The 72089-nt window shown below is 42.6% G+C and overlaps 3 protein-coding genes across 7 annotated transcripts; 1 reads left to right on the forward strand and 2 right to left on the reverse strand.

Moving 5' to 3' along the window:
- Window positions 1-28488: 28488 nt before the first annotated feature.
- LOC117450709 (WAP, Kazal, immunoglobulin, Kunitz and NTR domain-containing protein 2-like) lies at window positions 28489-34923 on the reverse strand. Of its 2 annotated transcripts, XM_034088630.2 has the most exons (4): window positions 34849-34923; window positions 31884-31963; window positions 31156-31472; window positions 28489-30521 (listed from the first exon to the last, which is right to left on the reverse strand). In XM_034088630.2, the coding sequence occupies exons 2-4, from the start codon at window positions 31917-31919 to the stop codon at window positions 29321-29323; spliced, it is 1554 nt and encodes a 517-aa protein (XP_033944521.1). In that variant the 5' UTR covers window positions 31920-31963; window positions 34849-34923; the 3' UTR covers window positions 28489-29320. The 2 variants fall into 2 exon arrangements, with proteins under 2 accessions (XP_033944521.1, XP_033944520.1); XM_034088629.2 differs by lacking the exon at window positions 34849-34923 and having other exon boundaries at window positions 31884-32418.
- A 1106-nt stretch (window positions 34924-36029) lies between these two features.
- Window positions 36030-42929, reverse strand: ankrd40 (ankyrin repeat domain 40). Its single transcript, XM_034089450.2, is given in 6 exon segments — window positions 36030-38799; window positions 38936-39117; window positions 40668-40749; window positions 40751-41340; window positions 41539-41687; window positions 42413-42929. Coding segments are annotated over 6 exon segments (1278 nt in total). The 5' UTR covers window positions 42547-42929; the 3' UTR covers window positions 36030-38658.
- A 1482-nt stretch (window positions 42930-44411) lies between these two features.
- LOC117451088 (luc7-like protein 3) lies at window positions 44412-53851 on the forward strand. Of its 4 annotated transcripts, none has more exons than XM_034089195.2 (11): window positions 44412-44650; window positions 45200-45269; window positions 45370-45409; window positions 45498-45642; window positions 47736-47810; window positions 47949-48053; window positions 48237-48398; window positions 48570-48949; window positions 50271-50455; window positions 51536-51700; window positions 53222-53851. In XM_034089195.2, the coding sequence occupies exons 1-11, from the start codon at window positions 44552-44554 to the stop codon at window positions 53278-53280; spliced, it is 1485 nt and encodes a 494-aa protein (XP_033945086.1). In that variant the 5' UTR covers window positions 44412-44551; the 3' UTR covers window positions 53281-53851. The 4 variants fall into 4 exon arrangements, with proteins under 4 accessions (XP_033945086.1, XP_033945089.1, XP_033945087.1 ...); XM_034089198.2 differs by having other exon boundaries at window positions 45203-45269; window positions 51536-51753; XM_034089196.2 differs by having other exon boundaries at window positions 45203-45269.
- Window positions 53852-72089: the final 18238 nt, after the last annotated feature.

Consider the following 72089-nt stretch of genomic DNA (forward strand, 5'->3'; position numbering starts at 1 on the left):
CACACACACACACACACACACACACACACACACACACATTATATGTAAACACACACTATCCCTTACAAAGGGCCATCTGTAGAGAACGTCATTGATATTCCCTTTTACCTGTTGATTTCTAATAAGCCCCTCTCTAAACAAATCTGAATGGACAAATTATTTACCGAGCTTCTCTTCCACACAGCTGCTTATATGTTCAAACAAGTCCTATCTGTGCTCTCTTTCTGCAAGAAAGAGAAGAGAAGAAGGAAGAAATGTTTTCGACTCATATGGTAATACAGCAACTGGAAAAAGGGGTTGGATAGCTTATTCAAACACAGAGGGAGCCTTACCATACCAAACAATAAAAGCAATGATTAATATTCATACTCTCTCATGGCTGGGAGGCACAAACTGTGAGGAAAAGGACCTGCCTGCAATCCAAAAATAGTTGGACTGCAACTTCTATCTCGCTCTCTGTCTGTGACAGGCCCAGGCATTTCCTTCCATTTCAAGTTGTGAAATCTCATGCAATGCTTCTCTACAAATAAGATCAGACACCCAAAGTGTATTAGTTATGATATGCATTACGCTCTGTGAATGCGTGTGCGGAAAAGGAACAACCCTGTTTTAAATGTACTAAATTGAAGCTCAATGTTGCATTAAAAACCCCACATGAGATTAATCAAAGGTCATGATCTTATGCTTTAGGCATAATAGATTATGTTTCTGATTATAAAAACGGATTGTAAACTGTGTACAATATGATGCAAAGTATCTATTCATGGAAAAGTCTAGGTGACAATGACTAACCTAGGCAACTATCTGACGCAAGTATTTCTCTACCACCCCATGCCCCCCATTTGCTAAACTAGGGTCTCAATGAGTCATTTATTATGTAAGGGCCAGCATTACTCAGATTCATAGAATGCTAACAAAAATTCAGTAGGTATAAGATAACTTCCCCCTCCCACAGAGTGTGTTAAAAGTTTATTTTGAAAGCACTTTAAACAAAAGCTTGATGTTATCTTCCAGGGCAGGCAGCTGTTTGTTTTTTAAAGCTATGAAAAGTCACCGTACACTATCTTCTCAGCACCAAATGGGAAGCAGACATAAGCTGCTAGGTGTAGAATGCATTTAAACTAACCAATAACATATTTTACCTGCATTCCTCTCACCCCATTAAAAAGCCCCTTTAGTTTGCCACATTCAGTACCTTTAGAAACAGTCACTTAGCTTTCAAAATAAAAAAACTGACCATAGATCAACCACTCGGGAGTCAAACTGACTTTGTCGTCGTCAACTCATCATGATCGACAGTAATGTAGCACTCCCTCCAGTGTCTGCAAAGCCTAATAGCATTTCAGTGTAGACTAACATCCGCTGGCCTCTCCGCCGGTGCCACAGCAACAGGCTGTGAGGTCATTGTGACTGAGCAGAGAGGGGGCTATTTAAAGGGACTGAATAGCCATGTGGACTGTGTCAATGAGGAAGGGTCTGGTATATTTTCTACATGAACAAATACAGGCTGGATTATGTTGTGAATTTACCAGTGCATGAGCTCAGAAAATCGTTTGATGATCATTTCATTTTTAAGTGAAGTATAATTAAGCGATAGAGTAATAACACTGGGCCACGAGTCCATGTGAGGTGTACAGTTATGTTGGTCAACAACCAACCTGATGCTTTTACAATGTTACTGTGCATGTCATACGCCATCCAGTGTCAGGACTGTGTAACAGTGACTAATGTTTTGTTTACAAGTCGATTTTGTTGCATAGAAAAATGATTATAAATAGATAAATGTTATTTTATCCAATAATGATTTTGCTTATTCATTCAAGTGATGAAGGCTGAGAAAGAAAATATTCTTGACACATTCTTGGACTTTGACATTGTCCATGAAACAGGACAAGAGGTGGCATCTTGCTTTGTGTGACAAACCACTCGCATATTTAAGTATATGTGTTTCCAAAAGGTTGATTTATAGTAGTACAGTATGTAGGCCGTACACAGAGCCTACCCGTAGCCCGCAAGAGAGAAAATGTAAACCTTTATATACTGTTAACTGAATTAAGCTGCTCCTATACTGTCACATATTAAGCAGTAATGTGTTTGTGGTAAACACTTGTAACGTAATGTGTGTTTGCTGTGCAATTCATCACAAGCAATGAATGAGACAGTCATTATGAGTTCACCTGCAAGCTACAATAACAGTGAGAAGGTCATTTCTCTCTATGTCTCTCAAGGTCCTTTGTCACATAACATCATCCATTTTATTTTTAAAACACTCATAGAAGTATTGAGTAGATGCTTTGTCCTTCCCTTCGTCTCCCAGAGGATTCTCTTCTTTATTTCCCCCCCATCTAGCTGCAGATAATTCAAATCAGTCACAGCAACAGTAGACTGATATTTCTTGTTCCACTCCTGACAGCAGCTGATCCCTGCTGCTATTCTCCTGGGTCACTAGGGCAACAGTCCTCATCCAAAATCAGAAACAAAGTGAAGTCCCAGAGTGAATCTATGTTCTGGTTTGGGATTAGAACATTTTGTGCCAAGCATCCCTTTACCCCGACCCCCTCCCTCTCTCCGTGTCTTTGTTTGGCCACTCCTGGCCCTGTATTTCATGCTGTGTCACTTCAGTTTGGATGTTCTAGTTGTTTGTGTCTCTCATTCTTGTTATAAATAATGCCTTGAGTATAAAACGAGTGTCTTCATTTGCTCCTGCGGGCTAAAACCAACAATTCTGTATTTTAATTTCTGTCTAAATTCAAACTGATTTGTTCACAAACAGAGGAAATGAACAAGGAAAGGGTGTGTGCATAATACATTTAGTGTTTGCATGACATGAATCAAGACCAGGCTGGTGGGCGACATCTTATTAAAGAGACTGTCTGCCTGCACACATTGGCAGCACATCTATAATCCACAAACAGAAAGCCTCAGGCATAGTTTGGGGGTGGGGAGCCATTTCAATGCATACAGGCCCCTGTGTGTTTATGTGCATATGTTTGTGCAAGCATGTGTGTTGTGGTTGATGGTGGCTAGGAGCCTGTGGCTATTTTTCAATCATATTTTATAATCTACAATTCACGTTCACACAAATATGGTAATTAAGGGTGGTGTGTTTTAGTTCATATTAAGCTGTCTTTGGCTCTTTTCCTGCTGTAACAAATGCAAATGTATGAAGGTAGATATGGTGCAAAATGCGAGAGCGTGTAAAACCTGATGTGAGCACTTGCAGAAAAAAAATCTGAGCTTGTGTGCATACATTTACACTTGTATAAAATATCCACGTAACTGTGAACCAAATGTACACTTGTATAAAATATCCACGTAACTGTGAACCAAATTTACACTTGTAAAAAATATCCACGTAACTGTGAACCAAATTTGAAGTCACAGAAGAAAAAAAAAAGTGTTGTAGCTTGTAGAAAAAAAATGAACTTAGCGATGAAATGTTCACTATATATTTTCCATTACAACTGCAACTTGGTTATTACAACCTCTCAAATCAGTCATTACAACTTGACGAATCTGCTCTGTGGCAGTATAAATCGACGAATCTGCGGTCTTGACTTTTGCTACACTTCTTGCGATAAATGTGTCGCAAAAGTAATTTTCACCTGTAGATGTGGGGGGAGGGAGGGGGGTTGGAGCGAAGGGGAGGAGCTATCCGAACAACGAGGCTTGGGTCAGTCACACAGTCACAGCCACAGTCAGGTCGAACCGGATGACTGCGGGGCTAACGGTTCGTGTCGCTACCGCTGACATGGCGCGTCAATCAACGGTAAGTTTATCCCATTACTTGCCCAGAATTACTTTGAATATTATTATTGTGATTGAGGATTAAATCCGCTTTGAAGACCACCGTTTTATATCGTGCAGTTTAGCGGCAAAATAACGTCAGTTAGCCAGCTAACGCTAGCTTTGTTGAGTTTATGCTAGCTAAAGAAGTAATAGTGGTTGTAGTCTACAGCAGTAATTAAAGGTGGGGTAGGTACATTTGAGAAACCGGCTCGAGATCGCTAGAATTTGAAAATACACAACCGGAGAAAATCTGCCACTTCCTTATAGAGCCCCTCCTCCAACACACACGAACGCGCACATGACCAATGATGGCACGAGATAAGTTTGTGCCCCGATGGAACGCTGACAGGCAGGTAGGCCATCCAATCCGTTTAGCCGGCCGTACTTTTTACAGTATTACGGCTTCTACAGATGACATTTTTTTATGGATTTTTTGTCAAAGCACTTAAAGAGCCTGTGACACGGTTTTCCCCCATCATCCAAACCCATCAATTTGAGTACATATTGTCCCCTTGAAAACCGTTACTGAACTGATTTTGGATATTTGTACTTTGATAACCATTAATCTGCCTTCAATGTTGACAATTTTCTGGATCTTCTCGCGGATTCTTCAAGTCCCGCCAAATGATGGGTGACGTCATTGCGGGCACAGCGCTCCAGCTGCACCGTCCAGGATCCCAGCATCTGCATGTAAACGCACGATGGTGCACACAGCAGCAAGCTCAGACAGCGATGACAGGTTAATGTTGAACGTGTCTGAGAGCTCATATGAGGCTGAAGGATCGGTTTATGTTGTATCTTCTAAGTTTAGGAATGAGGTGCGTCAATATGGGCGATCATATGGTCATGTAGGCAGTGGTGGAATGGGACTACAAATCATCCCGGGACTCTCGACCGGCCCACTTCGGTACCGCTAGTAAGCTGTCAACGGGGGGAGTGGGGATGTCAGGGGCGGCAGGTGCTGTATATAGTAAATGTAAATATGTAAATATTTGTGTCACTGCATCCTGGTAAAATACAAATATAATGTATAATGTCTGTGTCTTTGACATTAGCGCTGCTAGCCACCTGTGCCCTGTACTACGAAGCCAGTTCAACAGACCCTGGATATGTTTGAGTAACAAACAAACTAACAACAACAAACTAACAAACGAGATCTCGCTAAGCGGTCCGACGACGCTGGTTATCAACTCGGTAAATCAAGCCAGGGTTTCTCTCTCCAGCTGAGAGCGCGTTCACGTCTAAGACACGCGTGGATCTGACTTTAATTACATTTGTCTCGAGTGTTTCGTCAACATAATGTGTTAAATAATACTTCTGCATACAGTCTGTGACACTGTGAGTGTTGCACGGCCAGATGAGGCTGGAGAAGCTGACTCAGATAAGGAAATATATGATATATTATGATATTATATGATTGATGATCTGATTGATGATGTAATATGAATGATAAGTGCGACACGTCGGCGTCTTCTCTGCATACGGCAGTTTAAACTGTATTTCCTTTATCCTGTAATATGACTTGAGAGATTTAAACTCCGCACACTGAGTTGATCTCTTTTCTATAGACGCCGGAGGGGGGCAGCATCAGGTAAAAGAAGTTATTTAGGCTTCTCAAACCTGAGCCTCACGCGCCGCCTATGGGGGATGTGCTAGTTACTTATCCGACCGGCCCACTTCGGTACCGGCCCATCGGGATTCGTCCCGATGGCCAGTCCGCCACTGCACCCTCGCTGCGGGGAAACGGTGGACCTAGTGTCCCGATCGGAGTGGGAATAATAATAATAATCCGTGCATTTTATCCATTAATTTCCCCAACATTGTGGTAAAAAAAACACACGTTTAATCCATGTTGTTGGTGTACTACAACTACAAAAAGCATCGGTTTGTTTTCTCATCAGGAAATGCAGACCGGCTCAAACAAACGATCATTTAATGTATCATATGTTCGCCGAATTGACATGAAAGCACTAATAAATGTAGTTTCATCCACTTGAGTTTACAACCACAAAAATAATCGATTTGTTTTTATATCACATCTGACGGGAGGAAATTCAGCAGCTCTCACTCCCGATTTTTAATCCTAATGTAATCATAATCTTCACCACGATCATTTATGTTTATGTCGCCGAATTGACATGAAAGCACTGACAAATATGAATATACTGTAGTCAGCTTCATTAAAACGTTATTAACGTGCCTAATCTCAGTAATTCACCATTTCTACACATAACAACACACTTTGTCCGTGTTTGGCTCTCGAAGCGTTCCCGCATTGACGTCACTTCCGGCTTCCCCCAAAACTTCAAAATGAGTGAAGGAATTTCCCCGCGATGTTCGAAATTATTGATATTTAACGGAACGGTATCGCTTTTTCTTTTTTAAACTGACGGTTCGAGATTACTAGTAGACCAATATTTCATTGCACAACAGTTGTTGGGATGGTGTCACAGGCTCTTTAAGATATTCATTGCTATCGGGATGTTAAGAGCATTCCATGGAATATAACAAAGTGTATCTCGAGCCGGTTTCTGAAACTTACCTACCCCACCTTTAATATAGTATAGCCTACTGCTTTGGCACGAACGGTTGATAACCGTTTATGAAGAATAAAACCAATTGAACTGTACTGAAATAATGACAAGTTTTATAATTGTCTTGGGCTCCTGCTATGTTTTTAAAGCCTTTGTAAATTATCCATGCTATTTTCTATTTAGAACGAAGACTTCTTAAAATCCCTTCACGTTTGTATGCAGTTGTGCTAAATTCAACTCTGGAATCAAGCAAATATTAATATGTTTGCATGACATTAGTTATTTATATTTTGATATCACTTAATTATACGTTTAATACATTTAAGTCAATCTAAGGTACATGTGATGGTAGCTAGTTAGTACTCTTACCTGTGATGTCTCCTCCAAACAGCATAATAACCAGACTGTATCATTAAAACTACAAGTACCAGTTCTAGATCCTTGACTTTAGACAAACAATTCAAAAGACAAAATGTATTTAAAGACCAATCTTTATTTGAATGTGCCTCTTAAAGGTGGGGTAGGTAAGTGGGGTTTGAGAAACCTGCTCGAGATCGCTAGAATCTGTAAATACACAACTGGAGAAAATCTGCCACTTCCTTATAGAGCCCCTCCTCCAACACACACGATCGTGCACATGACAAATGAGGGCACGAGATAAGTTTGTGCCCCGATGGAAGGCTGACAGGCAGGTAGGCCATCCAGTTTAGCCGGCTAAACGGATTGGTTGTACTTTTTACAGTATTACGGCTTCTACAGATGACATTTTTTTATGGATTTTTTGTCAAAGCACTTAAGATATTTATTGCTATCGGGATGTTAAGAGCATTCCATGGAATATAACAAAAAGTGTATCTCGAGCCGGTTTCTGAAACTTACCTACCCCACCTTTAACCTGAGATATTAGTTATACAGTAATAGTATTGATAATCTAAAAAAACTGAGTAACTCAACAGTTAACTTTATATTTCTTATTGTCTAAAGCATTTATTATTTTCAGTTTTCCCCTCTCATATTCAGTGTGGACGGATTGAGACAGCGTGGTGTCCAGAGGGCTGCAGAGACTTCAGGGAGAAACCTCTGTGTGATGGACGTCCTCTCTGTTGGTTTGGAGAGGACTGAGGGTCTTTCATCAGTGAGGAGGACCAGGCCTGATGGAGGAGCTGATACCATAGCTGATACCACCTGCACAGGTCTAGTCTGTCACGGTATTTGACTAAATGTGTTTACTTATACATTTAATAGGTTTACACCTTCTGTCCATATGTGCTTTTTATTTAAAACATGTTTGATTAACTTTTGGTTCACATTTCAATAAATTGTATTTGTATTTGCACTCCTTTTGTCCATTATTCTTACTGAAAATTAGGGATGCTCCGATCGGTCACCGATCGAGATCGGCCGATACTCACTCTCTACCGATCGATCGGTGCTCTCTAAACATGCCGATCGCGAGAGCCGATCGCATGACGTAAAATACATGACACTTTTCTCTGTGTGCGGCAAAACAAGCTCGCCAAAATGGCTTCACCGGTCTGGCATTATTTTAAGGTGTCCGAAAAAGACAGTAAAATAGTGGTATGCAACGTGTGTGAAGCAGAAATCCTGCAGCTCTGCCCGCCGGACCGGTAAGCGCAGCGAAACACACACAGGGAGAACCAGACCGCAGTTCATTTCCTTATATTCCAAACGAGAAATTACGGTAGCAAATCACCCGGTTCTTTACGACCAGAACTATTAACGGGATACAAACCGGAGGAACCAGGCATGGAGGGAGGTGGCAGAGACAGTGGGTGAAACTGGTAGGTTTTCGCCTGTTTGGGGAGTTTATATATATATATATATTGCTCGCATAAAATCCCCGGGGTTTTTTGCTTTGTATGTCAGGGGCGGGGGATTCATGTGATTGGTTGTTGGTCGCGTTGCTCGCAAAAAATCCCCAAGCTTTCAGGCACGCCCAGCTCCAAGATTGTCAAGATCTTTGAAAAGCTGCTGTGTGGATGTACCGTAAGAGTTAGACCTAACACACTTAGCTATTTTATCTACCTCTGGAACAAGCTAAACTAGTTATTATAAATATATGTATTCTTCATTGTCGGGTCACTCATTACTGGATGAGTGAGCTGCATGAGATACTGACAGGCTGTCAGGAGAGGGGGGAGAGAGAGGGAGAGAGGAAAAGAGAGCGTTTCCGCTAATTTCTCCCGTGTTATTATCCAAAGTGAATGTAAACTTGAATAATGTACATAATTTGAATGTAATAATTAAGTTGATTGTTGTTTGTGGAAGCTCCAGTGAATGAGCCCCATTAACTGAGTTTTAAACATCACTTTAAATGGAAGATTTAAAGTGATGTTTAAATCTTCCATTTAGGCCCCGCCCACTCAATCGGATCGGCGATCGGTATCGGCTGATACTGATTCCGGCCCCGAAATTGGCGATCGGAGCATCCCTACTGAAAATGTTAGATTACATATTCACATCTGACTGAAGATTGGCCCCATTTATTCGTGACGTTGCAAACTCTGCGGTACAAGGCACAAGTGATGTGAAGCTCATAAAGCGAGGCAAATAGAAATAATCAGCTTGTTATGATTCTGTTTAGTTGTATTTTTGTTGTGTGCTTTTGTGTGCTATTTCCTGTCTCACCCCTCTCTTCTCTGTTTTCCTCTGCAGGGCTGGTGTGTGACAGGGAGTTGGCTGGCTCCTCCCAGTAGCAGACAAGGCACACCTGTTTCCACTCACCTCTTCACCTGTAGAGATAAAAGCCCGGTCCTCATGCCACTTCCCTGCCAGATAATTCCTCTGTGTTTCGACCCTCCGGTGTGTCTCGCTGCTCTCCTCGTTGTTTGGATTATTGTTTTGATTTTTGCCAGCCAACTTCCTGACTCCACTGCCGTATTTTTTGTTCTCTGCTTGAATAAAGCTTTTTGTTTATCGACCATCTCTCTCCAGTCTTTTGCTTTGGGGTCCAAAATCCTATAGGCCGTAACACAGCTGATGGAGTGTAGATGTGGAAATAGATGCATCTTCTGTTGAACATGTTGGATTGTGTATTGTCCGAGTCAGGGTCCTTTTTATTTTACTGTAACTTTGGAAGTTGTGTTACCAATGCTTACTGTTTATTTGATACCCATTTGGTAATACAATTAATAAAAACAACAAGGTTTGGGTTTGTTCTTCAGATGACTGTGACGTTAACGTGTAAGCTCAATAATGAACTCCAGCTCAACGAACCATATTGTAATATCTAAGTAATCATCTTGAAATATGACATTAATAATTGTAATATACACACATCTTATTGTGAGGTACAGTTCAATTGGTTTTACTTTCATAAACGGTTATCAACCGTTAGTGCCAAAGCAGAAGGCTATACTATATTAATTACTGCTGTAGACTACAACCACTACTTGTTTAGCTAGCATAACGGGGACGGGTGGCGCAGTGGTCTGTGCAGCCGATCATCAGATCAAGGGGGAGTGCTGGGGAACTCCAGTTCGAAACCCGCTCCCGCCGCCACTGCGTCAGGCCGTTGTGTCCTTGGGCAAGACACTTCACCCGGATTTGCTCCTGTGGGTATTGTCCACAGTACATGTATGATACCAATGTATACTTGTAAAAGCGCCTCGATGACCTCGAGGCGTGAAGATGGACGGTGTGGCGCAGTGCACTGTGCAATGATCATCAGATCAAGGGGTGAAACCCGCCGCTGCTGCGTCTGTAAAGCCGGTGGGTCCTTGGGCAAGACCCTTCACCTGAACTTGCTCCTATTGTCCACAGTATCTGACCATTGCATGTATGATGTGCAATGTGTGTATATGTAAAGCGCTTTGAGTCATTGATAATGCGCTATAATAAATGTAAGGAATTATTATTATTATAAACTCAACAAAGCTAGCGTTAGCTGGCTAACTGACGTTATTTTGTCGCTAAACTGCACGATATAAAACGGTGGTCTTCAAAGCGGATTTAATCCTCAATCACAATAATAATATTCAAAGTAATAGGCACAATGTACCGTTGATTGACGCGCCATGTCAGCGGTAGCGACACGAACCGTTACGGAGCGTCCACACTACAACTTCAAAAAAAGCTTGGATCTGGGCGTGTCTGTAGCTTGGGGATACAAAGCATACAAAGCAAAAAAAACGGGGATTTTATGGGAGCAATATATATATAAACTCCCCAAACAGGCGAAAACCTACCAGTTTCACCCACCAGAGACCCACTGTCTCTGCCACCTCCCTCCATGCCTGGTTCCTCCAGTTTGTATCCCGGTAGGTGAAGAGGGTCTGGTCATACAAAACCGGGTGATTTGCTACAGCAATAATTAGTTTCTCCTCCAACTTTTTTTGAAATATAGAAATGAACGGCGGAATATCTCTCCCAGCTTAGACGCGGTTTGATTGGCTACGGCTTGAGCTGTCAGATTTTCCGAAACGGTTGATTGGCTGGCGCTGGCTACTCCGGTGTCCCCGGCGGAGACGGACCGCTATGCTACCCACAATTCAGTTAGGCGAAAAAGCAAAAGTGAATGGGCAGATTGGAGTTGTCGACGCTGTCGACGCTGTAGTGTGAACGGGCCGTTAGCGAACCGTTAGCCCCGCAGTCATCCGGTTCGACCTGACTGTGGCTGTGACTGTGTGACTGACCCAAGCCTCGTTGTTCGGATAGCTCCGACCCTTCGCTCTAACCCCCCTCCCTCCCCCCCACATCTACAGGTGAAAATTACTTTTGCGACACATTTATCGCAAGAAGTGTAGCAAAAGTCAAGACCGCAGATTCGTCGATTTATACTGCCACAGAGCAGATTTGTCAAGTTGTAATGACTGATTTGAGAGGTTGTAATAACCAAGTTGCAGTTGTAATGGAAAATATATTTAAAAAATATGTATTTTTCTGCAAGTGAACATTTCATCACTAAGTTCATTTTTTTCTACAAGCTACACAACTTTTTTTTTTCTTCTGTGACTTCAAATTTGGTTCACAGTTACGGTACGTCCACAAAGTAGCTTTTCAAAAATCTTGAAAATCTTGGAGCTGGGCGTGTCTGACAGCTTGGGGATTTTTTGTGAGCAATGCGACCAACAACCAATCACATGAATCTCCCGCCCCCGACATACAAAGCAAAAAACCCCGGGGATTTTATGCGAGCAATATATATATATATATATATAAACTCCCCAAACAGGCGAAAACCTACCAGTTTCACCCACTGTCTCTGCCACCTCCCTCCATGCCTGGTTCCTCAGGTTTGTATCCCGTTAATAGTTCTGGTCGTAAAGAACCGGGTGATTTGCTACCGTAATTTCTCGTTTGGAATATGAGGAAATGAACTGCGGTCTGGTTCTCCCTGCTTACACGCGGTTTGATTGGCTAGCGCTTCTACTGTCAGATTTGCATAAACGTGTTTGATTGGCTGACGCTTCCAGCTCTGCTTCAAAAGTTGAACATTGCTCAACTTTTGAATCCTGGAAATCCTGGAAATCTTCGCTTCGCTCCCCCACAATGCAGTTCGGCGAAAAGCGAGGCAAAGTGACGTCATCCCCATTCAAAGTCAATGGGCAGAGAAGCGTTGGAAGCGGTGGAAGATTCGTCTAAAGCTGCTGTGTGGACGTACCGTTACGTGGATATTGTTTACAAGTGTACATTTGGTTCACAGTTACGTGGATATTTTATACAAGTGTACATTTGGTTCACAGTTACGTGGATATTTTATACAAGTGTAAATGTATGCACACAAGCTCAGATTTTTTTTCTGCAAGTGCTCACATCAGGTTTTACACGCTCTCGCATTTTGCACCATATCTACCTTCATAAAATGTCCCCTCTGCGGGCAACTGTGGTTTGGTTTTAGTTTAACTCACTATGAACACAATCTGAGCACCCTTATCCTGTTTTGTACTGGTTGTCAATATTTCTATGAATGTAGGCCTACTTTATTGGTGTTGATTTGCATGTAGGTGCATGCACAATGACATGTTTAATTTCAGATGGTAACATATTTACTAGCCCCTTCTTCTTGGTCCTTAGAGGGCACAGGTTTGTTCAGCGCATCATGCAAGAGTGAAACCTATAGAGAACATTTCCATTCTTCTTCAGTGACATGGTCATTATTCGTGCTAGAGAGGGTGCATGGAGGATGTTATAAGTGAATCTCCTCGTGATTGAAATGAGGCTGCCGCCGGATTACTTCTGATTCTTATCAGAAGAAAACATGCTTGAATTGGTTAAGCAGCTTTGTCTCACTCCAAATGCGTTTCAGACCGGTTTGTTTTCATTGCGCATGGGTGTGTCTTTGACACATGAATATTTTACAGAAAGATAAGGGGGAAAAGAAACCCCAGGGTCGACAGAAGCAGTTTTATGTTCCGGACAATTTACACCCTCCTTATGCTACGATGACCTTTCTGCCTTCACCGTTCACTCATCCCTGCCCCCCCTCATGCCCTCTGCACCTCAATGTCCTCCCTCTGTCCTCTTGTCCTTTCGCCTGTGTCCTTACCTTTCTTGATTCCCTCTCTTGGCCTCCCCCTCCTCCATTTGTATCTGTTCTCCTCTTTCCCATATTCACATTTCCTCTTTCAGGCTCCAATATGTCCCCTGTCACCAAAAGCTGCCACATTCAATGCATACATTCCCCTTGAACTGTCCTCAATAGAAATAAAGTGAGAGCTACTGCAAATGTAAAATTGATAAGATTTCTGTGATAAAAAAAACACCAAGCTTGAACTTTTTGTGGGCCCCTTTTTAACCATGTTATGCAAGAATGTGTGATTTGTTTTCTCAAATATAAAACCACGTCACTTTCCTCCCCTAATGCCATCAACATTATTCCACTGCACTCGTGTTCTTACTTTGTGGGCTCATGCATGCATTTATAAAGTGTGCTGATAGTCCACATTTTATCTTTGTAATTTAGGACTTTCTGTCCCCTTCTCTCTATCCCTTCCCATCTGGCAAATCTTTAGTCTAACCCAACACACAGACCAGCTGTGCCCTGGAGAGCTGCTAGTGACAGAGAGAGTGTGTGTGTGTGTGTGTGTGTGTGTGTGTGTGTGTGTGTGCGTGCGTGCGTGCGTGCGTGCGTGCGTGCGTGCGTGCGTGCGTGCGTGCGTGCGTGCGTGCGTGCGTGCGTGCGTGCGTGCGTGTGTGTGTGTGTGTGTGTGTGTGCAATCCACCAGCCCATCTGGCTAACTGCTTGTGGAGGCATTCATCGGGCAAGTGACACAGAGTGTGAAAGTGTCATAGTCAGAAAATTACAATATGCTTTTCATTTGAGATGCACTCTAAAAAGACAAAACGGTTAACTGCACTAATTATTATGTCTAGTTTAGTTCTTAAAGTTAAACTAATCTGCTTTACATTAACCTCTTTACAATACAAACTGTTTCCTTGAGATAGTGCTCTGATCTCCATTCTTCCACCATATTTCATTTTGAAAAGATTCCTACAATTTACATTTGACTTGCATTAGTGGATATTTTGGAGTATTATTTTCTGTGTAAAAATAAATGATTGATACGAGTTTGAATCAAACATTAAGATTACTTTTTGTGTGTACATTTGCTCATACATTTACTTTGAATGCAAGAACTTGACACATCTCAAACAGATAAGCAACAGTTATGCTTAGGCCATTTCATACTGTGTTGTGCTGCCACCCAGTGGAAAACTTCAATACTTGCACAACATATATAATGCAATGTAGTAAATATGGTTTTCCTAATATCTATATATAAATTGAAGTCTCCTACATATATGACACATGATACTTAAACCAACTGCAGCACAAGCTTTAAAACATGGAATTAGCACATTAGTCCCTGTATTGCAGGTCTCCCTTGAAAATGAGATCATTGATCTCAATGGGATTTTACCTGGATAAATAAAGGTTTTGAATTTAATTGAGTTGTATTGTTGTTTCCAGTATTTTATTCTGTACTGTTACTTTAAGGAAATGTTACTCAAATAGACCTACACAAGAAAAAGGTCCACCAACTAGTACCGACTTATATAAAAATAATAATACATTGCTAAATTAACGTACATTATAGTCGAAAGCCCTTCATGCCACCGTGTCCTCTATGGTCAGATACGTCCAATGTCGATGGATGGCACGTTTGATCCTGTTTTAGTGCAGCTTCACGAATCAAGCAACAACAAAAGAGAATAAATCAAAAGTAGGCCTACATGCACCATTTAAAATGTATGCTGTTTAAAATCTCAAATTAGATCTATTGTCCATCTATATATTTTGATTATTATTTAATGGAAACTGTCCATAATCAAAGAGTCATTCGAAGTCAATCAAATACTTATTTCACTTCAGGGTGATAGCAGGACACCCCATCTAGTCACTCAGAGAGAATCTGGACAATCTGATGTAGAGTTTCAAAATAAAATACCTTTGAAGTCTCATATATGAGCTATCTTCCTTCTGTTTTTATACAAGAATAAATAAAAAACTGTCAAATTATCAAAGACTTATTTCACTCCAGGGTGATAGCAGGACACCGCATCTAATCACTCAGAGAATCAGGACAATCTGATGTAGAGTTTCAAAATAAAAGACCTTTGTAGTCTCATATATGAGCTATCATCCCTCTATTTTTAGATAAGAATAAAACAAAAACTATCCAGTATCAAATACTTATTTCATTTCAGGGTGATAGCAGCACACCCCATCTAATCACTCAGAGAGAATTAGGACAATCTGATGTAGAGTTTCAAAAATAAAAGACCTTTGAAGTCTCATATATGAGCTTAGCTATCATCGCTCTATTTTTAGATAAGAATAAAACAAAAACTATCCAGTATCAAATACTTATTTCACTTCAGGGTGATAGCAGGAGACCCCATCTAATCACTCAGAGAGAATCTGGACAATCTGATGTGCAGTTTCAAAATTAAAGACCTTTGAAGTCTCATATGAGCTATCGTCCTTCTGTTTGTATCCAACAGTTAAAATGTTCGAATTACATTGAACCGGAATTGTCCCCCTTTTTTCTTTAACAGTGAAGAACATTGGATATGTTAATGAGATGTTGACTTTCTTTATAACCTCCTTTAGCTTAGGAACCACTGGACCTCCCTAACCGACAGGAGAAGCGAAAATGCTGCCCCACAATGCCTTGCAGCCGCAGCATTTGCCGTCACTCAACAGTCGGCCGTTCACGGAAACAACCGATTATGACGGAGAAATGATACCATGAAAGTTACGGTGCTTATTAACCTGTTAAACCCCGAGCCTGTTTTTCAGGTTTCAGGCTCGAAAATGACATTCCCAGAACAAATGACTGTAACTTCACTTCTAAAAGGTTTATATGAATAATTGTTGTTATCAAAGCAAGGTTACATCTGTGAGTTGGATGTAGAAGTGTCAGAATCAATATAGATGTTTCTGTGTCAGAGTAGCAGCTAGCAACACACCAGTTGCTAGCTTGTGCTTTTTTCCCTCACTGCCGACACCACGGTAGCGAGGACGTTTTTTATTCTTTTTTCTTCCCCGGAGGATAAAAGGATTTAAAGAATATTGCCACACCAGGTAATATTCTTTGAGAGGAAAAGACCCACACTACCTTTTTTCTCCGGATAAAGGACAGTTTGGGACACTTTTTTTCGACATACCTGTTAAGAGCGGGTCCTCTCCATGGACGCCTCTCTTCCTCACACCAGAGGAGTCAGGGACTCGAAGGCTCGGTTCTGCGACTGCGAGTTGAAGATAGCAGGCACAGACTCACACCAGGTCTGCTCGTCCTGCCTCGGGCTGGAACACGCCCAGGAGGCTATCGACGACCCCGGCTCGTGCGGGCATTGTGCCCATCTCACCATAAAGAGCCTTCGCCGACGGTTAGCACGACAAGCTAGCCTGTCGGGACAGGATCCCCTCATGTCCACTGGTTGGCCGGCTGGCAACCAAGACACTGGGGCGTCCGCCGCAGAGACTGAGTCCCTCGCCTTCACGGCCTGGGGCTCATCAACCGCGGCAGCCGCGGAACCGGTTTCCCGCGCCATATCAGGCCGGGTCCCGGTGGCGGCAAAGGACGCGGGAACGGGACCCCACGCTATACCAAGCTGGGGCTCCCGACTGGACCTCACCATGGTTTCACCCGCGGAGGATGTCCTGGAATTAAATTACATGGAGGACGAAGAGGATGCCTCTGAGTTCCTCCTGTCTGATTCGGACGAGCAAGAAGACGACGTCTTCATGTCACCAGCTCAGGCTGCAAAGCCTGGAGCGATGGCTGCTCTCTCGGGCGATAGCACACCAGCTTCGCCCTGTCTCAGTATGGACCTACAAGCCGTGTGTCAACGTGCTGTGGCCAGACTAGACATCCCATGGCCCGAAGTGGCCAAGGAGATCTCCAGGTCCCGTTACGAGGGAAAACTGTTTTTCCAAACAACGAGGACAAAGAGGCAACTCCTCCCGGTCTTCCCGGAGATGTTGGATGAGGTGTCGGTCTCGTGGAGAGACCGGCCCTTTAGCAACAAGGCCCCAATCCAGGGTGCCTCCTCCCTTGACTGTGACGGTATGGAGAGGCTCGGCCTGCTCCACATACCGCCTATGGAACCGCTGGTGGCAGCCCACCTCCTACCGAGGATGGTCCCGTCACCGAGCAGGAACCCCACACTGCCAGCAAAAACAGACCGATTCCAGTCGACCATGACGGAACGGGCCTACAAAGCTGCAGCATTGTCCGCCAGAGCTCTGAACGTTTCCTCGATGCTAACCGCGTACCAAGCGGAGCTCTGTGAGGATCTGTCGAGTGATTCTGGACCGGCCACTCTGGACGAGATAGCCGCGGTCACAGACATTTGTCTCCGTGTCCAACGCTGCGCCGTCCAGGCCACGGGCAAAGTGATGGGGATCATGGTGGTGCAGGAAAGAGCTAGATGGCTCAACCTCACCAACCTCCCGGACCGGGAAAAAGAAGATGTGCTGGATATGCCCATCGTTCCCGAGGGAATGTTCGGCTCCGCTCTCGCTTCCATGCAGAGGAGGTGCACCTCTGTCTCCCTCGAAGGGTCCAGCCGCTGCCTCCGCAACAGCGACCCTTCGCCCAAGCTGCTCCGAACCCTGCTGGATCTAGAGTACCAGATCAGCAGAGGTCGCAGCCCGCCCCGAGTCCCCAGCCCAGGCAGGGTTGGCTGCGCCTGGGCGCAGCCAACCCAGAATTTCGGCCAGCAATCAAGGAGGAAGAAGCGAGCGGCATGACAGCCCCTCCTTCTCCCATCTGTGACAGAGCTGGAAGTTCCTTCTCCGGCTCGAATTGTGTTCCCGCTGCCTCGAGAGATGCCTCAACGCCATCCTCAAGTCCGCACAAAACACATGTCACATCATTATTGTTTGAATAAACCATTTTTCGCTGACGCATCCAGGCTTCGGCCAAGGGCGCAGCTCAAAAAAATGAAAAGAAAAACAATAAACAGTCCGTTAACCATAAATCCCCTTCTGAGAACAGCTACGGCCTCTCTCAAAAGGCGGATAATAAACGGGTCTGTGAAGGCACCACCGCCACGCGCATGCGCAGTGCCGGTTGGGGCTTTAAAGGGAAATGGAAACACTTTTCAAACTGCTTTCCATGCGACAATATTACCATTAGGAAATGTATTTATCTAGTCTATTTCCAATATAAACGATCGAGATACGCAAATTTACTTTTTGAAATATGTGCCTAATGACCATGGGCGCTTCCATTGCTCCGGGACTTTCCCAGTGACGTCACTGATTGGGTACGGCTTCCTGGGCCAAAGCTCAATAACAAACAACATGGCGTGCAATGCACCAGTAGTTTACATTACAAGAAAACGGTCGTCGTCAGGAGTTTATTGTATTGCCCCAGGCTGCACAAATGGATTTTATACAAAGAAGGAAGAAGTACATTTCCATAGGCTGCCACTAAAGGATGAGAAGCTGCTCAAAGTCCAGTCTGGATGCCTGGTTCAATACAAAACATTGGATTTGAAGCCAGGATCTGTTCCCACAATATTCGATTTCTCAACGTATGCAGTCGGGAACACCGACCGTCCCAGCACGTCGGCCGCGCAAGACAATGACAGTGTCAACAAACGTGAAGTTCGAGCCACCAAACGAGTTGCTTCAGCTGCCGAGAGAGAGGTAAATATTGCAGCACTACCAGATTACTAGCTCACACATGTATTTACTGACACAGTGTGACCTTATTAATTAACGCAATCGCGTCCAAACTAAATGGTAGCTATTATGACGTACAATAGAGAATTGGGGGTGTTCTATAGCTCAACTAATTAAACTGGCATACACACGCTCATCTGTCGAAAACAGCCCTAAAAAGGCTAGTATTGCTATTGATTGATGGTATTGCAGGACCCAGAGCGCACGGAGCACAGAGCGGACAGCAGATAACGGAATTGCAGTTGTATTGCTTATAGATTATCAGAACATTTCAAAGGGGACACAGCCCCATTGGATATTAACCTATGGATTAACTACATCATCGTTTTTATCGTTGTAATGCCATTGAAGACCAGTTTAGACCAGACAATGAGGAAGGTAAGCCGTTAGCCTGGCGTATGTTAGTACCTAGCGCCACTTGTTTTGATGTACGTTTTTGTGGATAACCTCGCGAGTTTATATCGTTCAGTGTTGAGGTGGGCACCGTTAGATTCTGTGTCTCCTTGCGATCATAAACGATGTGTTGGATGTGCGGCTAGGATAAGTAATAAGGGAGCTAGGAGTGATTTTCGGTGCAGTAATAGGTTAGCATTTTCGCTCGGGGCTAATTCAGAGGCTCACTGTTAGCATTGTGTTTTTTGAATTTTTTTATTCCGGATCGTATGCCACTCTACTCGACCGAATCGGTTCATAAGCATAGGCCATGGGATGCCTGGTAACTGTAGATGCTTCCACATCAATGTCATCTCCCGACGAATAGTCAAATTCATCGTTCAAAACGTCGATCTCATTGCAAAATTCCTCCATCGCTGCCATATCTGCTACGTTGTGTTGACTTCAGGTGGGAAAACACAGCCAGTGACGTCACCATTTGGGACTCCCCTAATGGCGGCGGCCTGGTCCCGGAATTCCCCACCCGGCCGGCGGATAATTAAGTTGCTTTTGGCGAGTAATATCATATACAATAAATATTACGATCAATATCCATTGTAAAATGAATAAACTACCGGAATATTATAACTGTAATTGGTGTTTCCTTTCCCCTTTAAGGGCACTACCGCCACGTGCGCACGCAGTGCCGGCTAGAGCTGTAAAGAACGGCCCGTCAATCCTTTCCCTTTCGAGAGCAGCTACGGCATCTCTCAAAGGACGGATTATTGACGGGTCCGTGAAGCCACCGCCACATGCGTGCGCAGTAGTGTTAATTTCGTAAACTATTTTTTAATTTAGTTTTAGTCTTAGTCCTGTGTTAAATTTTCTTTTTAGTTTTAGTCATATTTAGGCACCTTCATCCTGTTTTTATTTAGTCAAGTTTTAGTCGACTAAAAGTCTGAGCATTTTAGTCTTATTTTAGTCGACTAAAACAGTAAACATTTTAGTCAAGATTTAGTCGACTAAAAGTCTGTGCATTTTAGTCTTATTTTAGTCAAAGAAAACTAATTATTTTAGTCTACTTTTTGTCAATGAAAACTGTTGAGTCCTTTTTAGTCATCAGATTATATAGAACATTTCAGTCAAACTAGTCTAGCCAAAACCAATAATTTGTCATTTTAGTATATATAAATAGGATTATATCTTGTCCTTATTTGATGAAAAACACAGGTTGAATGATTAAGCAGCTTTGCAGAGAGTATCTGGTCAGGTTTGTGGTGTTTTTACCAGCTGTGTTATGGCCACATTGCTTCCCTTCTGATAAAACAATGTATTCGCTTTTTTTCTCCGCCTCATTGTAGCGAAAATGGGCCCAAATATCACATTGTTTCTTTCTCCCAAGCAGTGGTGGCTTTAGACTTTTTCGTTGTCAGTCATTTTGACGGACAGGATCGTAACATTTCTGTCATAATCCATTATTATCCGTCGAGTGCACAATTTATCACTCACTCGCGCTGACGGGGGGGTATTCGGTTAACGCGAGTGCGACCACTGCTCCCAAGCCCTGTTGTTGCCATTTTATTTTCTGTTAAATAAGGTTAGTTAGACCATGAGTTAGACCCGAGTCTTTCACGTTAACAATGTGCCGCTGCCCGGTGTAATTAAAATGTACCGCCGCGCGCAGCACAGACACACACAGCTGCTGCCCTGCCAGTGCCGCAGCACCGGAAATGGAACTGCTGGGAAAAAAACTAACTATCAGAGATGTAACGTTATCTTTGATAATATTTCGTCTCCTCATTTTTCGTCAACGAAAGTAAAGAGAGATTTTGGCATAGTTTTTATTTAGTAAACTACATTTTCGATATTGCATGATGATTTCGTTACAGTTATTGTTTACTGCCGTCGGTGCCGTCTCGTCATCGTCTCGTTTTCGTCATGGAAAAAAAGGTCGTTGACGAACATATTTCGTCATAGTTTTAGTCAACGAAATTAACACTAGTGCGCAGTAACGGTGGGGACTGTTGAAATGAGGTACCACCGTGTTCAGACACTAAAGGGCCCCATGACACAACAAACAGAGTCTCAGAGGGCAAGAGATGTGACATCTCCGCTGGCTCTAAGGAGCACACAGTGGAAGATGCTCACAACATCTGCTTGGGTTTTCAAGACAGTAACACAGGGTTACAGACTCCAATTCGCAGTCACCCCCCCTCGTTTCTCGGGCATTTTGTATTCACAAGCCAGAGGAGAGTCAGCCCATATTCTAGAGAGAGAGATCCTCTCACTTCTAGAAAAGAGAGCTATATCTGTTGTACCTGCCGAGCAGAGTCAGAGTGGTTTTTATTCCAAGTACTTCCTCGTCCCTAAACGAGGAGGGAACGGAATCCGGCCAATACTGGATTTGAGGGTTCTGAACAGATATCTAAAAAGATATAAATTCAGAATGCTCACTCACACATCTCTGCTGCGTCTCGTGCGATAAGATGATTGGTTTACATCATTCGACCTGAAAGATGCGTATTTCCACGTCCCAGTATATTATCCACACAGGAAATATCTGAGATTCGCATTTCAGGGGATCTGTTACGAATACAGAGTACTTCCCTTCGGCCTGTCTCTCAGTCCAAGAGTGTTTGTACGATGTACGGAAGCCGCGATAGCCCCGTTAAGACAACAGGGTATTCACTTGGCGACCTACCTGGACGACTGGCTGCTTCTCGCACAGTCGGAGCATGAGGCTATTACGCAGACAAATTTTCTCGTAAAGCACCTGCTCAACCTGGGGTTCATAATAAACACAGAGAAGAGCATGTTGTGCCCCGCGCAGACTATACTCTTCCTGGGGTTACACCTGAATTCGGTGCCCTTTTCAGCTCGCCTGTCAGCGGAAAGAGTGAAAGCTTTCAGAGCTTGTCTCGCTTTATTCCAGCATCGCAAACATGTTCTCTTCAGAACATGCCTGCGGTTGATGGGGCTCATGGCGTCAGCCATCCTGGTCGTACGACTAGGACGCTTACACATGAGGGAGTTTCAGTGCTGGGTAGCCGCCTTAAAACTAAACCCCGCGCGTCATGGCGCGCTGAGGGTAATGGTTACTGTGAAATGCGTAACGGCACTGCGCCACTGGCTGCACCCGACTTTTCTAGTACGGGGAGTGCCTATGGGTGCTGTCCTTTCACGAAGGGTGGTCACCACAGACGCATGTCTGACAGGTTGGGGAGGTATTTATGAAGGCCGCTCGGTGAGGGGTCTCTGGAGCAGAGACCTCCAGCGGGCACACATAAATTACCTGGAGCTTTTAGCGGTGTGCCTCACCCTAAAGCACTTCCTGCCTTTTCTCAGAGGACACCATGTCCTCGTGAGGACAGACAATACGACGACAATATCGTATATAAACCGCCAAGGGGGTTTGCGTTCTCTCCAGTTACACATGCTGGCACGCAAACTGATCCTATGGAGCAGCGGGCGTCTCCTCTCCCTGAGAGCGACGCACGTACCGGGTGTGTCGAACCTCGGGGCAGATCTGCTGTCCAGAGGTACACCACTTTATGCAGACTGGACTTTACATCCAAGGATTGTGAGCCAGCTGTGGGTGCGTTATGGCAGAGCCACGGTGGACCTGTTCGCATCAAGAGACCTGTACGCGTTCCCACCCTTGGCTCTGATTCCCCAGACTCTGGCAAGAGTGAGGGAACAACGCCACACACTTATTCTGATAGCTCCGCACTGGCCAGCTATGTACTGGCTGGCGGAGATTTATCAGCTGCTGTGCGGGCAGCCATGGCAGCTCCCACTACACAGGGGCATACTGTCCCAGGCGGGGGTGAGATTTTCACCCACACCCAGAGCGCTTGGCCTTATGGGCCTGGCCCGTGAGTGGTACAACCTGAATATAGTGAGACTCCCTCATAGGGTGTTAACACTATTCAGAGTGCGAGAGATTCCTACACCAGGTCTCTCTAACATAGTGCGGTTACTGACCCTGACTTCCGCCAGGCGAGCCAGTAATGTTTTCAGACACTGTCTGTACATGTACCCAATGGATATTGAGACATTTCCTCAGCCGCTGGGTCCCTACGGGGAACAGCAGCGGGATTTGCTGTGTCCAGTTTGTGCTTACGCACCTGTATGGACAGATCAGGGGTGTTTGTCATAATGACCAACTCCTGGTGTCCTGGGCTAACCCTTAAAGGGGGGCAAGCCGGTTATTAAGCAATGGCTCTCCCACTGTCGTGTGGAGGCTATTGCTTTGAGACCCTTACGAGTCAGAGTTTGCAGGCACCTTCGGGTCCGCGAGCTCTTTCAAATCAGGGTCTGGCTGCATCCGGGGATCTGTCCAGGATGTCTCCCATCCAAGACATCTGTGCAGCGGCAAGCGGGTCTTCGCCGCTCACTGTTGTCTGCTTTTACAGGCTGGGCGTATCCGCTCCAAGCGTGGCCCGAGCAGTGCTGGGCACCTTGTTGAGTCGGGACTCCACCTGTTAAATTCCGGTTGGTCGGTGGTCTTCGAGATAAGCTCGTCTGGCAATACGGGAGCTACAATATCCCATAGTGAGACATCGAACGGAGTGTTATGAATGAGAACTATAGGTTACTTATGTAACCCCAGCCCTCAGAGTAACATGAAGTGAGATGTCTCACCAGACGGCCCTCCTTGCTATGGTGAAGCGAGAAGAGGTGCTTATTTTGAATGACGCATGCGTCGTGGCGCAAGCTACTTATAGGGGGTGATTTCCCCTGACGTTGACGTCAAGATCACCAGCCAATCGGGATTGGCGTAATGAGATTGATGCTTCTGTTTGCTCCGCGATGAGGCGCATCCCATCGTGAGACATCTCACTTCATGTTACTCTGAGAACTGGGGTTACGTAAGTAACCTATCGTTTCCATAGTTTCCCCACAAGCAGCAGACGCACACAATGACGTCCGCTGGCGCATCATAAACACGTTGGATAGTGAAAGTGCATTCGGATTCTCTAAAGTACCGCAGTCTCTTCTCCTAAATCCTTTTGAATTCTCCTATCCACTATCCCTTAACCCCGTGACGTTTCACTCAGAGGTCAAGGAATAGACGATAGGGTTAGAATTTAGGAGCTGATCTTTGGACTATTCGACTGCAGCCCTAGGAGCTGATTTTTAAACTATCCGACTGCAGCCGAAGTTTGAAACCTCCTTTCCTATCATTCTAGACTAGAGAATTCGAACGGCACTTATCATGGCTGCCACTGAGGGACTTCCGGGTCATTTCACTCCGTTAGGAAGGTTCCTAAGCTAAATGGACTATTCGACTGCAGCCGAGCTCTGCCTCTCGTAAACCCACAGTAACTTGCTGGAGTGCGGGCACTAATTTAACGCGGGCACTTATTTTGTGAGCGCGCTCAAGCCAGTTACTGTGGGGTGAGGTGAGGGTGACTGGGTGAGGCACAGATGAGCTCTGCCTCACCTCAGAATGCGTCACCCAGGGGCGGACTGGCCATTGGGAATACCTAAATCCTACTGGCCCACATTTGTAAGTGTTCCGGCCCAGCCCAGCCCAGTGGGGTGTGGCCAGGGTTGGGTTGTAACGGAATACATGTAACGGCGTTACGTAATCAAATACAAAAATCAAGTAACTGTATTCAGCTCGCGTTACATTTGAAAAACTAGTAATCTGATTACAGTTACTTTCGGAAACCTGAAGTGAATACATTTTGGATTACTTATTGGGATTATTGGTGGAAAGATTTCCTCACAACATTTTATATTCATTACTAAAGGTACAGCCGAATCATCACAGCGCACAAAACCACGCAGATGGACCAAAAAGGGGAGCGTTTGAAAAAATGTTGCGGGTCCGCTCAGTGAAACAACAACGTAACATGGAGGAACAAAAGTCTGTGTTTAAATCGTGTGTGTGTGTGTGTGTGTGTGTGTGTGTGTGTGTGTGTGTGTGTGTGTGTGTGTGTGTGTGTGTGTGTGTGTGTGTAGGTGCGTGTGGTTAAAACACATCAGCCACACCGCTCTTTAGCCTTTCTAATGATTCTGAAGGTAAACACAGTGAAGGCGGTGCGTGAAAGGCGGTGCGTGAAAGGCACTGCGTGCTCCTGAAGTGAAGGAGGTTTTCCTTCTATAAAACTATGAATTCATAGATCTCAGCAGACTGGTGCACACACTCTCCTGTTTTGCCAATCCGGTGCTTAAACAAATATAGCTCTACACCCCTGGCCGAAATGTCCTTAAAATGAAGTCTGAGTTCGACATTTTAATTCATGTCCTGCCAACACTGGCAGGACAGAAGGCGACACGCCCTTTCTAAGCCATGTCCTCACATCCCAAGCTGCATTGCTCAAGGGCACCACGGCAGGGCAGGAGGTGAACTGGGACCTCTCCAAGTAGAAGTCCACACTCCAAATAGGTCTGGTCGGGGACTTGAACCAGCGACCCTACGGCTCACAGTCCAAGCCCCAACTGACTGCCATAGATTTAGTCCCTAATTTTGCTCTCAAAATGGACCAGATTGATGCATTTAACTTCAATATTTAAAAAAAAATCTTCCCGGGGGAGCTTGACCCCGGACCCCCCTAGAGGAGGTGAGGTCCACCACCTGCCCACACCCCTGCTAAATTGTCTCACCCACATTGAGGATGCTTCCTACGCCCATGTTTTATTCCATGTGTCAAGTCAGGCAAATTGGGTCAAAATGTTATTGCATCAATGATCTGTTAACATTAAAATCACTAAATATATGCCGTAACTATTTTGGTGTAGGCAACTCAAGGGCTCAGGTAATGTGATTACTATATGAATAATGGTCCAAAATAACATTAAATGCATAGAATGTTTTGTTAAGTAACATACTTTCGTCGCCGGCCGGCCGATACATGCCGCACATTAAGTGGGCCTGTCTGTCAATTAATCCCCGGGCCACTTTTTCCCCCCAGTCCGCACCTGGCGTCACCCCAATGGTCACCCCACAGAAACTGTCTGGAAAGCGGGCCCTAAGCGCATGCCTGCACCATCTCACTGTATGTCACCAATGTAATGTTTGTAGATCCCTTTATTACATTTATCCTCGCCATCCATAGTCTCTAAATAACTTATTTGACGTAGCCTATATGATATTTAGGCTCTCTGGTCTCATCATACAACGGCAATGAAAAAAGCACCAGGGGAGTCAGCCACAACCTCTGCCGCACTGAAGGGGGCGCAAGTGAGCCCACAGGTTCTTGTTGCTACTGTTATTCTACGCAGAGACGGTAGACGCAAACAACAAACTAGACTTTTGAAACTACAGGAAGATAAGGAGGACTTTTACAAAAAAGTAATAGAGATTGTTGTCCAGAAGGATAGCATGGACTTCATCTTCAAGTCAAGGTAAGACCCCAATTGTAATGAAAATGGGATCTTACTAAAAAAGAACTATCCAATAGATTTTGGGTATCCTTTTGTTGAACGGTCTGTTTAAAATGAATTGAAGCATTAGACTAAAAAAGCTTTTGAAAATAACCGAATATTTCGATTAAGGTGAAAATATAATATTTGTAAATCTGACTCTGAAAGAGTGAGTTCCTCACCAGCCACGAACCTCACCGCACGTCACTGTGACTGCAGTATCTTGATTACACTGAGGTCCTCCCTGGGTGGTGGTTTGTTATAGATAGGCAACATTTGTATTAATTAAGCTTACAACGTCTCCCAAAATCTAAACCATAATGAAGTCATCGTTATTTTTAAATTGAATTGCTCTGCATTGTTGTACATCTAACTAACTTCTAGCCCCACCTCTACCCCCTTGACACTCCTGCCAGTAAATCTCTGGAGTGCTGCCCTCCTGCGGACATTACACTAGTTTTTTTCTTCCATTCTCACAGTTTATCATTACTTTTTAGTCTTGTTAGGGATGTGATGGGGAAAAAACACAGTGGACTAGAGCAATTGACCACAGGGGACTGACACATATCTGATTCTTTGATCTTGGTTTATCTCAAGGGAAAGCTTGGAGCTAAATTAACCACTACACTATCACACACCACCCAAATCTCCACTAATCTGTCAGTGGTTGATTTGCATTGTGGGTAATTTAGGAAACGCATTTTTATTCAGAATAATGCATAACATACTAAAATCATATTATTGCTTTTGCACATCAATTTTGATCCTCTTCATTTAGCTAAAAAGTCTATATTGTGTCCGACCCTATTTTATGAGTTGAATGCTAAATTGGTGGAGTAGTGTTTTCAATAAGTTAACTTGTTGGCTGGATAGCTCATCTGTTAAGGCTTTCTCTAAAAGAAAACGTAACTTGATCATCCAAGATTGTGTAATGTTGTACAGTTGTTGTATATGATTCTGCTACATTATGTGGTAATTACAAATGTATCTGTATTAGTTATCTGGAAATAAAGTTGACCATCCCTCTGAACACCATCGAGTTCCTCACTGATACTGTGTCACTGAGGGCATTGCAGCCCCGTCCTTTCTTTATGCCTGTGGCTGTCTGGCTTATTATTATGGTCTGTCTGGGAAGCTGCCTGGCTGGTGGTCTCTAAGTGAACTTGATACTGAAATCAGCAGCCGGCTGTGATGTGTGGAGCATCAAGGGGCCTTTGCGGAGCTAGTCTGGAGCTCAGCCAGTCACTTAACACTTGTCAACAGTTCTAATGAAAATGGCCTTTTAGTTGGTGGCCTCTTTTTCATTATCAGGGTCAGAGGTCGTCACTCAAGGCTGGCTGTCTGTCGTGTGAATGAGCAGACAGATGAGGAAGAGAGCTGAGGAAGGGGGTTAGAGAAGGGGATATAAGGGCAGAGGGGGAAGGGGAAAAACATTAACTTGCTATTTGGTTCCTTATGTTCTGTTTCCTAAATGCCATGCTGAGCCAGGTGGATCATTTTGCATCAGACCGCTCTAGTGTCAATCCTGAGTTGATTCTCCCCTCACCTTGTGTTTGTTTGTAACTTTATTCTCATGCATGTTGGACTTTTTCTCAATGTTATAATCTCTTTCACACCAGGATCCAGCCACAAGATACACCACAAACAGTTATGTTGTCTTTTAGTGATAATTAAAGCATCAAGCTATATGCTAACTTAAGGGAATACACTCCATAAATTGTACTTGACCTTTACTCTCCTTCCATTCCTCTCACTTTTTAATATAAAGTCTCTTTAACACAGATGTGGCTAACTGAGTGAGTGAGAGAGAATCAGCCGATATCCTCCTCCTCCTCCTCCTCCTCCTCCTCCTCCTCCTCCTCCTCCTCCTCCTCCTCCTCCTCCTCCTCCTCCTCCTCCTCCTCCTCCTCCTCCTCCTCCTCCTCTTCCCCTTCACCCCGGCCTCTTGCACATGAAAGGGGCCGCGCAAGGCGAATAGATGGCCGGTGGGGTGTGTGCTATGCAAGGGCCCCAGACACAACACAACACACAGCTCTGCGGGCCACCACAGCTGGGCTGGAATGTGACCTGCTTCAGACTCGGCCCTGTGTGTGTGAAATACAAGTGGAAGGAGGAGGACATGGATGAGGGGATGCACTGCATGCATGAACTTTTTGATAAGTTGTTAGCATGAATATTTGGCCTTAAACACAGGGAACAGAACAACATCACAAGGCACAGACTTCTGTATTTTCTAAATCATCTTTATTTGTTTTGCCATCATATTCCATACAAAATAATGGACACTAATATATCATAGATAACATAAAATGTGTCTGCTCTCTGTGTAATTAGACTCACAGAGAGACTTTCTGTCTATATATATATATATTTATATCAAAAGCCCTATAAGGAATAAATCAAGATAAATAAATACAAAGTACAGAAGTCCACATATATATTCTGTATTGTAAATAAAAACTTATCAAAACAGACTCCACAAAATGTGGAATCCAAGAGCTTATTTGATTCTGGTAGATACACTGAGGCTTCGCATTGCATTATTGTGAGCTCAAGTGCTCCGGACAGATGTTACACAATGTCCATTTTGGGATAGCCCACAAAAACATAAAGCAAACTGACCAGTGATAATAAAACATACCCAACAATGAACGTTATTATTGTATTTCAAATAACATCTGAGAGGAAAGCTATAATGAAGTTATAGTCAAAGGCTGCAAAGATAACAAATACTTTGTACAGGGTATATGTTTGTGACTAATACTATTTCTACCTGTCCTCATTAGACAGTGTGCCCTATGTGCGACATCAAAACTGTCTAAGCTTGATTCTAATAAGAAAATAGCTGTTAAGACAGTTTTGACTCAGCACCGGAATACAAACTAACAAAAAGGATCAGTGAGTGATTTTCTGGGATCTGTTAATCAATATTGATCAAAGTAGGAAAAGAAGAAACATCTAGAACAGGCAACAAAACCTCCAAATGTTACAGATAAGTTTTACGTTTACTGGCAGTCGATCAGACTGGTGAGGTTACAGCTTGTAGTAATCAGAAAACAAAACTGTTTAACAGTGATTGAGACTTAGAAGACTACTGGACAGCAGAGAAATCTTTAATAAAATCACAGGTTTTCTTGTGGATAACCTCACGAAGCTTCCTGATTCTACGAGTGCTGGAGGAGCCTACAAAGCTGTCGGGCTGCAGGACGGCCATCCCGTTCTGAACATCCCCCATGATGAGGAGCTGCCCGTCGGCTATAGTGATATTGGGGCAGGGACAGTTCCAGTCCATGTTCAGTAGAGTCACCTCCAGCGGCTCTTTGCCAAAGAACCTCAGACCCATCTTCTCATCTTTCAAGATCTCCACCACTGTCACCAAAGCGTGTCCTGACTCTTGCTCCTCCGTCAGCTCGGTCACACGCCCCAGGATCACAAAGTCAGCCTTGCAGAAGCTGGTGACCATCTTTGCTCGGGGTTTACATATCTTGCAGTTGTGGTTCTTCGGAAAGGGACACATCTCTTCGCAGGCTTCTTTAGACTCAAAGTTGTTCTCATTGCCACCGCAGCCTCCGTACACAAAGGACTGGCACTTTTTGAGCCCACTGCTGTAAGCCCAGCGAGGCTCGTAGGCCTTGCACGGCCCTTGAAGGCTCGGTAGGCTGCAGGGGGCTGAAAGCTCTCCTCCACATGACAGCATGCACGTGCCGTAGGTGTCGAAATGGTTACGGTTTTTATTGCACTGACTGTAGGTGAAGGTGAAGCAATTGTTCCTCTTTGGTTCGTAGTACCAGCTCATGCTCTCTTCTCCACAGTCGTCTGTGTCTGGTCTCTTAAGACACTCTTCAGCTGGAAATGGCAGGTTTGTAATATTCCCTATTGCCTTCTTGCCTTTTGCCTCCTTCCTGATCACTACCAAAGGAAAGTGTACTGATACACTTCCCCCAACGTTTTTGGCTGTACATGTATAGATGCCGGCATCCTGAAGTTGCGCGTTGTATATGACCAGCTGGCCAATGTTAGTGACCACCACGTTCCCTCGGACATGGTTGGGTTTCATCACGGTGTTCTCTTTGCCCTTCAGTTGTTTCTCCCAGGTGATTTTTGGATGTGGCTTCCCAGAGACCTCACACAGGAAGCTGGCTGTCTCACCCACAAAAACAGCCTGTTGGGTGGGGCCGCTGTGTATGGTGGGGAGCTGGATGTCAGCTGGGAGGGTGGTCTGGAGGGCAGTGGTTGGATGTAGGGTTGTCTCTGCTGGGATTGGACTGGTGTTTGGCCATGTCAGATGGTATCTGTAGGTAGGTTTGATAAGAAAGGAATTAATCAGAGCGAGACAATGTAAAAGATTATTCTTTGAAAGGGCTAAATACAACATTCAGAGCACGTTTGCGGTGCTAGCAGCTAATGTTGTTACCAGAGCGGAAAGTGCTAACATAGACAAAAGCCTGACAGAGCTAACATAACAGGGTTAATCTTGGGGGGAGTTTGAGGTTTGTGGAGGCATACTTGCGCAACAATGACATCCAGCCACTGTGGGGCGGGAGGCGTTATCAGCTGTTACTACCATATGAGCGCATTATAAAGCAATGGCCATTAGCAATTCAGTGAGTAACACACAAAAGGACTGGCATGGACTAACACTGCAGGCACAACTACCAAAATAAAAAGCTTGGATAACAACACGCAGAACCCGACTTCGCTGCTGAGGACGCCGTTACTCAACCATATCTTTACTTTAAATAGTTGTTGCTGTTATATAATTTGTTCTTAATGTTGTATTTAACACCTTTATTTACAATGACATATTCCACACAGAATATCTTTCTATGAGTTTTTCTAATTTAATTTTGAACACTAATCAAAGATAACTTTACCTCATTACACCAAAAACGAAATAGTAGATATGTAAAATACTTAACATGTTACCTGCAGGTGACCTCAGAGATAGAGATACCCTTGGAACAGGCCTCTGCATCCATGTAGCACTTGTTATAGTACGTCATGCCGTCAGAGGCGCATGTGAAGTGGGGTTCTCTCTCACAGCGGTCCCGGCACTTACAAACAGGCTGGCTATCCCAGATGTCGCACTCGGACCCTTGCTGAGAGCACATGAACTTGTCGCAGGTGGCGCCCTCTGGCATTCCTATAGGGCCCTTGTTCCCCTTGACGTCTATATAGCGTGATGCCACACAGCTTTTGTTACCACATACATTAGGGCAGCACTTCTCAAATGTCTCACAGTCCTAAAATTGGAAAAGAAACACAGCTTTTTTATTACTGTTTTTATTTATTTTTTCAGTAAAAATGTAATTATGCATAAAACATAAAAATGGTTCAATTGTTGGTCTTTCTTGACAAAATGTTACTTGCAGATTATGTCTATATGTTTTCTGCATTCATGCCAGCATTAATAAATAAATAAATGTGTTTAAATGTCTAACATTACCTAACCATAAGTTTTACTTTGTTGAATTCTGTTTCTGCTTTACTTTTTATCCCTCATGCAGCAACTCATGCACAGTGAAAAGGAAAATATTTTTGGTGGATTTAATGATCTAGCTGTTTGACATTCAGGTTTTTTTTCCCATCATAACCTTTGTCTAGACTCTAAGCCCTGTCTTCTACACATTTCACTTTTCACGTGCAGCACTCACCTGGTCAAATTCGCACTCGCGCATGCAGGTGCTCATCGCATCCACCCACAGGTTGGGGTTCAGATCATTCGGGCACAGACCTGCGTGAGAGTACACCACTTTTGACACAGACATGGGCATTGGCATTGCTCTCACGCGGCAGCTGTCCATAAAAAGGAGTAAAGCATAAAAGTGTCCCAGCAGAAACCAAATCCATCGGGGAAACAGCATCCACCACATATCCGACGCGTAACAGAATGGACGCTAAAAATCGTGAAAATGCAAGTTTCAAATGTTGGAAAAAACTCTTTCAAACTATCTTCAAACTTCACGGAAATCCACGAATCAGAAACGGAACAAAAGCAGAGAAACTATCGGAGCGTGCAGGACCGGTCTCGATGTAGAGAGCTCTCCAGGTTTGTCGCTCCACGTTTAATAGCAGCAAGAGATTAGGGCTGCGGTGAGGAAACCCTCTTAAATTCTAACTACATGAATTACAGTGACCTGTCTAGTCGGACAGCAAATCCCAGCTGAGTTACAGTTATGATCAACGTAATAAAAAAAGCCCACAGTCTGCAGGCGCTGTTTCATAAAGGACTGGCGAGACACCTGTGCGTAAAGGCGCTGGCTGCCTTAACCCTTAGCTTGCAGAGAAGTCCCAGACTTAGCAATGAAATAATTATAACATCTTTTCATTCAATTATCGCACACTGTATCTTTATGCCTCATATGAATATAAATGCTACTGATTATTTATTTAAAAAAATGCTGTTTTGTAGTAACATAAGTCAATGTAACATTTATATTAGCTTACAATTACATTTTTGATTATAGTTATTATTGGGTAGTATTTCATATTACAAGATGCTTTGTTTGTTCAACAAATAAAAACATCTTCCGTCTGTAAAATCTCTCCCCTTCAGCAGAACAAAAAAAAGTCCAGGAGATGGCACCAAACTCAGTGTCCCCTAGACTTTTGAAGATCATGTTGTGGTTTAACTTCTACACATATTGAAGTGTAGATGTGGTTACAATATGTATTCATATATATATATATATATGTTTTTTTGTTGTTGTAACTTTTAATGGCTACACATTTTTGGTGGTGATTAAGTGAAACCACCTATATTTCTAATCCTCTTCCTTTTATATAAAGGAGAAAACAAGAGAAGCTTTTTTTGTCATCCATAACAGGTGCAACGTAACATGATCAACATGTCTCCATACACCAAACATCCCAGTTAGCGTGTTTGATACTCCATCAAACAAATGGAATATTAAATTGTGTGAATTAAAAACCACAAAGGTCCTGTTTGACAATTTCTTTAACATTTTTAAATCCTATTTACAAGCTATTTTATTATTAAAAGCATTTTCAAAGTTGTTAAATTGTTGTTATTGTTCAGTGATAAAGAGCATGAAACCACATTGGGAATGCGATGAGGCTGTAAGAAGTCTGCTAACAGCTTGATCTCATGTTGTGAAAACCAGGTTTCTTCAAAAGCAAATTCTAGGAAGTTTTTAGGGTTGAAAGGGGCTTTTAAAACAAAACAAACAGGATGGTGGTCTGTTTGGATGTGAAGTTAACCGAAAAAAGAATGACGCAACAACTCAGACCCACCAATAGTGATTTAAGAACATCCTTTAACCCAATAAAACAGTTTTTGCTTATCTTAAAAATTGTTATCTTTAGAAGAACAAAGGGTGTGTGTGGGTGTGTCTGTGTGTTAGTGTATGGAGTTTTTGCATCCCTGCTGAGTCCAAAGAGGCCCACTGCTCTGCAGGCTGAATCCTGTCTTAGTATGGTCTGTGCAATGTCTCAAAAAACACACATAAGTGCACACACACACCACCACACAATTAAAAGTCATACACATGCATGCACAACAAGTAACCAATTATAAAGTGGATATAGTTAAAAAACACGGATTATTTAGTTGTCAATACCAACATTCACTAAAAGAAAATAGATGTGCACACTACACACCATCCATTTCACATACATATGCATGCTTTCAATGTAATGCAAATGCACAAACACAGTCAAGCTGTGTTTTCAGGGTCTTCCCACTCTCTCACCCCTAACCTTCACCCCTCAAAAGCCTGCATTCCCAGCATAGCCGACACTGGGGATGGGGGCACTTCCCATATTGAATAAAGCCTCTGACAACCCCATGTCAGGAGCTCTAGATTTTAAAACGATTGTCTTTATTCAGACCTTGACTTTGACCTTCTCTCACTCGCTTTCTGGGGAGGATGAGAAGACAATGCTGCAACTCAAGTCATGTCGTCACTAATGTTTTTTTCTTCAGAATATGACAATATGTGGTTATGGTGACGTAAAGCTTGTAAATGGGTATACAAATTATACAACATATTCACTATTACAAGTTAGTCAATGAGCGTTAAAAGTGCTGGTCGCCATATTTAGTTATCTACAGACAGAACAAGATAGCTGTTTCCCTTAGGAAACGAGTGTTAATAACCGTTATGCTAAGCTAACAGTTTGGTGGCTGCAGCCTTATATTGAAAGGACGATATCCTATCTATCAATCTTCAGATCTAACTCTACGCCAATAAGAATACTTTCCAAAATGTTTGAACAATTCCTTTTATCATTTGCTGTATGTGGGATTGCACTGCTAAGGCAATAATTAAATGCTTGTAACACTCCATTCTCCGGATGACCCCTTCTTACAAGTGCCTCAGCTTTGTTTCAGAAGCCTGTAGCTCCACTCGGACAAATTACTCAGAGGGATAAACTGCTCACGGGGTTCCTCGGTTTGTGGGATGTAGGCCACTGTACTATACGGATATAAGCTACTACTATACATATTACCTCACCATTAATCTCTCTATGGTGTAATGCATGCATTCTTGTCGTTTTAAGTAGCCCTGTATATTGGCTTTGTGCATTATGCCTGTTAGAGATAGGCACATATCGCACCATGGGCCAGAGTCCAAGCTCATCGAGCAAGCCACGTACCTGTGAGTAACGTCGCCTTATGTCTCCATTTCTAAAATGCTCTTAAGGGTTCTGGACCATGTAGTTCCCTCACGTCTCTCGCCCATGGCTGAGTCCTGGGAAGCTGGTCAGAAACAATGAAAGTGTTATGACTGTTCATACTAAGCTTATGAGTGTCTCACTCTAGAACAAAGGAGAGAGACACGTCCAGCCACAGCAGGGCCCTAAGCTGCTTCCTCAGCCTCAGTCTAGACACACAACATGCCGATGGACAGACATGCAGCAACGAATTCACGGGCGTTCACTGAAATGTATACAACATGATCACCATAAATTCCTTTATCCCTATATTTAGATTGCACAGATACACACATTTAACTTTCTCAACACCATTCTGCTTGGATTATGCAATAGTTGTGCTGTCCGGATTGCACTGAACATCTGCTCGCCACATGAACACTATTGTATTCTTTTCACTGAAGAGGTTAAGGATTCCAAAGACACACGAGTGTGTCAGTACGACCATTACTTAGGTGTTGTTTATGTTCTTTAAATCCCAAAGGGAACATAACAAAATGTCAGGTTATTTAAGTTCAAAACAGAATGTACAACAATGGCTTGTTGTGCAAATGAAGGTCAAAAGAAAACACTTGCAGCTGGATGGAAGAATACTGAACTTTGAAATATAAAACATTACTGGAAAGGACTTTGATAATTATGGAACTAAGTAGTCGTAAACTGACAAGGTCAATTGAAGAGTATAGGAAGCCAATCAATGAAAATGTGTATCAGGCAACAAATAGTTAATATTTTTCCTCACTTGTAATACTAAATATCTAAGTAAATATTTCAGAAACATTTCAGGTTTATAGAGTCAATGTGCAGATACAATCTCAAAGTGTAAGTATTTGTGCTATTTTTCTGGTGTTTAATAATGAAATCTTTCACACAATAACTATAGTCATACAAATGAAGATAATTCTTTCGTTTTTGTGACATTAGTGACAGCATTGACAGTTTTCATTTTCTAATTATGATAATTTTTCTTATGTATCATTGTCAATAAGCATTTGAATGCTGAGCCAAAAACAAGTTTGGTAACTTTCAACCTGTCACTCGCTATGAAGGAGTCTAATTATAAAATCTAGAGTATTGAAGATGCATTTCAGTATAGAGATAAAATGGACCAATTTCCAAACAGCATGTTTTAAAATACTTTTATGAATTTAATTAAATTCAAGCAACAACAAAACAAAACAAACCTCTGATTATGAACTAAAGTGACATACCTACTAGGTTATTCTAATGTTAATGTTTGCACTTTTGCTCCCTCTAGTGGCTCTCTGTCGACACATACATTTTAATGGATTTTTGGGGAGTTTACCTCAACATCCAGAACACACACATGCAGGTAAAAATAAACGACAACCTGCAACAAAAGCCAAACCAAACATGTAACTGGTCCCTTGATTTAAAGCGAGTATTAAGTGAAATACTCATTCAATCAGAATGACTTCAATTAGTCAGATAAACAATATGCAGAAAAAAGTAATTCACCATGCTTTATCAAAGAACAGATACAGGCCTCCAGAACGTAATAACACACGTTTAACAGTGCCTAAAATCGTTTCAATAGGAACACGGGACGTACTGTATATAAAAATATCAGACTCTGAATGCATAGGTTAGGTCAAAATGTATTCTGCTTTTTCTAGAACAATAAGCAACCCCACAAATACAATGTTAAGTTATTTCAGTTCCCCAGCATCAAAGAAGATCCTATAAAACCCCACTTCGGACATGCTGCTCCCCATTCAGCGACCCACTTTCTCAACCAAGCTCCTGCCTTTAACGTGAGGCACAACTTCACTAAATAAAGCATGTGACAGGAACAGAAAAATAAGCACTCTTGGTAGTCCTTTCTCCTCACAGCAACCTCCTTGAAACACATTCTCATCCCTCCACATTGCACTTAGCTTCAACAACAGCACTTTACTGCCCATTACTGAATTACGTCTTGCTCGATAGGAGAATGTCTTGACACAAAACAACAGGCCTAACTGGTTACAAAATAATAATAAAACATATATAATAAAACATACAAATTACAGTAAGAGCTTCGGGTATACATTTGAACAGTAAACAATTACCACTGGGTTTTTGATTGTATGTATAATGTGTAGTGGCCGGCTACGGCACTGCTTAAAATAAATGAGCCCCAGCATTTAGAATGAAAAGGAATATAAAGTGTTGATGAAAGCAGCATAAACATCGTCCTCTGACACACCGTGACTGTGCCTTGTAACCGTTTAAACTCTTACTGTACAGCACAAGGGTTTCAGTGAAGTCGTCTTGTCAGTATACGTTTAATTAAAAGAGCAACACCTCTGATTTAGCGACCCAATAGAAAACTTTACCTTTGAAAATGTCCTTTAATAAAAGAAATGGTATATTAGCACTATGCTGGCCTCGACTACCGCCCTAAAGCCATACGTATTTTATGATATATTAAGGAAATATAGTTACCTTATAAATAAGATGTGCCAGCTGGCATCAATACAAATGTTGATTAGAGCAGGAGGAAAAAGGAAGCACTCAATCATAAAACCAAGTGTCAAACTTCTTGTTTTCTCCTTCTTCCCTTGGGGGAAAAACAGCTGCATTCTGATCTGAAGCAGCAATAGTTGAATCTACATTTAGTATCTTTGCTGGCTAGATTAGTTTTTGGTTTTTAATTCTAATCACAGTTAAAACAAAAAGGACACGCAACTGAAATGAACATACTATAAGTGAAGCCTCAAACGCAACATTTACCGGGACTCAAGCCTTGCTACTCTAAAGCGCATGGTCTCGCTTCATCAGTAAGACTCAATATAATTAAAGGTTTTTTAAATAAATACATCACAGTTGACAGTGTAAATGTTATGCTGACTGAACCTAAGAGCACACCGGTCAAAGCAGAAGTGCTACTGACTGTACAAAATAAAATGAGAATTAGTTGCCGCACATTTATCTCCAAGATATCAGTTTTTTTCCCGCATGAAAAAACACAGAAGAGAGCATTTGAAACTGCTTATTTCTCTTTCCACACTGGATGCCTAAATGGTTTAAATGTATGTAGGGAAACTCAGATGTGTCCATACCTTTGTTCGTTTAGATTAAAGCGTATTGAATGTGTGCTCCGCAAATAGAAGTACTTTTAGTCCGGAGATATCGTTGTCTCGCCTGGTGTGAGATTACCTCCACTTTAGGAATCAGGCCAGTAATCGATGCCCTCTGCAGGAAAGACACTAAGGTTTATGCCTACAGCATGTATGAATGAGAACTTCAAGTCTCTGTGTGCAGCGTGTCCCATTCTGTGGACTGATGATGACTGTATTGGTAAGAGTAATGCAAATCCTTCGTTTTATCTTAGTCCACACATGACCGTAGACCACAGCCAGGGATGTGTCCAATAAGGCTGTAACTGAGTCCAGTTCAAGTCCAGTCTGTAAGGAAGACAGGCCAATGTCTCCCTCTGTAGTCCCACTGGAGCCTTGGCACAAAGTGCAGTGGGAGACGAGAAAGAGATAAAGAGAGGAGGAAGGGGGGGCCCAAATACTTTCGCTCATAATCTAGGACACCATGCAATTGCTTACAACTGGTTGGGTACACTAAAGCGGCAGGAGGGCCCGAGGAGGACAATAGCTACGGAACTTGAAAAAACAAATCCCAGTTATTAAATTGGCGCAACATCAAAGCCGGGAGAGCTGTAACAAGCAACTTGGGCGGGCAACTAGTAAAGGTTGCTTGAGGGTAGCTACAGAAGCCCAGCGTTAGCTCTGTGTGGCTCTAGTAGGTGAGGCGGGAGGCCTTCATGTTGTAGCAGGGCCGGTCGGTCAGGCTCCCACCAGAGAACAGAGACAAGCCCTCGGATTTCTCCAACACAACCTCCAGCTCCTGAAAGTCCTGCAGCCGAGCTACGTCTTTGTCCTGGACAGAGAAGGATTACATTCAAATCAATGACACATTCACGACTAACAATTCATTTAGTAGATGAAACGGACTAGATTCATAATTTCACAGCAAGTACCTTACTGTTACCATACTGTATTTTTCTTTCCCGTACCTTTCTCAACATGGTGTTGGGCAGCTTTCGGATCTTCTCCACATGTTCCATGCCGATGTCCAACTCGCGACAACAGACCCTCAGAAGGGAACGGTAGGTGAGCTCCTGGCGGTCCAGCTCTACCTCGATGAAGTCGTTCTCCCGAGTGTTGGGGTTCTGGATACGCACCTTCAGCACCAGCTCTATAGAAAAACACCAGAGTGATACCTCTCTATTAACAAAGATATTGTGCTTTGAATAAGAAGATGAACAGAGCCCATGGTGAGAGTCACTGCGGAACAGGGACCCCCAACTTGCTTTTTCCAGGGGCCAGAAACATAATTATTTTTTTCTGGGGGAAATACATTTAATAAATAAAAGCCCAATAAATAATCTCTCTTTGAAACTTTTTTATTTACTTAACTTTTCCACTAAATTAACTTGGCAAAAGATTGACACCACCGAAATAATCATTATGAACGTAAACATAGTATTACATGTGTACACAGAAACAACAAACACTGCAGAGCGCCACAGTTTGACAGGCAGGTTGCACGTCCAATCATTGCACTTGGGCTAATTGAATTGATTAACCGTCCCACCCGAAATGTATGACAGTCCTGCGACAGATACCAGTTACAACACTTGATTGCTGTCAGAATTACTGTGAATTTAAAAAATAATCATCAAAAAAAATTGTTTTAAAACACATTACCACTAGCCGTTACTGTATTTGGATAAACAATGTATATTAGTCGATTTGCTGCTTTTCAATGCACCTTATTTAAAATATTTGTATGTTTTCAATGGGAATAAGAAAACGGTTAGTGCCCTTTAAGGTGAATGTCATAGCTGCAGAAAATGGTTGTGTTTTTCAGTTGAGTCTGGGACAGGTTCTCCTTCATACCAAAAGACAAAGTAACTTCCAACCCTTTCTCGTTTGACAAGATGACTCCAAATGTCTGTCCTCTGTCACATAACATAACGTACTTAAAGGTGGGGTAGGTCATTCACTTCAGAAACACTTTTTGTTATATTCCATGGAATGCTCTTAACATCCCGATAGCAATGAATACATGAAATGCTTTGACAATAAATACATAAAGAAATGTAATCTGTGGAAGCCGTGGTACTGTAAAAAGCACGACCAATCATTTTAGCCGGCCCGGCTAAAATAACTGGATGGCCTACCTGCCTGTCAGCCTTCCATCGGGGCACAAACTTATCTCGTGCCCTCATTGGTCATGTGCGCGTTCGTGTGTGTTGGAGGAGGGGCTCTGTAAGAAAATCTGAAGGAAGGGGCAGATTTTTTCCGGCTGCGTATTTTCAAATTATAGCGCACTCGAGCTGGTTTCTCCATTCTTACCTACCCTACCTTTAAAGTATCATAATAATAATAATCGTGCCAAATTGGCAGGTGTGTTAAGGCAGCCACATGCAATTACTCATTGTAGTGTCTGCTGGTTGCCTGGTAACGTCATGGTCATTTAAAAACCTTCAGGAAGTGAAAAGATACCTGCCAAGAAATGAACTCGTCCAGTTACATAATAACACAACGCTGACATGTTTCATCTTCCGTTTGCCCAAAAATGCGTATATGTCAATTAATAAGTTGTAAATGTTATCAAGCGGTGCTGGTTGGCATTTCACTTTAGGACAGAGCCAGAGTCATCTTACTACTTAAAGTACTTATGCCATGATAGGTTGTGATCTGTATGTGTGCACGGACATTAACACACGATGAGTCTCTCACCTTGCACGTTGACAGGGAAGGTGCTGGTGAAGAAGAACGGCTGGAAGGCTGGCATGGGCCCACCGGCCTGGCTGTAGTTGATGCTGCTGAGAGATGGACTGCTGTCTGCTCATAGAGGGGTTAGAGCCGGGCACCGGGGCCTGGACCTGGCTCCCACTGCTGCTGGCCAGGCTGGGGCTGGGGGAGGCCAAAGGAGGAGAGCACATGGTGCCATTGTGTGCCACTGCGTGTGGGTACTCTGCATGGTTAACCAGGTGCGGCTCAACTGACAGGTCCATGGGCACTGTGCAGTTTACTACATTTGTTGTAGGGTTGTGGGACGAGGCCGAGTTGGGTGAAATGCCATTCTGCTCAGTCATAGGTATGAACTCCCCAGTCACAGGTAGGAACTCCTCAGGCAGGGCTTGGTTGTGGTTGGTGGGGATTGGTGGAGGACCGGGCTCATCAGATAGCATGTACTGGGGTTGGTCAAGCACCGGAGTTGGGGAAAGGGAGGATGAATTGCTGTGAGTGTCCTCGGTGTCTTCTGCTGAACCATTCTGTGCAAGGTGCTGTGCCAGGAGGATCTCTGACTTGTTGTCAAGCTTTGAAAACATGAAGGCCGGGCTCGACAGGTAATTTGGGATGATTGGCAGCTCAGACTCCTTAACCTCCGGCTCCTCCTCCACGTCAACTGTGGAAATAATGTGCATAGAAAAAAGGTTATTAATAACCAAAACCTAGACAACCTATATCAGGTGTAATAACCTGTACATTACATCAAGATATCAAAAGGACTGTGTATGCAGCTGATAAACCCCGGGAAAGTAACAACTGGACACTTTCATAATGGTGTGGAAGAGGGAACAAGATTGTAAAACAGGTAGTTTACCTCCTAAAAGTCGCTTGATCTCTGGTTTGGATGTAAGTTGCGAGGCCAACTCATCTTTAGCCGTGAGGATTTCCTGGTCTGCCCCATAACTGAGTAAGTAGGACACTATGTGCTTATGGTTCCTCTTGCATGCCCAGTGCAGACATGTCCTGGTGGGGAAATTGGATAGAGAGAGATAACAGTTTAATAAACCAAAACAACAACAAAAATGCTGATTAAATGACAAAGTTTACAAGAGGATCAATACTGGAGACATTGGGAGAATTACATTTATAGAGCTCCATTTATCATCACATAAGCAAGTTGGAATCTCGAATGAACTGAAGAGCAGATTACACATGTTTTCAAATGTATTTATGTCCTGACAAAATGTCCACTGCATGTAAAATATTTTATAATGATTTATAATAATATAGTTTGGATCTCACATAAACAAGTCAACTGTATTATGTTGGTAATATGTTATCGAAGTCAATAAAGTTATTTACTAACAATCTGAAATCAGAAGAGGCTTGGCAATTTCATGTGCGGGTGAAAGCAATGTGCCAATGTACCTTTCTTTCAAATGTACTTAGTAAGTACATGGTTACTGTTGTTTGAGATTATTAGAATAATTTATAATTCACAGCATTCCAAAACACTAGCTCACAAGGCACGTATTTACTGTTTGAATAAGCAGGATAAAGGTTGCATGTCTGGCTGCCTGACAAGCCTTTCTCTGCCTAATACGATAACACTGAGCAACGTTAATCCCTGTAACAACACACTTGTCCGCACTGAACACCAGATTATCATCAAAAAGTATTACAAATGTGTGAATTAAACCTTACACCTTAACTAAACGTATTCAACAGCACATCTTCCAAACACTCACCAGCCATTTATTTCATTCTGTGAGTTAACATTCACTCCACTCTCCACCAGTGTCCGCACTTCGTCGATGTCCCCGATGGCAGACGCCTCTCTCAGTCGCTCCTGTAACTCTTTATCCAACGAAATAGTGGACATTTTGGAAAAGACAACTAACGCTGCGAGATCAAAGGAAACAAAAAACCCTGGCGGATTTAGTTGACAAAACTAATTGCCAATGGATTTCCCCACTAATGGCAAAGAGCTCCACTAAAAATAGATGTGCAAGCTAGCACTAGCCACCCGGCTAACCTTACCTACTGGCTAGCTTAACGAGGAGCTAGCAGTCTTTGGTGCTAGCTTGTGGCAGCACGTCAGATAAATACAACTTTATGTTAGGTCTTTGGCATTTACACTGCAGGTCCCGTCCTCTCCATTTATCCCCGTTGTTATTTCACATTAAAACACCATTGCCAACACGCATGCATCCATCAGTGGTGTCAGAGCTCCGTCAGTGGGCTGCAGAAAGCATCACCGCCTCATCGGGGGGCATGTTTAGATGTAACAACTGTAAGCACAACACTTTAGTTCCGCTCTGAATACTCTCAATTATTATTAACACATTTAATGCCACTTAACTTTATGTAAAATAGGTGATAGTATCCAGCCTGAGTTCTCGTCATTGGGTAAATAACTGAGACATCAAAGATGAAATCACTGCTATTAACACACAGGGCTGGGTCTGGGCTGTCAGTAGCAATGCAAAATTGTTTAAAAAAATGTTGGAACTTTTTCACTGAAGCAGCTGTCTAATTATGCTATGGATGTTAAATGTACCTCACTGCTTTTTAAAATGTAATTATATTTTAATATGATAATTCTATGTTCTATTTATGTGTTATGTGCTGCTATACTTTAAGTTTGTTCTGTTATATCAGAAAGACAAACGATACATTCAATCGGTATACTAATATCCAAATGTTGCATTATTAGTCCCACAAAAATATGTGTAGATCCCACTAAAAAACCCATACCTGTTGCTTATCTAATACATTATGGACCATGTACGCAGAAGACACATGAAATGATATGTATATCTATATTATTACCGTGGACAAATGTAGAGTCGTTAAGTCCCTAATTCGGACCACTTAATTGAGAGAAAAAATAACACGATCAATCGTGTTAATGTATTTAAGATGTATTCGGCTTTGTGGGCTTATTTTGAAAAGAATCCCCGGAAGTACTAATAGTACACAGCGATGCTCTCTTTGCACACGTATTAACTCATTGTAGCCAGATTGTAGCTATCCTGTGACCACATCAAGGAACTGCAACACATACAATTTATCAAGCCTCACTCTCGGATCAATCTCTATTTTATAGTCTATGGAAAATTAAGACATGATATAGACTATATTAATATTTACAGTACATATTTCCAAAAAATACAGTTCTCCAAAAATAATGAACATAGATGTATTTAGTTTGTAATGGTCTTCCAGCTAAACTGAAGCAAGAAAGGGTTGAAAAAAATATGAATGCTAAAATAAAACTCAGTAAAGCTAGCACGAGTGCAGTTCCACAATTTGACTACTGGAGGGCAACTCCTCTATCGTAAAGCGTAAACTTTTGAAATGTATTGCAATCGTGACCGCCATCTAGGGGCCACACTGTTGAACTGCAAGCCATTCAATGATTCAAGAAGCATCATAATGGCATAATGGAAAACCACCACTTCCGGTCACACTTTCAAAATATGTTTATTGGAACTTGTACTTAGTGACTATTTTTCTTTATGCTTTGGAGGCTGTGTCAACCCTGTTATAGGCATGTGAATTAATATAATACATATTTCTAATTAGAGATATATGGTACGTTTACACATGAAATAGCTGAGTGTGAACTATCCATTTAAGTTAAAACTATTGAAAAAGGAGGATATACAATTTTCTCATGAAATATTAACGTTTGTTCCATTAAAACATTAAACATGTACTTCCGGTTCATATACTGCAGGGCTGCTGCCGGACTACCGTTAGATGAACCATAAACGGGCGGCGTTGTTACAGCGTCTGCCATTTTGATTAGAATTAAGTTAAAGCTACTTCACGAGATATTGTAGTAGCCTTCTTTAAATCAAGGCTACAGTCTTGTGAGCAAAATGCTTTCCGCAGCCCAGTTACTCGATGAGTTAATGGGCCGAGATAGAAACTTGGCCCCTGACGAGAAGCGATCCAACGTGCGATGGGACGATGAGACCGTAAGTTAGCTTATTGGCTAGCGCTAGCCTAGCAAGTTGGATAAGCTAGCAAACCGTTTGTAGTAAAATAAATCCGTTAATCTTATTATATCGGAGTTAGCTTGATTTGGCAAGGTGTGGTTAGTCCATATTTTTACGATAACATACGATTTGAAAGCGTTAACTGGCATTTTGAGTGTTGGCCAGGCACTCGTAAAATTAGCAGCAGTTAGCTAATGCTAACTGCATCTCATTGCTTCACAATGCGGCGTCAACACGTTGTAGATAACGTGATTGTAACTACTGTTTTGCTGTTGCCACCTTTAGCTCTGAGTTAATTATTGTTTTACTCCTTATTATCGATATGCCCTGCTTTAGTCAGTGTATCTTACTGGTAATTTGAGACATAGTAAGAACGTGTTAAATCCACGTAATGACAGCCTTGCAGGGCTAATTTCTTCCTTGTTAGCATAAGTACAACGTCATGACCTGATCAGATTTTACTCTAACGTAAACGAGATTTTAAGAATAATGTTGTATGTAATAACAAAAATGTGTTTCTCCTTCAAGAAGGTATGCAGATACTACCTATGCGGCTTCTGCCCGGCTGAGCTATTCACCAACACCCGCTCTGACCTGGGTAAGTTAACGTTGTTACATGTATCCATTATATATGCGTGTGTTGTAATGTAGCAATAGGAACATATTGGAAGATAACACTGCTATTTTTTTTTTTTCAGGCCCTTGTGAAAAAATCCACGATGAAAATCTTAGAATCACGTAAGTTTTGATCATGCTTCTCTCAACACAAGTGCTGTGTGTCTTTTTATTTCCTTTTAATAATCTACTTATATCACACTGTGTTCAGGTATGAGAAAAGCTCTAGGTTCATGAAGGAGGGCTATGAGCGGGACTTCCTACGCTATCTGCAGTCCCTCTTGGCAGAGGTGGAACGCCGGATTCGTAGAGGGCACGCCCGCCTTGCACTTTCGCAGGCTCAGCAGAATGCAGGGGTGCGTGTACATTTGTTTTTGCATATTATGTAACCCATGCTTATCACTTTATTGTGTCGTTGTGGCCCTGGTCTCATAAACATAGGCACATCATGTTATGCACATTGCACCTAGTCAGTGTTTCCCATAGATCTGAAATATACTTGAGCGGGGGGGGAAGGGGGGCGGGTGCGCAGACAACATGTTTATTTATTGACTTTTCATTCCTGTATAATCATTTTGCGTAAAGATGGCACTGTTTGTCAGAGAACTTCATCCTTCTGGGATTTCATGAAGAACAGCTCCAACGTCTGTGTGTATTAACTGCCAGTGTTTCCCACAGATCTGAAATATACTTGGGGGGGGTGGTGATAGCGGGGGGTTGAGGTGACGTGCAACAACATTAACATTAACCTTTCTGTTGGTCGCTTGTTAGCAGACCCTTCACGCGATGGCAGAGCGAACAGGTACAGGCAGGACCCATAATGATAGCACTATAGTTTAAATCTACTACCCACACATGAACATATGGAAATGGGTTACGATTTTTAAAAAAAATATGTATTTATAAATGTATTTAGGAAGCTATCCATGTGATTTTTAGTGGGGGTTGACCTCAAATCCTCTAGGGGGGTCCAGGGGCATGCCCCCCCCCCCCGGTAAGATTTTATTTTTGGAGTTAAATGCATCAATCTGGTGCATTTTGAGGGGAAAATAAAGAGACTAGATCTATGAAAACACCTATATTAAACAGAACTGTATACATTTCAATACTCATAAAATCATGGCCATAACCAATAATACCATTTCCAATATGAAAAAACACTGAAACTTGTTTATTAATTTATTTTTGGTTCATTTATAGTGAGTGTGTCTGTGCTCCTGAATCAGCCTCTCCTGTCTCCCTCCTCTCCCCCCTGCTCCTCTTTGAGGCAGCAGCAAAGACTAGTTTTCTCTCAACAAGTTTTAAAAGTGTACCTTTTTTCACCTAGTTAAAGGTGGGGTAGGTAAGTTTGAGAAACCGGCTCGAGATACACTTTTTGTTATATTCCATGGAATGCTCTTAACATCCGATAGCAATGAATATCTGAAGTGCTTTGACAAAAAATCCATAAAAAAATGTAATCTGTGGAAGCCGTAGTACTGTAAAAAGGACGGCCAATCATTTTAGCCGGCCCGGCTAAAGTAACTGGAGGGCCTACCTGCCTGTCAGCCTTCCATCTGTGCACAAACTTATCTCGTGCCCTCATTGGTCATGTGTGCGTTCGTGTGTGTTGGAGGAGGAGGGGCTCTGTAAGGAAGTGGCAGATTTGTTCCGGTTGTGTATTTTCAAATTCTAGCGCACTCGAGCTGGTTTCTCCAAAATGACCTACCCCACCTTTAACTTTTTATTTATTTATTCATGCATATTTTACTAATCACATTTCATTTCATTTAGCTGACGCTTTTATCCAAAGCGACTTATAATGACCGATTACAGGGACATTCTCCCTGGAGTAACTAAGGGCTAAGTGCCTTACTCAAGGGCACACTAGAGGTGGTGTTCCTGGCGGGATTTGAACTCACAGCCTTCCGATCTTCAGCCCACCTCACTATCCATTAGACCAATCACTACCCTCTCAAATGGAAATATGTGTTTACATAAATGGTGACCCACTGAGAACTTAGACTAAGTTAACTATCTAAACACTCAGAGAGTCCTTTACCTCACCTGAGCTGAGGTTATCCCGAGCTTGAATGACACACAGAGACCAATCAAGGGCTTTGATTTATGATCTGTATGACAGTGGCCATGTCCGCAGGCTACATCATGTGGACAGCCAGTCACCCTGTGTGAGGCAGGCCACTTAACAGGCCAGAAGGAGGCGAGATCAGAGCGAGGGATCATTGTCCACAAGTTAATCGATCGCAGATGGCGTTGTGGTCACGGACGAATACAAAAAACTAAATGGGTCGCGAAATATACCGTTAATATACCTGGGCGGCCCGTCCAAGTATAGTCTATATGTGGGAAACCCTGCTAGTACAGCTATCTGTCATCTTGCAGTGCAGTTATATTCGGATATATTCGGATGTGTTTTTTAACCTGAGATACATTGTATTCATCTCTTCAGGGTCCTGGTCCAACAGGAAAGAATGATGAGAAGGGCCAGGTTCTTACAGAAAAAATTGAAGACCTAGTTTTGCAGGTTTGTAACAAATACGTAGAAATACCTATACCTATAATTGTTTAGTAAATATTAATCATAGATAGTAGTTTGAAAATGTAAATAGGATGCACTTAATTATGTCACATATCACCTTAAACAAACTGTTTTTCTTCGCAGATTGAGGAGCTGGGGTCGGAGGGCAGAGTGGAGGAGGCCCAGGGAATGATGAAGCTGGTGGAGCAGCTAAAGGATGAGAGGGAGCTGATCACCTCAACCCCCTCGGTGAGTCAGCAAAAGCAAATCGGCCCACAGATAGTGGGCACTGGTCATGTAATGATGTCTGTTGGCAAACATCTTTCTTTCTTATATAGGTGATCAAATCTGTGCAAAATAAGACGAGCAGTTTTGATTCTAGACCTATCACAGTCCATATAACGTAATGTTTGTATTGTATTTTTTATCCAGACCATCGAGAGCTTTGCAGCCCAAGAGAAACAGATGGAGGTGTGTGAGGTGTGTGGGGCCTTCCTCATTGTGGGGGACGCACAGTCCAGGGTAGACGACCACTTGATGGGCAAGCAACACATGGGCTACGCCAAGATCAAATCCACTGTGGAAGAGCTCAAGGTAACAGGATAACATGTTATAAGCGATACAAACATAATGTAATGCAGCACGCACGATGTGCAGTACACATGTTTGGGTCCATGTTATTACAACATGAAGTGGTCAGTTTGAAAATGATATAAAACCCAAGTGAATGATGTCAAATACATGATGCGTTGATTGTTCTCTCAGGAGAAACTTCGCCGTCGCTCAGAGGAACCCCAAGATGAAAACCCAGCACTAAAGAAGGACAGAGAAGACCGCGAGCATGAGAGGGAGGAAAGGGAGAAAAAGCGCAAAGAGGAGGAAGAGAAGGAAAAAGAGCGAGAGAAAGAGCGTGACAAGGAGAAGGAAAAAGAGAAGGAGCGCGAGAAGGAGCGAGACAAGGAGCGGGACAAGGAGCGGGACAGAGATAGAGACAAGGACAGAGAGAGGGACCGGAGGACACGCCGAAGCAACTCCAACAGTCGCAATTCCAGCCGAGCATCGGACAGGAAGCGGAGCAGGTCCCGAGATCGCCGGCGCTCCAGGAGCAGAGACAAGGAGAGGGAGAGGGAACGCAAGCGCAGCAGGTATGGCTGACTATCACTTGACTAATAGTAACGCCTCTCTTATTTTATATCTACAATTTTAATTGTAAATTGTCATATAAAGTAGGGATGGGAACGATTAATCGAATATTCGAAATTATTCAGGTATTCAAATAATTATTCAGGTATTCGAATATGAGTTATTAATTTTTTTTTTTTGGGAGGAATGCCTAAGTTGATTACATATTATCAAATTGAATAATTCAATGTATACGACAGTGCCATAGCTAAATGTGTTAGTTGACGTCTGAAGGTGTGTTTTGCTCCGCTCACCGGTCCCTCACAGCGGGCAGAGCTGCAGGTGCTGATCTCTCTCTCTCTCGCGTCCGGTTATACTTCACTCGTGTTTATGTCCAAATCCATCAGATCTAGCTAGTTCTAGCCAAAGATATGGCTGCTGCCCCTCCCTACACGCAGATCACGCAGACTCAAACCTCATCTTAGGCCCAAATGTGGCCCAAATGAGCTCCACAGCCGTTGCGAGGTTCCGGCGCTAACAGTTCATGAGCGTGCTCCCCCGCCCCCTGTCAACACTCGCGACACATGAGTGGCCAGCCTAAACAACAATAAGTGCTGCTTGGCAACCGTGTGTGGCGGAAGAGTACATAGACATTTTGACAGGAGAGATTTAGTTTTACCGGTATTCAACTTATTTTACCAGTCATAGTCCGGTAATTATTTACACTCCAAGAAGAGTCCTACACAACAGACATGGCGTCAAAAAGGAGTAATGTGTGGAAATATTTCGACCAGGTTAGTGAGTGCGGTGTAGAGTGCAAACTATGCCAAATTAAACTTATACATGCTATACCTTGCTATACCCGCAACCTCCGTTCCAGCTGAGAGGGTCTTCTCTACAGCTGGCCTGATTGTGAATCCCGCACATGAAAGCTGTAGGTTTATAGCTTTCAAACTGTGATCACCAGTTCAATACATTTGACAAATTTGACTTGGTTTCTACACTTATTTGATGTATTTATTTATTTCCAAAAGTTACTGACATTTTTCCCCCCTATTTTTATAGGATATGTACATTTCGGTTAACCGTGTTTTTGGGGGGGTCAAATATTTGAATATACATTTGCTTTCAAATTCCCATCCCTAATATAAAGGCATCTTTTTCACCAGTAGTGAGGTGGAAAAAAAGAAAAGGTTCCTATGTATTAATGAGATGCCTCTACTATGAAACATATTATAAACTGATATTTGCAATCATTGACCACAGACAACTTTGTGTGCCGTTTTGATGAGACATTCTATCACCTGTTGCCTTAATATCCTATTCCTCTGCCTCTTCTTTTAGGAGCCGGGACAGGGAGAGGAAACGCAGTCGTGAGCGCTCCGACAGAAAGCATCGCTCCCGCAGTCGTGACAGGAAGAAGTCACGCAGCGCAGAGCGCAAATCTCACCGCCATCGCAGCCGCAGCAAGGACAAGGACAGGGAGGAGAAGAAAGACAGGGACAAAGAGCGGTCATCGAAAGACAAAGGTGAGGACGTGTTTTTTATTTGACTACATGCTACATTGCCCTCTTAGTCCCACTGTAGGGTAGGGTAGGGATGGGTATCGTTAAGGTTTTAGCGGCACTACTACTTTTATGGATACCGCTTTAAACGGTACTTTTATCCGTTCTTTTGGAGAGAAAAAAACAAATTGTGAACAAAATTAACATTACTTTTTATTTAAATGAAATACATAACATTTCACATCAAAAGAAACAACAATGTTTTCACAAAGCGTATTAAATAATCTGATGACAGAACTGTAAACAGAATCGCTGAAACTTTAACAAAGTAAATAACTCAGTTACCTCTAATCATTAACCCATGTGTGTATAATTGAGTTAACTCTGTGTTGCTGCTAGCATACAGAACACCTGACGTGGAAACGTTACTCGTGGACGGGGCTACAGCGCTACTAGAAAGACAGTCGAACCCGGTGCATTCCTCCGTCTGGATGTGGAGCACTTTTGCTAAATGTTTAGACAAATTGCTCGTGTCGCCGCCTTTACATGCTAAACACTTATTGCATTATTGGCAACGAGCGCGTTCTCTCCGCCATCGTGTGTGTGTGTGTGTGTGTGTGTGTGTGTGTGTGTGTGTGTGTGTGTGTGTGTGTGTGTGTGTGTGTGTGTGTGTGTGTGTGTGTGTGTGTGTGTGTGTGTGTGTGTGTGTGTGTGTGTGTGTGTGTGTGTGTGTGTGTGTGTGTGTGTGTGTGTGTGTGTGTGTGTGTGTGTGTGTGGCTGCATGTAGAAGCTGCGTGTGTGTAAACTGCCCCGCCCCCTCGCACACAGACAGGGAAAGATCGAAAATACTCAAAATAATCGCATAAGATGCATTTTGCAGTATTTTTGCGTATTAGACTAACTGCAATATAATGTTTGTGTAGCAATAATACATATGACATATTTTTTAGACGTCTCCAGTACCGATAAAAAGACAGATAACGTCGGAGCTTAACAGTTCCACGGTCTTTATAATTAAGCCCCGGGGCTCGGTACCCATCCTTACTGTAGGGTGTTCGGTCTCAGTGTGCAGATTTCTGATAGACCTGTACAATGTTTTCTCAGACCGTAAGGTGACGGAGGAGAGGAGCAGCTCTAAGAAAGAGAAGCACTCTGACGGCAATGCAGCTGCCATTAAGGCTTCGTCCGAACCAGAACCGATGGAGAAAAAGGCGGCGGCCCCCGCCCCCCCTCAGATTAACGGCCAGCAAGAGCTCCTCCATTCTGAAGGTGACACTCAGTCCAATTAAAACTGATCTGATAGGACCTCAGATCAGGCTCAGGTAAGTGCGTCCTCCTCCTCGCTCCCCCCTGGCTCTAAATCCCTCCTCCACCTTCCCACCTGTCCCATCTCCCCTACCCTCCCCCACCCTACCTTTCCCACCCTGTTTATGTTCAGTTCAATTCCTATGATTTTGTCTTATGTACATATATCCTTATCCTGTTTTTGAATTGTGCATCATAAGTATGCACTGAAGATGAAGAACTAGGCCCGATGAATGAGAAGAAAGTAACAGAAAACATTCACACAAAGCCCAGAGGGAAAGGCCAGTGTAGCCCTGAGCAGACATGCCCGAAGGTACCCCTTGTTTTGTATATCGGTTTTTGATCCTTATAGATGTTTATTTGTCTCTGTGGACAAACGGCAGAATCACTATTAACCAGTCAAATCCAATTTTCCTGCCTGTATTTACCTGTTTTTGTTTAATTTTTTACTTTTCAGTAGAGAAATGTAGTCATTTTGAAGAGAAATTCAGAAATAAGTAAACACACATACTTTCAGCTATAGTCAGTATTATGTTAAAACACAAGCCATTTATTTTGCCTTGGATCTGTTGTCCAGCTTACTGTGCCTGATAATGCCATGCAGTGTGTGTTTGGGGGGTGTTATAGCACCGGGGGCCTTACTTAACTTACTAACTGGAGGGTAGGGTTTATCAAATGAATTGCAGCTGACTTCCATACCTCACACAGCGTTGGTGTTGTGAGCGAGACCACATGAGAAAAGGGCAAATTAAAAATCATGGATACTCTCTGACTGTCAAACTGTGCAGGTACTCACCCCAGGTACTCCTTTCTCTACCCACATCCATTTCTGAATGCTGTTGCCTGTCAGAAAAAAAACAATTCTGTACTTCTCCAGAACATGAACTTGAAAGCTTGAATGTGTATATAAGTTGTATTGTGTTTCTTTGCTACCTTTCAAATATGTTTGGTGAAAAGGGCTCTATATAGACATTTCAGAGGGACACTTGTTTAATGCTGAGATGCACTCACAGCCTGCTTGATATACCTATGCCAACTGCTAAAATTGTCCCTTTGATGTCCCTGTGAGGACTATTAAGCTTTTCTTAGGATATATTTTTGTTGTTGTTAAGATGTGTTTGTCAACTTGCATTGGCGTTAGAAATATCACACAGGTCTGTCTCTGTTTTTAAAACATTGGGGTATAAGGTGCGATCAAATGTTTTATTTTTTAGATTAAGTTATTTTAAGTGCAAACGTATAATTCTAACAATACTTTAAAAAAAAAAAATATATATTCTGGCAGCAATTCTACTGTTGTGATAGTAATAGTGCATTATTAGCAGTGTCCCTTTTCATGATCTACACTCTTCTGTGGCTAAGTTGAGGGATATGTACCTCTGTCTGTAGATAGTGTTGTTGCTTAAGTGGCAGCAGTTGTTGCTACAAGCCCTTGTTGTGGGACCTTTACTGACATTGCACTTTGTGGACATTTTTGCTCAACAGGGGACTCTGGGATATTTGTTGGAGGAAGAAGTGGAAGAGCGCACGCATCCTTTCCCTGAACCTGACACCTCGCTGCTTAAAAACAAGGTGAACCACAAATGTGTAGTGGCTTATTTAAAATCACGAACGTACATGTGTAAATGAGAGGGGGGGGGAATGAATTTTCATGTTCCATCTGTCTATCTTTTGGCCGGATGAGGGTAGTCGTGGTTCATCTGATGTATTTCTTGGTCTAGATGTCAGGCAGGCATCTTTCTGAATACCAAACTTAGAGCAGTTCGTTATGGGTTTTTGTGTTCCTATTTTAAAAGCCTTTTTACACATCATCCTTGTTTCTTGGCATTTAGTGAAATTGAAATAAATAAAAATTGCTTGTGGTTTGTTTTGGTTTGTCAGGCTCCACTTCAATCCCTGAACTTTTTATAGTCGGTTAAAAGCGTATGTACAATGTTAGTCCTATGACAGGGCGTTTCTTTTTTCTCTTCCACTTAGAGCTCACGTTGATTGCTCTTGTCCCCTTACTGTAAAAAAAGGATTATTTTGATCAAAACATTCGAGGACTGAAGATTTGTTTAATTTTGCTCTGCTTTTAATGTCCATGTTGTCTCGATGAATAAAAAGTAAAAACTTGTCAATGTTGTTGTGTTTTATTTAACGCCATTAGGACTGTTCACATGTTGTCCTAGCAAAAGCAGGTTAGCGCAGTGAATGGGAGAGTGGGGTATAATAGTCTTTTTATCTAAGGAAAGATCCTAAACTATCCTTAAAATGTGTTGAAGCCATGGCAAGCTGTTCCAATTTTCGAAACTCGAAGGAAAGCCGCTTCGATGGTTCTTTTCTTATCTCCTTTAGCATCGGGAGCATAGGGGTGTAACGGTATCCATATTCCTCCCGTCACGGTTCGGACGTCACGGTTCGGCACATGCAGTCACACGGCGAATACGCCTTTTTTTTTACGACTGGGGAAAAAGTCTGTCACTCAGGGCAGTATTACACTATATATAATCCAGGGGGCGGTATTGCCCCTAAAAGCCAGCCAGTAAATAACAAATGAAGAACAAGAACAAAACGAACACAATATATGAAGAAGAACAGTTAGTAGCTATGGCGAGTTCACACAACACTCAGGTGCTAGAAGACCCACCTGCTTCTTTTAAATCAGCTGTGTGGGAACATTTCGGGTTCCCTGTGGACTACAACAATGATGGGGTGCGAGTTGTGGATCGGACGAGGACGGTGTGTCGGCGTAGTTCGACAGCGGTGCGGTATGCTAGTGGTAACACGTCAAACATGCAGTCACATCCGAGTCAGTCTCAGTCCCCAGCGAGAGGGTTTTCTCGACGGCAGGTGACATAGTTACCGCCAACAGATCTGCCCTCACTACTGACAACGTAGACAAACTCATCTTTTTGAAGAAAACCTTGAAAATAGAGTAAAGCTTGAGTACCTTTATTTAGGCATAACGGCCTGACACACTCACAAGTTAATTACACATGTTAGACATTGCTCCTAAAGGTACAGATTTCATTTTGTTTTATATTTATCATTGTATTTATTTTATATTTTGACATCAGGAGATGTTATACAGTTCTGTATTGCCTTTTATTGATTGTGATTGAAACACTTATTATTTATTTAAATATTTAAGACATTCTTTTTAGTTGTACAGCTTATTGAACCTTTTTGTTTGACATCAGCCAATATAAATAATATGGCCATCTGAGTGTTACTGTTTGTGGTTTGTTTTTAACTGTGTAATACAGTTAATGATTCCAAATGTTAGAGTTCCTTATTTTCATACCAAAACTTGCACTACTGTTAAAAATAAATAACAGCAAAAAAAATATGAATTTGGGACTTTTTTTGCTTTTCCTTGTTGTACCGAACCGTGACCCCCACACCGAGGTATGAACCGAACCGTTACACCCCTACTGGAGCATCTTTTACAAAAGGAAAGGAGATAATTACACAATTCTTTGTGGAGGCAACATTTAAAATGTTAAAATTAATTACTTGGCTAATTGTATTTATTTATTTTAACTGTAGATGTCCACCCTAACAGTTAATCACAATGTGCCTCATTCAGCCAGCCTCTTATTCGTCTCCTTGTAATGCAGTGAGAAAACTCTGCAGAAGTGTCCGGTTACTGCCAACGTAGCAAGTGAGACATGGATGCAAATGGCGAATTGTATCCTGGCTTAAAGCCACCTGCTTTGATTACACTTTCACTAATCAGCAATTGCACAATCTAATTGCTCATTAATGCGAGACCCCGAGTTGAATGTGCTGACATGCTATAAAAAGTATTATTGAACATTTTCATACTGGAGTTCTCTCTATCCCACAAAATAAGTGCCAACATATCAGGGCTGACGTTTTTCCTTGGCACTGACCTTTCCAAAGCGGGGGCCTGTGGAGAAAGCAGCAGGGTCTTTTCAGTCCTTCATTTGAGTGTAATTAATAGCTACGGCAGGGTTCTGCTCACACACTGACCATCTGAAATGAAGCAGAGTAAAACCAGTTTGCAAGAAAAATCACTACTTTTGACAGACTTTTTTAAATCAAGCAATATCCCTTATTGAACAACTGTATAGCCTGCAGCAGTTTACACCTAGTAGATGGTAATATTGTGTATCAATATATCTGTGACCAGTTACAGTAATGCAGTTATGAATGATTTTCATTACAAACTCATACCCTTCTTGATGTTAGAGTTTCCTCCCTTACTGAAAAGGCTTGACATTAAAATCTCTTCCTGTCTTTTGGCAACATTTTTGTTTTGCCTCATTATTCTCATTGTCTCAATGGAGTTCCATTAGTGTAAATCATTAGGTATTAGGGTTTGTGAACCCCACAAGCACATTTCCCATCAATTACACATAACCATGCTGCATTGTGCAGGTGGACGGCTGTGGCCTCCCTGTCTCTCTAGCAACGGCTCAGTCTTCTGCCAAGTCATCGCCAGAGCCTCCAGCCCCTAGATTCACTTAAATGAAAAGACTTGGGGCCCCTTCTCATCTCTGTCTGCCCCAGAACGACAAAGTAGCAGGTGTGCTTCAGATGCTCTGTTAACGTCTGGGACTGATGCTGAACACGGGAAGGACATAGGGCTCATTTGGGGCAATGGAGTCCTGTGTCAATGCCAAATGTAGTAGACTGATGCACTTCCCACATGTTTCTGCAATATCACATTGAATCTTAGGAGTAGTTTTACTGGACAGCAGGTGGCAGTATGCTCTTGTGTTTAAGGAAAGACCCAAACAGAGTGCAGTGGCCGCTCAGCAGTGCAGATACTGTATTTTCTGGATACATATTGTGCCTATCATAACCTAGCATGCTCATTCACACAAGAGCAGTGAGTTGGTTTCACTTGAAACAGTGTCACACTCAGGCAACATCAACATCCAATTCTCTCTGCAACAAACACCTCGTACATGTCATTAGGAAAGCAGAATTTCCCCGGGGTTAGAGTCGCAGCAAGTGGAGGGAACAGAGGGAAGAAACAACAGGAAGATAGTGAGGGGGGAATGAAACGGTGATCGAGCAGGAAGCAAGGGGGAGGATGGAGGTAGTGAGCCTGATGTGATGCTAAACAACCAGGGTGAAAAAAGGATTAATGGAGTTAGATCGTCTTCTCCTTTCTTTACTTTTACTTTTTTCTCATAGACATGCAGTCAATCTCCAGCGAAGGTCGAGAGGGGGGGCAGCGTGTAGATTATGCAGCAGAGGAAGCCATTCATCAGTGCTGTTGACGTGCTGCCTGATTAAAGATCTAAACTCCAACACACACTCAGCTTATGTCAGCCGTCAGTCAGGAACTCATGGGGGAATATATAATTTCCCCTAAAGCCTTCTGTCATTTGTGCTGAGCGAGAAGCTAGTGCCGTACTCTGCACAGCTGAAGCGCTTGTATTTCTCCAAATATTATTACAAGTGATTGAGTGATAGGTATCCTCACAGGCAGACGGTCGGCTTTGAAGAAATAGTGAAACTGCAGCATTGCTTTGACCACAAGGTTTTTTTTTTTAAATCTTCCAATTTATTTCAATCTTTTAGGAGTGGCAAGCACTGATCAGGCTATTTGGCTGAAGCAACCTACTATACTAAGTAGGCCTACTCAACTATCAACCATGAATAAAAGGCCGAATGTTAGAACATCCATTACAATATCAACATCACTAACTAATCACATTGTTAATAAATAGGAATATATATATAAAAGAAAAGTGAGCAAGTCATCTGAGCAAAATCTACAGCCCTGCTTTGACTCAAAATAGAACCACATGTATATAACCGCACATACACATGTATATGCCTACCTGGAGATGCATTCATTGTGCTTCACAGGAGGTTAAATCACAAACAATGTAATGTTATTATCTTGTCTCAAGCTTTGATTCCCTATTTCATGCAGTATTCATTATTCAGTATGACACTGAGGAAGCATACTGGCAGCTTAAGGGACACATGTCTGCCTGGTCCAAGTCCCCATGTGGAAACAAATACATATGTCAGTATAATACTACCCAGGGCAACACACCACTAATTACACTTCTGAATGCACCATATCTCTTCTCTAACAGTCTCAATACAACTGAACATAACACCATCACCTTCACAAAGGAAACATTGCAGTGCGGATCCGAGCATTGCACAGGAGCTTCTTCTGTTCTGGTGTTCAGTCCGCCTGGGCTCTGAGAATTCAGCAGTTTAACGGGACGTTGTAAAATCGACATTGTCAATACCAATAATGGAACCAGGGTGGATCATGCCTTAGTGTTGCACTACACTTCGCATCTCTCCCTCCCTCAGCAGATGGCTCCACCACAGGAATGGGCTCCGAATCAACGGATAACAGCCCAGCATCTTCCCTTTCGCTCTGACTATCTCTTGCTTTATTTTCTCCCTCTTTCGTTTCCCTCTTTTCTTTCCTGCAGTATTAGCAGTTCTGGCCCCAGGTGAGCCACCCATAGCCGGTGAGACTTTTCAGTCCTCCCACCTGAGCATCAAAGCCCTTTTGTGGGTGTTGGAGCGAGGACAAGCCTGTCCCCATGCGCTGTCTCCTCCTCTGCTCACGAAGGGATAGTTGGACAGCGAGAATGACAAGACAGTACAACGGGAGGGAGATTTCTTCTCTCCTGCAGGATGACTTGCATTCTTTTGTAGAAGGTGAATAACGCCGAGCGTAGACAGAGAAACTGGACTTTGGAATATGTTCAGAGAAAAATAAATTGAGAATGAGACACATTTGTATGCACTGAATCACATCAACTCAGACAATTAGATTAACAGAACACTTTTTAACATGGTAGGACTCAGACAGAGGCGTGCAAAGGATACATGTGATGTAGAAAGCAAACAGAGTATTAATTAATAGATATCTGCATCTTGAAATGCATTTCGCTTATTCAATCTCATCAGAGAGACACAAGGCAATACCAAATCCTCCCTTGATGTAACCCTGTCTCCACGGCAACAGCTCAAGCTGACCTTGCCTAATTTGTACCATAACAACCGACGGTCACACCGCGCTCCGAAATATGCACCAGGTGAAATGAAAATAATTCGGCACACGGCGCGAGCAGACCTGCCTTTGTGTCTCTCCACAGAGCCGCAGGGGAGAAAACCTGGAGCAGAACAAATCACAATTAACACCAAAGCCTGGCTGACTACTGTAAAACAACCAAAAGAGCATCATTACAGAACATTGCCGTTTCCCTGACTATGTAAATGTCTCTTCTGTTTTTTTATTTTAAAGCTGAAAATGACAAAGGTTACCAAACAAAATTGTGCTTCATTTGAATTGCATAATCAACAAGGGTGTTTGTCTCAGCTCCGCGATGAGCTTCAGCTTCATTAGCGGCCCCTATGTTTAGTTATTGATCTCCGGTGGCAGTACTGAAAGGCTTCCCGTAGCAGGTCGAATCCATTACGCTCTTTTTTTGAATCACTGTCACTCATGTGCGATCGCTATTCCTTAGGTTAATTGGGATTGACCTGTTCATTGTCTGCGGTCAATTTCCATCATTATGGAAGTCACATTAATCTGACTCTTATGGCTGTCTGTCTTTTTAATTGACATTTAAGCCATTATTTCACATTATATACAGGTTACAGATTTTTAGACAATGAAGTTAATGGACGGAAATGGTAAAGGGGTGTTTGGATGTTATACATTGGGGTTGTATAATTCTACAAAGCCAGTGTATATAGATGGCTGGATGAGTTTGGAGACAGCTGCAGCAAGACACAATGCAATGAGCTGCTGTTGATCTGGGAAGCTACACAATCTATTTTAGCCACGGAAAAGTGGAAAAGTGGAAAGTCCTATCTTAAAGGCGGGGTAGGTAAGTTTGAGAAACCGGCTCGAGATCGCTAGAATTTGAAAATACACAACCGGAGAAAATCTGCCACTTTCTTACAGAGCCCCTCCTCCAACACACACGAACGCGCACATGACCAATGAGGGCACGAGATAAGTTTGTGCCCCCGATGGATGGTTGACAGGCAGGTCGGCCAGGTTGTACTTTTGACAGTATTACGGCTTCTACAGATGACATTTATTTATGGATTTTTTTGTCAAAGCACTTAAGATATTCATTGCTATCGGGATGTTAAGAGCATTCCATGGAATATAACAAAAAGTGTATCTCGAGCCGGTTTCTCAAACTTACCTACCCCACCTTTAACAAATCTATATCAGTTTAAGTGTGCGCTATATATAAAACATGTTCACCACTTCATCTTGCTGTTAGACAGCCCTTACCGACTGGGAACTGAAGCCGTTGAATCCACCGAGCTTTCGCCAAAGCCCACTTGACAAAACCAATCATTTTACCTCACAGAACACAGGTGGTGCGGAGACAGTCGTGGAATATCAACCCCTGTGGTCTCGGGGGTAAAATTACTGTTTGTAAGGAAAAAGGGTGGCATTCGCATCGGTAATACACCTTATAGAGCCTGAACTAATTTATCCCTACAAAGGTCACTCGCAGATTCACTTTGAAACCAGTGAGAGGTGATCGTACATTTCAGAGGACAGGAGGAGTTTAAAATAATACAGAAAAGTAGATAATTCAACTTTGCAACCATTGATATGTAAAGAAAAAATACTGTGTTTGCTACAGGACATTGTAATTAAGTTCTGTTCAGTCACGTTTTTGTATATGTTTGCAAATAGTATTTTTCAGGAAAAGGACATGGTTGTTTTTTATACATAGTATTAATGGGGGTCTATCAGTCACTGACCAATACGTGGATTTAATTTAAGCACATTTTCAGACAACCAACAATTAATATAGCTTCTATTACTGGTGACAAGTTGTGTGTTTTAATTTTGAAGAGCTGGCACTGCAGCTCACACATGTCAGCCCCTTGCTTTCTGTTTTCACTCGTCTATTGTCCTACTAGGTCAAAGTAAAGCTCTTGACTTTTCATTTCATTGTCAAACTCTTGGCATTTGTGTTAGTCAAGCACTTACACGACATGTTTGAAGAACACAAACACACACTCCAGTGTTCCCCTCCATCCCCTCCAGGAATCTGCTGATGGTGCAGTCTTTCCTTCTCCCTCGCCCACCCCTTCTCGGTCACCGCACACTTTTCCGTCTCATGAATTATGTATCTGATTAATTAGGCTCGTCATTACAGTATATGGTCAACTGGAAACTCCCCTTTGTTCTAGTTCAAACATAAAATGTACCTGTTTTCCCCCGTTCTTCTTCGCCTCGCTCCCGCCGTCATTGTCGGCCGTGTGTTATGGATGAGAGGGAGGGCCCTGGGTATTTGTTGCACCCCTCGGGATGATGCACGGCACAGCGCGGGGGAATACAATGAAACAACAAGATAACGAGATAAAAGCCTCGTGTCGGACTTCAAAGCGGCACGGCTGCTCGAATAGAAGCCAACGGAAAGCGCCTTGGTGATTTGTGAGCATACACGGTATTAGGGGCTCCAACAGGATATGCACGACATGGGATGCCGCATATAAAGACACACAGATGGACATGTGATTGTGTTAATATATATAAACACTTTCCAGGACCTCAAATCACCTTTGAATCCCGCTGAATACTTTAATTGCAGCGAGCCTCTTAGTGCTCCTGTCGTTTCTTTATTAATACGGCACTTATCCTCACCGGAACGATAAAGTTAAGCCATATTAATCCAAGCATACTGCACTGCCTATATTACCCTCCCCCTTTACAGTGTCACTGGCGTGTTCAGCACTAAGTAACCTAAGGGTGTAAATCTCTCGCAAACCTGTAATTCCTGGCAGACCACAAGTCTCCCAGCTCAAGGTGCCGCCTGTGCAATACATTTGCTCTGCACCTATTGATCCGTGCTGTGCTCACAAAGGTGGGCACCTCAGGGACAGTAAAACACACACACACACACACACACACACACACACACACACACACACACACACACACACACACACACACACACACACACACACACACACACACACACACACACACACACACACACACACACACACACATGCTCATACTCTATGACAGGAGGGAGGGTATACTCCGGCGTATTTCTCTGCAGATGCCACATGCAAAGCTCTATTTGTCTCTCTGTCACACTCTAACACTCTCACATGTGACAAGCTTTAATGTACTGTTCTCACACCAGGAAGCAATGGGAGGGTGTTGGGAGGCGGCCTCTGCATTGTGAATCTTTTGGCCTTTCATCGACCCGGGGCTTCAATAGCTCCGTATTGATCGTCCCTCTTTCCTTGTGCAGAGATCAGTCATGCACCTGTCCGCTGGTCTCTGTGGCCAGCAGCAATGTCTTCGATTCTTGCACAGCAGTGAGACATTTACAGGCAATTCAGTGCTGGGCAAGGTTTAACATGCAAGGGGCTCTTATGGTAAATGAGAGTGAAGCTCTAAGCCTTTGAAAAAAGATTTAAGCATCCTTCAATCTTTGACACAATGTGTGTGAGTTATTGCCACGGCTCGGCTTGAACAGTGTCAGACGGCATTACTCTGATGTACAGTGTGTGCGCTTGTTGGTCTCGGTGTTGACGCCTTCATTTATGTGCGTGTGGCTTCAATCTCCCTGTGTGCGCGTGGGGCTGAGTAATGAAGCGCTGGCTGTCTGGCGGATGCTGTGTAATCATGCAAATCAGCACCACGCTTATCCGCGGCACGGCTTTTATTACAGGCGATGCCGCCGGACGTCGAGCAAGGGCGACCTCGTCCTGGCTGATTTACTCTGTACTACTGTCCCTGTGGAGGGTAACCTGGAACTGTTGTAAACATGACAGAGAAGGAGAGATACATAAACAACAATGGGGAAGCAGAGAGGAGACACATCAAATGTACAGCAGGTGGAGAAAACAACAAAGAAATAGTGGATGCTGTAAGATTGTGTCTTCACTGAATTCTCTGCATGCATTTAGATGATCTCACAAACACTCATTTGCCTCAGCTTTCAGGCAAACATGATTCCCACCCATCTCGTCCACTCGTCATGCAGCATATTGCGTGTGGAGCGGAAAGACATAAAAGGGAAATCGTGATGTACGTTGAAGGCAACAGTGCTTTCACATACAGCAGGGTGCAGTTTATCGAGTGCTATCAAGGTTTTCAGTGTATGTGCTTTCATTTTCATGATAAGAATATTTTTGGTTCATGGGTGTGCACACGGGGGAGTTGCAAGTCTGCTATGTCTCAGTGTGTGCATGTGTGTGTGTTTTTAGGGTTGAAGTCAATGAGATCTGACATTTGCACTGATGTGCACTGACATGGAAGTTACAGTGCGGACTGACGACACCTGACTCTCACCTCAAAACGAAGGACAGGTCCACTCTGCAGCTCCACAGCAAGCAAACACACACACACACACACACACACACACACACACACACACACACACACACACACACACACACACACACACACACACACACACACACACACACCCACACCCACACACACACACACACACACACACACACACACACACACACACACACACACACACACACACACACACACACACGTTCTCACTCTCATCCCGTCACATATTGACGGACGGTCAGGGCCCCTCCCCGTCGCTATATTATGTACAGGGTACCCCTTTCCCGTCATTTTCTACGGGCAGGGCGTCCCATAGACCTTCATTGCGGACACAGCGGACCCCTTGCCCGTCAGGCTTCTACAGGCAGGGCGTCCATAGACCTTCATTGCGGACACAGCGGATCCCTTGCCAGTCAGGCTTCTACGGGCAGGGCGTCCATAGACCTTCATAATGCCTATTTTAAGGTTCATTTGGCCATTAAAATGCGTTTTGATCTCATTTTATGCGAGTAATGAGTTTTTATTTCGGATTATTTGTGCAGTACATGTACATGATGTTTAGTTTGCTAGTTATGACTGCCCGTAGAAGCCTGACGGGCAAGGGGTCCGCTGTGTCCGCAATGAAGGTCTATGGGACGCCCTGCCCGTAGAAAAATGACGGGAAAGGGGTACCCTGTACGTAATATAGCGACGGGGAGGGGCCCTGACCGTCCGTCAATATGTGACGGGATGAGAGTGAGAACGTGTTGCACACACACACACACACACACACACACACACACACACACACACACACACACACACACACACACACACACACACACACACACACACACACACACACACACACACACACACACACACACACACACACACACACACACACACACACACACACACACACACACACACACACACACACACACACACACACACACACACACACACACGTCTCATATAGTCTTACACATCCACAGTTTACGCCCGTCGGTGCTCCATTGGCAAAACACTCTCACTCCCTAAGCGTCCAATAGCGACGTTTGGTCAGTGTCCGTGGCGTCCAATTGTGACGCTCCTAGGCTCCTTCAGCGTCATAAAGGGACGCAAATAGCTTTCAACTGATTGCAATGTATTCCCATCTGCGTCGGGATTTGACGCTCATGGAAGCACGGCATTCGTTTATGCCGGCTGCCCTTAAAGGCAATGTGAGCATCCATTCCCATTGGATAACGGAGAATTTTACACCCGGAAGTAAGTACTCCTCTTACTGTCGATTGATTTTACAGTGATATCTGCACTACTCATCGACTAAAAAACACCAGATTAGCCTTGTTAATTACACAACATTGATTGGTTTAAATTGTGTACAATGCTTTTGTATTTTTCCCCTTCGATTCGGAGAAACAAATATGTTTTCTGAGTAAAGGATGGCAGAAGACACTACACTACCCAGAATCCCCAGCTATCGTTTGGCCTACACCATGTGCTCTGTTTGACAAACCCCGTTTTTTTCACCATTCATTCCGATGGCTGGCGTCTATGTCACATGATCTTCAAATGTCTCCCTGCAGAAAAAGAAAACATGGCCGAACTTCGTTTTATTCTAGGTGTAAAATGCCTATTTTAAAGTTAGTTTGGCCATTAAAATGCGTTTTGATGTCATTTGATGCGAGAAATATGAGTTGTTATTTCAGATTATGTGTGCAGTGGATGTACATGATCTTTAGTTTGCTAGTTATTACGAAGATTACTTCAGGAAATCGCGACGTTTTCATTGTTACCAAGGTGGTTGCTAGGGACGCTGCTATCGATATTATTTCTGTTATGTTGTGTAACTGTTTAATGGTGTTATCTTTATTGCTACCCCCTTCCCCGTCAATGTATAGTGTTGGTCCACAGCCTAAACATATTAGTTTAACAAAATCCGCATCTAAAGATAGCCTACGTTATTTCCCCCCTGTGCAATTCCAGTCTCACATCTCAGAGCACACCGTCATTAACAAATACCGGAAACAGACCGAAATAATAATAATACCTTATTCCGAGTGTGCTTGCTTTTCTCTTTGAAAGTCATCACATAACGGCATTGTAATACACGGTTCGGCTGCATTACATATTACATATCTGCCGTAGTTCTGTATTTATAGAGCCCTGATGAGAAGACAAACATGAGGAACTGAAAACGTGACGTGGATCATAAATATATCAGCCATTAAACAACATCTTACATTTCTTTTCACACAATACGTCTCCTTGCAGTATCAACACTAATTCGGCTCACTTTTATATTTGATCCAATTGGTAGATAGGCTGTATTTACACCATAAAGGTGCACAGTTGATATAAAGGGACACCTGGTGGTTAAAGCATGTTATTGCATTTCAATATGTTTATTATTAGATATTAATACGATCTCTATAAAGTATATTCATTACTCGTTATTCTCTACTAATTTTTAATTAAAGACTGTATGTAATGACTATTTTGCACATCCCTTTCAAGATTTCAAGATTTTCTAAGGTTTATTGACATATCATATAGGCCTACACAACTGTGGTGTAGTTCTGCACTGAATGAAAAACTTGGGTTGCAGGTTCCTCAATAGTGCATTACAAGACATCCATCAATATTTGTGCATACCTCCAGCAATGTTAACTATGTTGAAGCACTTATTTTAACTGATATTATACATAATGTATTATACTCTTATAGATGTATGTAGATATTTCATCTCCGGCCTTGTCAGGTATTGAACAATCAATAAATAAAGAACACAGAATTGTTGAATATAAAACACAGAATTTATGTGATTATACTAAATGATTTTCAAATAAACACAACTGCATATTTAACTGTTACACATGCTGATGTAACGCAAATGTTCCAACTTGGGATCAATAAAGTATATCTTATCTTAAGCTGATCGATGGCTACTGCCATATTTGCACAATGTGCCTCTGAACCTTGACAAGTGCATGTTTCAGGCTTATCAATTAATGTAATGTAATGTTATCACAGGGGTCACACACATAAGACCAGCTGTTAAATAAAGCTCTTCTGACCTTAGCTGGCATGTGGGTATATATAGTAATACTGCCCATAATGGGCACAAGCAATTTTCACCCATTTATTAATTATATGTTTTAAATGTGAGTGTTTCCTTTCCCCTAAACCTCCAGGGATGTACACAGTTTAATACTGGCAACTTCTTATTATGGGAAATACGAAAACGTCTTTTAAAACTACAACTCCCAGTAGAGACGTGCCATAGAGAACATGTTGCGAAACAGAATAGCCAGCATGTGTAGTTCTGGGGACGGGGTGGGGGAGGGGGGACGCGGTGGACCCGTTCAAATCCAGCTTTGGACAGTCTGCCGTGGTTCCATCCCATTTCAAGTGCTGTTCGAGAATCGGCTTAACCCTCGGAGCACACTCTCCAATCACAGAGCTTGAGGACTATCACGGGGTTTGTCAAACAGAGCACATGGTGTAGTCCAAACGATAGCTGGGGATTCTGGGTAGTGTAGTGTCTTCTGCCATCCTTTACTCCTGGGAATGGACGCTCACATTACCTTTTAGGGCAGCCGACATAAACGAATGCCGTGCTTCCATGAGCGTCAAACCCCGACGCAGATGGGAATACATTGCAATCAGTTGAAAGCTATTTGCGTCTCTTTATGACGCTGAAGGAGCCTAGGAGCGTCACAATTGGACGCCACGGACACTGACCAAACGTCGCTATTGGACGCTTAGGGAGTGAGAGTGTGTTGCCATTGGATGTTTGACAGAAAAAACAGCGTTAAGCTAGGAGGGGATTTGGGAAACACAACTAATTCTTTAATGTCAATATCTTGAATATCACTCAGGCAGCATAAACCCCTTCTATTCCTAATGGAGAAAACACTAATAACAGGGATTTGCATTGAAAATGTTTGGAGAAGAATTTGGTGTTCTCATCTAAATGAGATAGAACTATTAACAAAGCACTTGTATGCTAATAAAGGACTGGCTTATCTAAAGCCAGTTGAGTAGCACTTGAAATGTTTTTGCTCTGAAGCCTGATCAAGGTCAATAGCAGAGATTGATCATGTTAAATGTTGACTGACTTTATAAGGCTTAAATCCAGTAATATGTATTTGTTAAAGTCATATATAAGTCTTTTTTGGTCCCCTCCAAAACAAATAGCATAAGAAATAGTAAAATAATTATTTTGATTATCAATATTTAATTTGAATTCCCCAGGGTTGTGTAGCTCCAACGTTTTCTTGCTTAATATTTGATCAACATAACATTATTAAATTAACGTAATTAGGTTTTATGCAGTACTGTCAGTACAAAATATTATATATATATATACATGATATACAGAAGAGCCTTGGGAGATTAATGATACATCACTGCATACTGTAGGTGAGTGTGTACTCAAACACTGAATTCAGGGTAAGAGAACCATTATAAAGATTTGAACACATGTTATAAAAAAAGTTAGTCGTTAATGTCTAAAATCTGATCACACCCAAAGAAACAACACATAATTTGATTTCTTGATACTATAACCATATACTACTACCACTTCTGAATTTGTTTACACAACATTTAAAACTTTCTACAACATATAGATGCAAATGGTTGGCAGGGCCATGGCACTTGCCTCCATTTAAAATAACACATGCACACCAAACCCCCCCGTCCTTTTTCATCATCATCTCCAGAGCATTCAGAGCAGCAAACTGCGAGTGGACTATGTACTTTACTGTTTTGTAGTTGACTGCGTACCATATGTGCGCGAGAGAGAACATCTGCCACATAACAGGCAGGATACATAAACAAGAACAACAGATCTGTAACAAGATACATCGGAGAGAGCAGAACAGGGTCACGCTGCACATTTAGAGCTCGTGCAAAACGAATAAACCGAGGAAATTAGCCTACGGTGTCAATTGTGACCACGCGCTGATACAATGCCTGTTGAAGCACCGTCTTTCACCCACTGTGCCGTGATAAATGAGAATAGCTCATTTGGAAAGCTATATTGGATTTTATTTAGAGTGTAATGAATTTAAATCAAAGTAAAGCAGGCCTTGTTGCGTGTCAGTGGTACATTTGTGACTGTCTTGTTTATTTTTCCTACCGAAGACACATCTGCTTTATTATATATTCAATAAATCAACAACAGCATTAAGAAGACACTTTGAGATAAGTAATTACCTGCAGACTAAATCCTTTATCAAGATCATCTGAGTCCACCAAATTGTATAAGAAAAATGTATTTGTATTCCTTAATTACTTCGGTACCACTTTACAATAAGACTACCCGTATAAAGGGTTTACGAATAGTTTGTAATTTATTTATTAATTAGGTTGTGAACACTTTATAAATCATTAATAAGCTTTTATAAGACATGAGATAAACAGGGCAACTGTGACCGGTTGCTTGCCAAATAGTGAGCCCACATTTATCCGTACTGCTAAGCCTTATTGTGGCTACTTAGCTTACTTCGTCTTCTTCATCAGCCAGCATCCTTGGTGTCTGTTGTTCACTGAGTTGATTCTCGCTAAGTAGCCAATATAAGGCTTAGTCATCTTGCCAAATAGTGAGCCTGTGTTGACGTATGCAAACTATGTTAGACCTGGTTTATAAATGGTTCTTAATGATTAATAAAGTGTTTACAACCTAATTATAAACCCTTTATGAATCCTTTATAAGGGTAGTCTTATTGTAAAGTGGTACCATTACTTCTAACAATGAGAGATCCTTGTTGAAGCTCACAGTTGGAGCTGTTTAAACATCTTTTTCCAATTCACAGCGTCTGAATGACAAACAGTTGCATGAAAGATGGATACTTCTACACATTTCTTATCAACACAAGCTATATTTAATGTCCTGGTATTTTACAATTTTGTTTTTAGTCAAAGAAAGTCCCATTGAGTGATTAAGAATGACTTATATTAGAATACTCAAATGGCCATTTTTCATTACAATCTGTTTTTCGTTATCCCCTTATGACGCGCCATCAATAACTGTTATAATATCAGTTTTAATTTAAGTGAAAAACATCTTCACTCAAAGAACACTTAGCATTTTCCCGTTCTGTCAACCACATCCCATTGTCTCCATAAGCAGATGCAGTTTGCTGACTTTGTTCAAGCTACAGGTTTGTCTAGCAACTATTAAACTTTCCTGTTTTATGTTCATAGTATTCTTTCACACTTGGGATAATCAGAGATATTATTTTTCCTCTTGGCATGAAATAATGTTCCCAGTAAGTTTGGCGTGGTGTAAAAAAAAAGGAAAGGTGAAGCAATTTAGATGACTCCTCCGTGGTCTCTTGACTTGCTCTCTCTTGTCCTCAGTATTGACAGCTCATTATTGACCGTCCAGCAAACCAAATATAGCCTGGTGTCCTTTGACGTCCCTGTGATCACACTGAGGTCGGTTTGCTGATCTGTACGGAGCCAAGAACACAGATGTGAGACTGAGGTAACATCTTTTGCTTTTTTTTATCTCCTCCAATAATCTGTGCAGCCTTTCCTCCGTGGGTTTCTGATACATAATGTTGTCGGCTATCCTTTATCCACTTCTTGTTAATTAGTTATATATATATTATAGTATCCTACCAACTGTGATGTACTAAAATGAACAGAAACGCATGGAAAAAGGAAACACTCATGTTACAAACTCCATCATTGATCTTCCTTCTTCTCTCCCAATCGTGTAATACATGTATATCTCCTGCACCAGCTTGCCCCTCCTGCCCAGTCGTTTCTGCCCCCTCCTCATCTCCCTTCCCGTCACATGAGCATCAAAGCCACCGACATCAAAAGTGTTACACAGCCACTCATTTGAATGCAATTACCCCTGCACTCATGGGGGTCGCCCAATTTTCAAGTATGTCTTAAAACAATAATCATGTTGTCATATGAACAGGTGTGTCATACTGGGCAGGTTTAATTAATGGGGACACAATCTGCAGTAGTTGTACTGAATAAAAATGTTTTATTCAAAAATTGAAGACTGTGGATTTCACTTGAATTTTAAAGGGATTTCTGCACAGCTAACTGCAAAATGTGATATATATATATATATTGATAAGACAACATTTAGTTATAAAAGGGATACAAGACTGATCCAAAAGTCCTCTACAGAGAAATGCCAAGGAAGTATACATAGAAAACAACTATTGGATTGCTCAGATGCCTGTATTCTGGGAGTTAGGCATCTGTGTGATTTACGTCAATATGCAATTAGGCACCTGCTATTTTGTCATTTGTAAACTTGCAAACTACTTATTTCATTTTTCTTTATTCCTACTAATTTCATCTGTATCTTTTTCTGACGTCCGAATATTTATATCTCAGTATTTGTTGCCTCACCTCTCGTCCCCATCTTATTCTCTCTCAGTCGTCTAGTCTTTGCTCACTTCCCTGATCTGCTTCCTCTTCCCTCCATCTTGTTCACTTCCCCTCACCATTTTGTTGTCAATGCAGACGGTACAGAGTGTGATGTCACTGCGGACATCCTGTGCACGAACTGTTGGCTTTAGTTTCACATCCTGGGCTCCCCTGGATCTGCAACATATGTTCAAGAGCTAAATATGGAATCATTTTCTACTGCTGTTGGATTTTGTTTTAATGCGAGACACTCTGCTTTTCTTTACCTGATATTTCCTAAATGTTTTTGGCATCTTTCTTCTTTGCATACTCCATTATGTTTCAGCCTCATTCATCTTTCCACCTGTTTTATTCTTTTCATTCTTTTGCCTGCAGCGTTGTTTCTCTGTCTCCTTCTCTCCTTGTGTTTATGTTGCCCTCTAAGCTAGGTCTGTCTGACAACGATATTGTCACTGAGTACAGACGCAGACACAGCAAGAACAAAAGAACACATTTGCTACAAAGGAAGCCCTGATGGCTTCTTGATCCACGCTGCAACAAAAAGGCAAGACACACACACACACACACACACACACACACACACACACACACACACACACACACACACACACACACACACACACACACATACCACACACTCACACACACACACACACCCACACACACACACACACACACACACCACACACACACACACACACACACACACACACACACACACACACACACACACACACACACACACACACACACGCACACGCACACAGCGGGCTCTAAGGTAGACAGGGCAGACAGGCTCTCCAGTGGAGGAGAAATGCTCGGCCTACACGCTCAGTAGAGCGCCTAATTGCAGTGATAAATGCGAGATCGTGGAGATGAGAGACACAGGCTTGAAGGAACTCTCCTCACATGAACCTGGTGACTGTTTAATGGGCTTAACCCATACATTGACTGCATACACAGACAAAAGAAGCACATCCTCACAAGTACCAATGCAGCACAAAAGCTAGAACAACATACACAAAATACATCCTAAAATAAGACTTCTAAAAGAAGTTGTTGCAAGGACCAGTCTCCCAGTCTCAATTCCTCAGAACCAAAAAAATGCATCTTTAAATATCCAGATGTGAAGCAGGAAATGAAGCAAGGCCACATCTTTAGACGCATCATTAAAAGACTTGATAGCTTTTGACACACCTTATGGATCATTATCATCATTTCCTTTGATATATACCCTTTTTTTTGCCAAACCTAAAAGGCTTAATTAAGAACTGATAAGGTCAGTGTGACGTGATGTCGGTGGTGAGCATAGCAGGCAGGATTAAGTTCTTTTTGCATCTCTAATAGTCTTTTCGTCTGTCTCTCTGCCTCCTCCTCTATCTTTGTATTTCTCTCTAACTATATGTATATATACTAAAACAGAAATCCAGACACAAACGGCTTCACATGGCAATTCCTAAAAGCAGAATAAAAGATAAACTATAGATAGAAAGTATTAAGAGGATGAGTAAATTCATTCATAATACCCTCATCTTTCAAAGTGACAAGCTGAATAGAGGAGGTCAAATGAATAACAGTGATAAACTGGAGGAGGGGCACTTGGAGCACGCCAAGGCCATGCCCTCTCTCGTAATGCCAAGTGCAGTGGAGGATCATTTG

The sequence above is a fragment of the Pseudochaenichthys georgianus genome, chromosome 8 (genome assembly GCF_902827115.2).
Source record: "Pseudochaenichthys georgianus chromosome 8, fPseGeo1.2, whole genome shotgun sequence".
Taxonomy (NCBI): domain Eukaryota; kingdom Metazoa; phylum Chordata; class Actinopteri; order Perciformes; family Channichthyidae; genus Pseudochaenichthys; species Pseudochaenichthys georgianus.

Bases quoted from the DNA above. Each gene is read 5' to 3' on its own strand.
- LOC117450709 (XM_034088629.2), bottom strand. From the start codon at position 32,102: ATGTGGTGGATGCTGTTTCCCCGATGGATTTGGTTTCTGCTGGGACAC. The intron at 31,473-31,883 runs GTGAGTGCTGCA...TTCCAATTTTAG, and splicing joins GCGAGTGCGAATTTGACCAG to GACTGTGAGACATTTGAGAA. The intron at 30,522-31,155 runs GTAACATGTTAA...ACCTACCTACAG, and splicing joins ATCTCTGAGGTCACCTGCAG to ATACCATCTGACATGGCCAA.
- LOC117451088 (XM_034089195.2), top strand. From the start codon at position 44,552: ATGCTTTCCGCAGCCCAGTTACTCGATGAGTTAATGGGCCGAGATAGA. The intron at 47,811-47,948 runs GTTTGTAACAAA...TTTTCTTCGCAG, and splicing joins TTGAAGACCTAGTTTTGCAG to ATTGAGGAGCTGGGGTCGGA. The intron at 48,054-48,236 runs GTGAGTCAGCAA...TTTTTTATCCAG, and splicing joins TGATCACCTCAACCCCCTCG to ACCATCGAGAGCTTTGCAGC.